Raw genomic sequence first — 60948 nt, 5'->3', positions numbered from 1 at the left:
GGGTATACAGCATAGTACAGGGCACATAGCGCCCCCCTCTCAAAAAACTCAATTTGCTTGGTCTCCATGGCTGTGCTCTCTGTTGGTTCTAATCTTACCTATCTCATCGCACCTTCAGTGTCACTTACAACTCTACTTCCTCCTCTTCAACTCCTCTTACCATTGGGGTCCCCCGCGTTTCTGTCCCTGGACCTCTACTATTCTCAATCTACAGGTCCTCCCTGGGTCAGCTGATAGCCTTCCATGGTTTCCACTACCATTTATATGCTGATGACACCCAAATCTCTGCCCCTCAGCTCACCCCATCAGTCTCCTCACACATCACTGATTTACTAACAGATATATCAGCCTGGATGTCACACCTCTTCCTCAAACTGAATCTATCTAAAACCAAGCTCTTAATATTGCCTCCCCCACGTGCCCCTTCCTCTGACTTCTCTGTCAAGATCAATGGCACATCTATCAGTCCGTCACCACATGCCAGGGTGCTATTGGTAACCTTAGACTCTGTACTGTCCTTTTGAGGCCCACATCCAATCTCTGACCAAATCATGCATCTACAACATTTCCAGAATACGCCCCTTTTTAACTAATGACTCCACCAAGGATTTAATTAATTCCCTGGTTATCTCTCGCCTCGACTGCTGCAACTCATTGGATTACCTTTACATAGATTATCCCTTCTTCAGTCGATAATGAATGCCGCTGCAAGACTCATCCACCTTACCAACCATTTAGTGTCCTCCACCCCTCTCTGCCAATCCCTTCACTGGATTCCACTCACCCAAACAAATAAAATTCAAAGTACTAACAATAATTTACAAAGCTATCCATAACTCTGCCCCCAGCTACATCACTAACCTAGTTCCAAAATACCAACCAAGCTGCTCTCTTCTGTCATCCCAAGACCTCCTACTCTCTAGCTCCCTTGTGACCTCCTCCCATGCTCGCCTCCAGGATTTCTCCAGAGCTTCTCCCATCCTTTGGAACTCCCTACCCCAATCTGTCCGACTGTCCTCTAATCTATTCATCTTTAGACGATCCCTGAAAATCCTTCTCTTTAAAGAAGCCAAATTGTAATGTAACCGTAATGTTTGCCTTTATTTTGTTAAGCGCTACGCAAACTGTTGGCTCTTTATAAATCCTGTATAATAATAGCATGGCTCAGGGTACAGGGCACGGGTATACAGCATGGTATAGGGCACGAGCGGCAGCAGCAGTTTCAAATGTAGAGTAGTGTGGGAAGCGGCTGTAATAAGACCTCTCATAACACGATCCTTCCCGCCGCCCCTTCCTTTACTCCCATCCACCCCAGGTGATGTCACATACAAGCACCTGGGGTGGATGGGAGGAAAGAAGGAGCCGGCGGGAAGGATCGCGTTATGAGAGTTTTTATTACGGCCGCTTCCTGTGCTACTCTGCATGTTGACTTAGACTCGATCTACCCGTCAGCTGTCTGTGATTGACGGGTAGATTGGCGCGGAACCCCGGTTGAGAAACAATGCCTTAAGGTGTCAGCTTGTCAAGACATTTTGGACAATTTAATGCTCCCAACATTGTGGGAACAGTTTGGGGACTGCCCCTTCCTGTTCCAACATGACTGCACACCAGTGCACAAAGCAAGGTCCATAAAGACATGGATGAGCGAGTTTGGGGTGTGGGAACGTGACTTACACAGAGTCCTGACCTCAACCTGATAGAACACCTTTGGGATGAATTTGAGCAGAAACTGCAAGCCAGGCCGCCTTGTCTAAAATCAGTGCCTGACCTCACATATGTGCTACTGGAAGAATGGTCAAACATTCCCATAGACACACTCCTAAACCTTGTGGACAGCATTCCCAGATGAGTTGAAGATGTAGCTGCAAATGGTGGGCCAACTCAATATTGACCCCTACGAACTAAGACTGGGATGCCATTAAAGTTAATGTGCGTGTAAAGGCAGGTGTCCCAATACTTTTGACAATATCGTGTATATTTGAATTGGTTACTTTGAGAACTTTTTATGAATGCTGTATTATTAGCCTATACAATACTATCACTGTGATCAGTCGCTGTACAGCCTGACTGTTTGTGTTTTCTCCTTTTGAATGGAGAGTAAGATGCATTATATCAGGGGTGCCCAACCACTAGCCCTCTGATGTGGCCCGCCACCTCCTGCTCTGTGATGGCGGTTTAGCAAGCCCAGATTATGGGTTACTGACCCACCATTCCAAAGCATCAGTGTTGAGAACAGAGCCAGCAGTAGAGGAAGCATACAGCTGCAGTAGAGAGCAGAGCCGATGCTTCCAGTATAGCGCCACCTTCTGTCACGGGGAGTGTTGCAAATGCACTCTGCCTGGGACAGCAACAGCAGGCACAGCCAACTGCAGGGTGATTGCTAAAGGCTGCATTCACACCTGAGCATTTTCGGCTCATAAAACGCTCGACTCAAAAGTTCCAAAATGCCCAACAAGCAAAATCCCATTAATTTAAATGGCTCCTGTTCACATCTGCACTTTCTGTCGCCTGAAGCTCAAAAAAGTACACAAGCTTCTTTTCAGGCAGATTACAGGCGTTTTACTCCTTTTTACATTGGTGACCTTTTGGACCTCAAAACGTGCAAAAACGCCCTAAAAAAAACACCCGAAAAAAAAACCTGAAAACGATGCGCTCAGGTGTGAATGCGGCCAAAGTGAAGGTTGTGGTCGGTTTTTAATTAAAAACAAATAGCAATGGGCATATCTGTTTTCTGTGCTGGTTACTCTGGGCTACTTTCAAACTGATCCGCAGGTGCAGGCTGAATGCAGGAGTATTTGTCCACTTACAGAAAAAGCACCACACCTGAGGATATAATAGAAGTCTATGGCAAAGTGCAGATAACCTGTAGGAAAGCTACAGGTGCGCTGCGCTGCACCCACAGTGCAGGTAAACCGCAGCGCATCAGTGTAAAAGTAGCCTCAGGCCCCTTTCACATGATCAGTTGGGCCCATTTTTCAGGACCTAATTAGACCCTCTATGGAGTGGCAGATGTAAACAGACTTGTGTCCATTTACACCCACCTACCTCCAATCTGATCTGCTAAAAAAATCACAAGGGGATACGTCCTCTTCCATCTGGGTTAATTAGATTGGAGGGCCCATAGAGTAGAGTGGGCTGTGTCTGCTCTGCATATGCGGAGTGGACATGGACTTGTCATCTGCCCGCTCTGCTCATTGTGGCCCGCGACCGGGTACCAAGTCGCTTAAGTGGCCTTCTCTCTTCAAAAGGTTGGGCACTCCTGCATTGTATCTTTTTCTCTTTGCTTGAGGCCGGGTTCACATATGTGCAGGTGCAGCTGCAGTTTGCAGTCCGGAGTCCGGTGTGTTTCTGTTCAATGTTTCAGGTGATCCGACTTGAATCCCGGCAATGCCCGGCACTGTGTTTGGTATGAATCTTGAGGGACAAATTTTAAATAAAAAAAACGGCATGGGTTCCCCCTCCAAGAGCATACCAGGCCCTTGGGTCTGGTATGGACCTTAAGGGGAACCCCCCTACGCTGAAAAAACGGCGTGGGGGTCCCCCCCAAATCCATAGCAGACCCTTATCCAAGCACGCAGCCCGGCCGGTCAGGAATGGGGGTGGGGACAAGCGAGCGCCCCCCTCCTGAGCCGTACCAGGCTGCATGCCCTCAACATGGGGAGGTGGGTGCTTTGGGGCAGGGGGGGCACCTTGTACTCATTCACAAAGGGTGGGGGGCCGGGATCTGGGGGCCCCCTTATTAAAGGGGGCTCCTGGATTCCGATAAGCCCCCCCCGCAGACCCCGACAACCAACGGCCAGGGGACAAGGTGTGGGGGGGCCCGCAGGGCGCCCCCCTGCCCCAAAGCACCCACCCCCCATGTTGAGGGCATGCGGCCTGGTACGGTTCAGGGGGGGGGGGGTGCTCGCTCGTCCTCACCCCCATTCCTGACCGGCCGGGCTGCGTGCTCGGATAAGGGTCAGGTATGGATTTGGGGGGGACCCCCACGCCGTTTTTTCGGCGTAGGGGGTTCCCCTCAAGGTCCATACCAGACCCACGGGCCTGGTATGCTCTTGGAGAGGGAACCCATGCTGATTTTTTATTTAAAATTTGTTGCGGAGTTCCCCCTTAAGATCATCTGAGCACAAGTCGCATGCAGAAGTCGGATCATGCGAGACAGCGATCCGACTTTGATCCGACTTCAGTGATAGTCAATGGGCTGAAGTAGGATCAAAGTCAGACCAAAGTAGTACAGGGAGCATTTCTAAAGTCGGAACGACTTGTGACGGACCAGTTAGGATGGCTCCCATAGGGAAACATTAAATTTCACACGTCATGCGACATGAGCTCCCAATGTTGGAGCGTTTGTCGGACCAGTGTGAACCCAGCCTTATTAACACATGTCAAAGTTGATAAATTGCATTCAGGTGCTAGGACTGGTCTTACCTTCTGTCATAAAGGGTTTAAAAACCAAGCTTCTGTCAACCTACTGAATGTAAGCATTGTATGCCTACTGCAGTACTGAAAGTACTGCATTATGTTCGGTAAGGACAAGTGCCAACTTGCTACAGTTGATGCTTGAAGAAAGTTTAACCATATTTTCCACAGCTGATTACTCGGCACAGTAAAAAGAACGTTTCCACTGCTCCATAGCTAACCATAAGCCCCGTCCACATGCTGATCCTGATATGTAATTATATACTCTTGTGCTGGTCTAACAGTGATTCCCCAGGGTTTAGGGATGTTACTCATTTGCATTTTTCGTTTTTTTTTTTTTACAGGCTGCAGGAACATTAAAAGCTTAGGGATTTGCAATGAAATTACATTTGGGCTTTAACCGGTTCCCGACTGGCTCACGTAGATATACTGCTGTAGAATTGCTCTCCTGGGCGAAACCCCGTATGGGTGTTAAGAGCCGCCAGAGGGAGCACGCCTGCTGCACATCAGGGGACCCGATGCGCGTGGCCGGCGGGCGCAATCGCATGCACGAGAGCCAGCATGGGGATTTGTGTGTGTGTGTAAACAAGCAAATCCCTGTTCCGTCAGGGGAGAGGAGACATATCGTTTGTTCCTACTAAGTAGGAACAGCGATATGTCTCCTCCCCCAGTCAGTCCTATCCCCATACAGTTAGAACACATCTAGGGAACACATTTAACCCCATTCCCTACCAGTAACATTTACACAGTAATCAGTGCATATTTATAGCACTGATCGCTGTATAAATGTCAATGGTCCCAAAAATGTGTCAAGTGTCCAATCTGTCTGTCGCAGTACCGCTAAAAATCGCAGATCACTGCCATTACTAGTAAAAAATAATAATAAAAATGCCATAAATCTTTCCCATAATTTGTAGACGCTGTAAATTTTGAACAAACCAATCAATATACGCTTATTGCGTTATTTTTAGTAAAAAAAAAAAGAAGATGAATATATATTGGCCTAAACTGATGAAGAATTTTTTTTAAACATTTTTGAAGATATTATAGCAAAATTTTTTTTTTTTTCACAGAATTGTCGCTTTTTTTGCTTATAGTGCAAAAAAATAAAAACTGCAGAGGTGATCAAATACAACCAAAAGAAAGCTCTATTTGTGGGGAAAGAAAGAACGCTGTTTGGGTACAGCATTGCATGACCGCGCAATTGTCAGTTAAAGTGACGCAGTGCCAAATTGTAAAAAGTGCTCTGGGCAGGAGGGGGGTAAAATCTTCCGGGGCCGAAGTGGTTAAAGTTAAAAGGTGAGATCTGATTTTTCACCATTTAGACAAGCTCAAATGACGTAAGCATTTGGGAATGCATGCAAAGGTTTCCTGGTATGATGGACAGTGTCTGCACGATCAGCCATTCCCTTTTCTATGTGAAAAGGGAATGACTGTCTTGAGTCCCCCTGCCTCAGCTGACCACGATAATCATGGCTCCTGAGCCCTGACTACCGTGGTCAGTTTACGTGCCTAGTCATCTGCAGCTCTGCTCTCTCCTCTGACAGTCTCTCCTCTCTCCCTCCCTGTCATCATGAGATTGCTTTCCTTTTTTTTGCGCTGAACTGCAATGATTTGGACTATGCCCATAGGATTACCTTGGTTTTGGGCTGTCTATGCAGTTTGAATGCAGTTCAAAATGCATCCAGCTGCGTTCGCTGTGAAAGAGCCCTGAATGCATACCAACGCAGCACATTGGTGTTAATGAACAGCATAGAAAACAAGCTTGTTGGGACTGCGTTGGCAAATGCCGTTCAGCTCATGTGGTTTTAATGAGCCCTATAAAAATGTATCGTCGTGCCTTAGTGTTGCACAACTCTGTTTAAAAAAAAAAAAAAAAAGTGAAAAAAAAAATCGAGAGTGTTAACATAAAATTGTTTGTTAACAGTTTGGGAAATTTAAAAAAAGCTGAGTGTGACATGGCATGAACTTCTTCTCTGGGAGTTGTAAATGTCGTCTTTACCATGGAACAGCCAGTCAGAGAGCTGGAGAAAATATCCTTGCGTTGTTAGGTGTGGCTTTTCTTTTTTTTTTTTTTCACCGTCCTTATAAAATCACAAGCCCAGGGCTGCATTCTTCTGCTTAGTCTTTCTTCACAGACATCTGCAGCCAGCCTCTCGATCGGTAAGTAACAATGTAAAGACATTTATTTTTACTTTTTTCTGTTTTTTAACTTTGCTGCATCTTTATTTGCAATATTCCAGTACTACTTTGTAGGTTTGAGTTAACATCTAAGAAGAGAAAGAGGGAAAAAAAAAAAAAAGTTAGCCGTGGCATTAATATCTAACAGTCAAGCTAAGTACTGTTTCCTTACCATCCTAAAACCTGTGATATGCATCACATTAAAGTATATAAAATATGTACGGCTATTAAAAAGATGGTTTAAAAAGCTGGCACAACTTCTTTCTGTGGTTTCCTGCCATGGAAACAGTACTGGAAATACATGTTTTTAAGAGTGAGTCATGCAGAATTAAACACACCCATCTACTAAACTTGGGAAACTATTTAGAAAAAGTATTAGGAGTTTCGACAACATTCCGAAAAATGAACAATCTGTATCTTTTATAATCTGTAGGTTATTATATGGTTAACCAAAGAATTTTAAATATTTAAACGGAACAAAAAAGGCAGAAAAAGTTTTTTCGCAAAAAGGTTTGTTGTAATGAGAGGTCAGAAAACACTCAACTAGAACTGTTGTTTCTATAGCAATGTAGTGAGAAGAACAGACCTCTAACATATTACTAGAAACTGCCTATAAAGGACGGGTATGAAACTAAGTAGAGGTCAATAAAGTATTAACGACAATACCAACATGGGCATGCCTTTAAAAAATGTAAATCGTGGATGCAGGGGTAATGTTTGGGGCGATGTATGGTGCTGCCAGGTTTCAGCCCTGGTTCACAATGATGCGACTTCGAACTCTCAAGTCGCTTGACAAGTCACGGCATTGTAAACCAGGGCTCAAACTTGGCAGCACCATACATCGCCCCAAACAATACACCTGTATGCTTGATTTACACTTCTTTAAAGGCACACCCATGTTGGTATTGTCGCACCCTATTAACAATAATGGAACCATTCTAATTGGTGCAACTCGAGTCGCTCTGACTTAGAAAAAGATTCCTGCACTACTTATGGTGCGACTTGCATTGACTTCTGTTAAAAGAGCCCCATGGAAGCCGCGATGAAGTCACGCAGGGATGCCGAATTCAAAGTCACGGCAGTGTGAACAAGGGATTATTCAGGAATCAGTAAAAATCACTTAGTAGGGGAGTTTTTGTATTCCCTCCTTTTTTTTTTTAACCATATAAGGTAGTTAAAGTGAAGTTCCACCGAAAAGTGGAACTTCTCCTCGTTGTACTCTTCCCTCCTCCGGTGCCACATCATGCACCTTTTTGGGGGGGGGGGCTGTCTTTCACAGGCATCCTGTCTCCACTTCTGGGAGCCTTAGCCATCGGTATTTGCATCATCGCTGGGGTTTCCTCCTCCTTCCCCGGTGGCCGGGCCAGTAGAAGAGAGGAGTGCAGCCTTGCGCATGCGCAGTAGGGTTCCCGGCGTAAAGCTATAAGGCAGAAGCTCTAACTTCCGTTAACCAATCGTGTGCAAGCAAAAATGCAGGTTTTTTTTTTTTTTTTTTCCTTGCACAAGATTGAGTTTTCTTTGCAAAGTGAAGCCTTAGCTTTATTGAGCTCTGGAGCAACTGCACTTGCAGAGGGCAACTGCACTTCGCAAAGTCCACAGTCTAGTTGCCTTTAGTAAAGCAACCCCTATATGTCCCAATAGCCATGAGTAGACACTGTACTTAGAGATTTGGGCAGGAAAGAAAAAATTGTGAAATGACCAAGGGTCTCATTGCCAGTTTTCTGCAGTTGCGTTATGCAATGTGAGATGCTTTCCCAAAATGGCTGTTGGGTGACCATTAGCTTTAAGGGTTAATTTCTAGCAGCATGGTGTCTTATGGTAAGGATGGGCTCGTGAGCCTCAGTATGTTAACAGCATTGGACATCCTAGTCACACAAATTGTGCGCCTGTAACTACTGGAAGATTGGTAATGCTGGGGTCAGCAGACCTATTTGTACTGGTAGGTAGGGTGGCAGTCTAACTTTTTTATTATAAATAGGAATGTGCTTGACTGATTATGTATCGGTGGCCACTTTGCAAGCCTTGTAATTCTAGGTCCCATCATAAAGTGATATTAAATCCTCAGATTTTTAAACACTTTTTAGAAGCTGATGTAATCACTTACTCAGTATGCAGTATTTAATTTGGTGACACAATCACTGCCCCAGGTTTCCCATTTCAGGGTGGCTCCCTTCTTTAGCAGCATTCTAAGAAGTCACCCTTGCATGCAGGGATTAGTTATGTCTTCCTGTGCATGAATAGAAGAACATAGCCCCATAGCCTGGGATGACAATGTACTCTTTAGCTCCTCCCTCCTCCAAGCTAACAGTTTGGCTAGAGGCTGCACTGTCCACTGTTAACTCTTTCCTGTGAAGACCAGAAGTTCAGAGAAGCAGCACTGAGAGAGCAAAAACCAGTAGCACTGAACTTCGTTAAAGTGCTTGGGAAGAATTTTAACAATTAGTTTACTGGTGAATTTTTTTTTTTTTATTTTTTTTTTTTATGCCTAATGTGTTAGGCTAAAAACTGTATTAACTGCTATTTTTTTTTCTAATGTAATGGGCTTGCAGGAGGTTTATGCCAGGGCAGGGCCCCCCGATGACCTAACCCCCCGCACATGTGCACAGGATTTACTTCATCACGCTAAAGATCGGTGCCTTAAAATGTGGTCTGAACTTCATATGCGTGGCTCAGACTATATTAAAGGAGTTGTAAAGGCAGAAGGTTTTTTTTATCTTAATGCATTCTTTACATTAAGCTAAAAAGCCTTCTGTGTGCAGCAGCCCCCTAAGACTTACCTGAGGTCCCTTTCTGTACAGAGTTGTCCAAGAGTGTCTCAGCTGTCAATATTCTTCTTCCTAATTGGCTGAGACACTGCAGCGACGCCATTGGCTGCTGCAGCAATCAATGTCAGTTAGCCATTCAGGGGAGAGAGGAGGCAGGGCCAGGTCAGGGTTCCTTGTCTGAATGGAAACAGAGAGCTAGGACTCAGCTTGGGTGCCCCCATAGCAAGCTGCTTGCTGTGGGGGCACTGAACAGGAGGGAGGGGCCAGGATCACAGAACAGGGACCCAAGAAGAAGAGGATCTGGGTTGCTCTATGCAAATCCACTGCAACAGAGTGTTTTCAACATGTTTTGTTATCTTTATAAGGAAAAAAACAAGACTTTATAATTCCTTTAAGCCACTTCGGGACCAGGGACGCACCCGTAGGTCACTGGATGTTCGATGGTTATACCAGGATGATGCCTGCAGCTGTAGGCATCATCCCGGTAGCATATTTTTTTTAGAGCCAGCAGTGGGCTCTTGTAAAAGCAATCCTAGCATCTAACTAGCCGCTGGATTGCTTTTACAAGCAGCAAGAGGGGATGTCCTTCTCCCCCCCCCCCAACTCCTGCCATCTTCCGTAGCTCTCCCATTCCACTGGACATGCTGGCTGGTCAGAGAGCTGAACAAAGCCTGGAACGGATGACCTGACCTCACTTCCAGTTTACCTGGATGCCAACTGCACCATTTTTAAAAAGTCAAAAGCAAGTGAAAACACCAATCTCTGTGTTTTGGAAGCTTTTAAAGTGGTTGTAAACCTCCATTTCAAGTTGAACCTATAGGTACAGTATATATCTCCTAAAACGTGCGCCATTTAGGAAATATTTACTTTGCACTGTGCCAATGTCATATGTGCATTGACGAAACGGCCCTCCATGCTATTTCTTCACTAGCGAGTGCCATGACTGGCAGCTCCATGCACGGGAGGGAAGTCATGCGACTCTGGCCAGTTGGAGTCTGTGGCCCCAAAAGGAAGACAGGCGAACATGGATGCGGCCTCCAGCGGGGACAGCGCAGGCTTCGTTTGCAGATACTGTCACATAATGTGCTAGTATGCGATGCATGGCTAGGCCACTCCAGGACCTTGAAATGCTTCTTACAAAGCTACTCCTTCGTTGCCCGGGCAGTGTGTTTGGGATCATTGTCATGCTGAAAGACCCAGCCACGTTTCATCTTCAATGCTCTTGCTGATGGGAGGAGGTTTGCACTCAAAATCTCACGATACATAGCCCCATTCATTCTTTCATGTACACGGACCTTTGCAGAGAAACAGCCCCAAAGCATGATGTTGCCACCCCTATGCTTCACAGTAGGTATGGTGTTCTTTGGTTGCAACTCAATTCTCTCTCCTCCAAACACGACGAGTTGTGTTTTTACCAAACAGTTCTACTTTGGTTTCATCTGACCATATGACATTCTCCCAATCCTCTTCTGGATCATTCAAATGCTCTCTAGCAAACCTCAGATGGGCCGGACATGTACTGGCTTAAGCAGGGGACACATCTGGCACTGCAGGATCTGAGTACCTGGCGGCGTAGTGTGTTACTGATGGTAGCCTTTGTTACATTGGTCCCAGCTCTCTGCAGGTCATTCACTAGGTCCCCCCCCTGTGTGGTTCTGGGATTTTTGCTCATCGTTCTTGTGATCATTTTGACCCCACGGGGTGAGATCTTGCCTGGAGCCCCAGATCGAGGGAGATTATCAGTGGTCTTGTATGTCTTCCATTTTCTAATTGTTGCTCCCACAGTTGATTTCTTCATACCAAGCTGCTTGCCTATTGCAGATTCAGTCTTCCCAGCCTGGTGCAGGTCTACAATTTTGTTTCTGGTGTCCTTCGACAGCTCTTTGGTCTTCACCATAGTGGAGTTTGGCGTGTGACTGTTTGAGGTTGTGGACAGGTGTCTTTTATACTGATAACAAGTTCAAAAAGGTGCCATTAATACAGGTAATGAGTGAAGGACAGAAGAGCCTCTTAAAGAAGAAGATACAGGTCTGTGAGAGCCAGAAATCTTGCTTTCTTTGTAGGTGACCAAATACTTATTTTCCACCATAATTTGCAAATAAATTCTTCCAAAAATCAGACAATGTGATTGTCTGGATTTGTTTCCACATTTTGTCTCTCATAGTTGAGGTATACCTATGATGACAATTACAGACCGCTCTCATCTTTTTAAGTGGGAGAACTTGCACAATTGGTGGCTGACTAAATACTTTTTTGCCCCACTGTATGTGCCCAGCTCAAATTTCATGAATCTGGTTTAAATCCACAAGTGCTCTGTGTGTGTGTGTGTGTGTTTTTTTTTTTTTTGTAACCACTAATTTTTTCTTTATATTGGCTTTTGACATTTACAAATGTAGCAATTTAGAAACTGGATGAAATGTTTAGCACTGTGAAACACTTTGTGAAAGATAAATAGTGCATTTTATATACAACTATATAGATCAGACCAAAATGATGGACAAATGAGGAGGGAAGAGGGACATTGCTCCAAATCAGGGACAGTCCCTTGCAATCAGAGACCGTTGGGAGCTATGACTAACAGTATCCAATTGGAAGTCCACCATAGAGCTACGTCTTTTAAAAATCATTTGCCTTGATATCATGCCTATATTGGGAATTGTTAAATCTACATAATTTTGGCTGTGGTAAAATGTACTAATTCTGGCTCCTATGGCATGTCTCTTGAATTTCCTTTTGGTAATGTGGCTCTGATTTTGCCTTTGGTGTTGTGATATTTTTTGCACTGATGTACGTGAAAAATGTAAAATGGCTCATTTGCTTTCTCCTAAACTACAGACCTAAATCCTATTGATTTGTGAATAAGTCCAGGCTTGTTGGTATCTCTGTGGTTTTACGGGTATTGCAGAACTTTCATTTTTAGCATGTTGTTGCTTGTTTATGCAAATTAGGAACCATAGGATTATTGCATGTCAGAATTAACATTATATTCAGACACAGGCAGCTAAAAGCACATGCAATGTTTAACCCTTTTCTTTTAAAAGTTGATTAAATATCTTATCCACTCTTACTACCTGAGCCTACCTAATTGGTCATTTTATTGTGATAGGCCATCCCACTGACCAAAAGGGTATATCATAGGCTGGCTTCACACTAAGGCAGTTTTCAGGCGTTTTAGCACTGGATATGGCCTCCAAATGCCTGTAAAGTACCTCCCGTTTATTTCAGTGTGACTTTTCACATTAGGAATATACAGTATACAGCGCCACAACACGGGCACTTTTAACCCCTTCTTCGGCCGCTAGCAGCCGAAAAGCGCCGCTAAAGCAAGTGGCGCTTTATCGATAACGTTTGGCAGCCCCAGTAGCCTTAATGTGGATGGGTATGGTCAAATGGAATGGGTATGGCCAAACTCAACTCTTATGCTGGGTACACACTGGAAGTTTGTTTCGTTCAACCCAGGGGACTGAATGGAAAAAAACCTTACAGAACGTTGCACTAACGCATCCAATGTTAGTGCGCCGATCTCCTGCTGAGCTATTGTGTTCTGACGGGGACTTCCAATGGCTGATCGGATACTGGTTTTCCAGCATGCTTGTTTGACAGAAGCCAGTTGTGTACAGCTCCTCACTCGAAAGAAATTGGTTTCACATGAGCAGAAAGTTGGCCAGTTCCTGCCGTACCAATCCTTGTCTGATTTTTTGGCCAGTGTACCCAGCTTTAGAAAAAGAGGAGAATTTATTATTATAGGTGTCTATCTCTAAATCTATGAATTGATTTGACATTACTTTAAAGCATGAAAAACAGCTGACAAGGGAGTGCTGTCATCTGTCTGAGAGTGCATACTGGGAAGTGTTAAGCCTAGTACACACAATGAGATTATCAGACAGATAATTGTCCATGGGGTTGGTTTTTTTTCTGTTTTATTTATTTTTTTTTTTTTTTCTCGTACGACAGAATACAAATTTGGAAGTTATGTAATGTGTTGTAGTGTATTTGTATTGCATTTTCGGATGAAACGGTACTGATTAAACTTAAATCGCATGATTTTGTTTGTATGATAATTTTCATGTTTGTCCCTCCGAAAAATTTGGGACGACAGCTTTATACTATTGATCAGATTATCGTACATTCGCTTCAAAAGTGGCATTTTATTTTTATTTATTTACTTATTTTTGTATGATATTCTGATCCTGTGTATGGTGCTTTACACTTTCATGTTGGCATACAAGCACTCAAAATGAAAAAATATATCGGATGGTACATCTGTTTTAAGCTAGTGATCATTTTAATGCTGTGCATATCTTTTTTAATCATCTGCAAATATGCTCTAAAATAACAGGAAATGAGTCACTTCACTTCTCTAGCAGAGCTATAAAAAGTTTTTTACAGCTAACTTTCAGGACTAGCATTTAGCTGTAATGAATAGTCATCTCACAAAGGATGCAGGGTATCTCTATAAGAAGTGTTAATGGCACCTAGGGAAGCATATTGTAGCTTCCCTGGCGGTATGATTATGTCCCATTTTTGCGTCTCAAAGCGGTACAATGTTTTGCATAGAAATTTGGCATTTTATATTATAGGCCTGTAATTCTTAGTAATAAACACACTTAAACCTGTCCAAACAAGAGTCTAGTAGACATCCCAGGTATGATAACATTTGAAACATGAAATCATAAATAATTATAAAAAATAATAAAATGAACTTCCCCACGAATCACTTTTGCTAAATTCTGCAAGTGTTCTAATTTACTTTTTGACGTAAAGGAATCATATAATATAAAACTGCATGCAGGGCACTGGACAAAGCACTAGGGGTAAAAGGGAGGTGAAATGATTTGATACAGTATACTGTAATCTTACAGATTACATTACTGTTATTTTCTTTTTAAATTGCCGCTGGGAACGGAGCCCGGCACACAGAGCATCGGGCGGAGGATCTGGCGTAGGACACAGCGGGGGGACATCGCAGGATCCTGGTGACAAGGTAAGTTACCTTGATCAGGATTCTGCAATGCAATCCCGAGTGTGGCTCGGGGTTACCACTAATGGTACTGAAAATTTAACCCCAAGCCACACTCGGGAATACTGCCATATAGTGCAAGGAGTTAACATTCTCCTGTTACTAAACCCACAACAGTAAAATCAGCCTGTATATTCACTAAAGCATGATTGTTATACTCACTGTGGAACCTAAGGGGTTAATCCTTTGCATTGTGTATAAAGGCTGTCTGATACTCCTCTTCTTCCACTGTCTCCAAAAAATAACCTGAAATTTACAGAGCCAAAGGGATGGGCTGCACATGCTCAGTTTGGTGTGTATTGCTAGAGGGTTTTTTATTTTATTTGAGAGGGTGCATGTGATCAGCACAGGGCCAATCAGCACTGTCCAGACAGAGGGACAGGGGATAATGAAAACGTCTCCTACAAACTTTACTAGGAACTGATAGAAGTCACACGGCTGCGCTATACTGCTGAGAAAATATATTTAGCAGTTTATATTTACTAAAATTGCATTTCCATGTTCTGTGTACTAAGGGAGATCAGCTATAGTGAAGCTACATCCTTGGTTTAGAGGCCTATTAAATTGGGTGTAAACAATATTGGTTTTACACTTCACTGCTGGAAAAATGCACAGTGGTAGTTTGCATTACTATAAAGAATAGTTTACAAATGACTACAAAGCAACATCAATGTCATGCAAATATTGCATTCTATTGAGCCACAGGATTTGTAATTTTGCATTGTTTTTATTAATAAAACACGACTGAGGAACAATGCTGTGATACGTGTTTATTTTGTTAGAGTACACATAGTAATATTTATAAGACAGAGGTATCCTGTCTACAATGAAGGCAAACAAATGAGAAACCCAACAGATTGGTGACAATAGACTGTGCTGCTGCAGTATACAGTGTATGAGATCTTAAAACCAATACGGGAAACAAAGATATCTGATACTCCATATTGTTTTATAAAGGTCCTAAAATTAGGAATTTAGAAATGAAAAGCACTGCCTAAAGTTTCTTCTTGCATATCTTTATTAGAAAGAATTGGACCAACTAGACTATCTCATACCTCCCAACTTTTTGAGATGGGAATGAGGGACACCTATCAGCAAAAGTATGCAGGCATAGGACACACCCCTGGCCACGCCCCCTTAAAGGAGAATTATACAAAAAACAAGATTGGTTAAACCTCAAGTGCTTTTTTTTACCACTACTAATCCTTTATATTGGCTTTTGGAATTTACAAATATAGCAGTTTAGAAATAAGATGAAAGGTTTAGTGCTGGAAAACACTTTTTGATACATAAAAAGTGCATTTTATATACAACTATATAGATCAGACCAAAATGAGGAACAAATAAGGAGGAAAGAGGGACATTGCTGGAAAATCAGGGATAGTTGGGAGCTATGTTATCTCCATAGAGTGCAGCCATTTCAGCTACCCACCTTTTTAATGAAGATCATTCTTCATGGTATAATGAGCAGTAACCTCAAACATAAAAAAAATAAAAGCCACATTCCTCTATAGCAAGGGTACCCAACCTTTTTGTAGAGAGAAGACCACTTAAGCGACTTGGTAACTGGTCATGGGCCACAATGAATGGATGACAGGTCCGTGTCCACTTTGCATATGCAGATAGGATACAGACACAGCCCGCTCTACTCTGAGCCCTCCAATCTGCCCAAATGGAAGGGGACAGATCCCCCTTCTGTGTGTGTTTTTTTTTTTTTTTCCCCTGCTTTGATTGGAGGTAGGAGGGTGTAAACTGACACGTCCATTTACATCTGTCACTCCATAGAGGTGAATAGAGGGTTTGATCGAGTCAGGCGGAACCAATCAGACTGATTGTTTGAAAGGGGTCTAAGGCTGCTTTCACACTGATGCGCTGCAGTTTACCCTTCCCGCGGGTGCAGCACCATGCACCAGTGGCTTTCCTGTGGGATAGCTGCACTTTGCCATAGACTTTTTTTTTATTACAGTGTATCCTGCAGCTGTGGTGCACTTTCTGAAAGTACACCAAACCTCCTGGATTACAGAAGTTTATGGCTCTGTACAAGTAACCTGCAGGTGACCACCGCAGAAGAGCAGCCCATATATACACTGATTTTATAATCTAAACTGACCTTTTAATAATCTTCCATTCAGGAATCTCTCTTGCTACAGGTATTTCCACCTGTTGCTGTCTCAGGCGGAGTGCAATTGGTATCACCCTGTGACAGGAGCCGGCGCTATACAGGAAGCATCAGCTTATGTGGCTCTGATCCCTCAGCATCTGTGTTTCCTCTAGCAGCTTCATTTAGATCACTGATCTGGGTTGGTGGGTCCGGAACCTGATCTGGGCTTGCCGACTTGCCATCCGAGAGCTCCTTCCAATAATAAACTTCACTCTAACAATAAAAACCTTACCCTAATGTCTAATGCACCGAGTGCTTAAAACAGTACACACAATATTTAAAACAATAATTCTATTATGACGAGTGTATCAGTACCCCGCAGGGGCTGCTAAGTGATGTGGCTCACCTGTCACTCTACCTAGCCTGGCATTCACTTCCCAGTCACTTTGGAGACCATGGACAGTCCATGTGATTGTTTTGTATTTTTTTTGAGTTATTTGAACTTGGAAAGGGATAGGAATACATGGGATGCCAAATAGAACAGCAATTGGTTGATTGTGTATCAATCAGTTGAGACAACTATTTATAGTTAGCTACTCTAGTCTCCTCCAGCACATCTCTCTCTCTGTCTCTCTCTCTCTCTCTCTCTCTCTCTCTATCTCTCTCTCCCTTTTTTTAGTGTAGCAAAAATAGAATAGGAAGTCCTTAGTGTTAGCTGTCCTAAGGTGGACTACTGCTCCCAGTAAGTCCTCTTCAGGCCCTGCCAGCCCAGATAAAGGAATGCCCGTAGGTGTAATGTGTATAGAGATTTTGCAAAAGCATTTGATACAGTTCCCCATAAACATATACTGTACAAATTAAGGGCCGTTAGCATTGACCATAGGGTGAGTACGTGGATTGAAAACTGGCTACAGGGGCGAGTTCAAAGTGTAGTAATAAATGGGGAGTATTAGGAATGGTCAGGGGTGGGTAGTGGGGTCCCCCTGGGTTCTGTCCTGGGACCAACCCTTTTTAATTTGTTCATAAACGACCTGGAGAATGGGATAAACAGCTCAATCTCTGTATTTGCGGATGATACTGAGCTAAGCAAGGCAAGAACTTCTCCGCAGGATGTGTAAACCTTGTAAGAAGATCTGAACAAATTAATGGAGTGGGCAACTACATGGCAAATGAGGTTTAATGTAGAAAAATGTAAAATAATGCATTTGGTTGGCAAAAATATGAACACAATCTACTCACTAGGGGGAGAACCTCTGGGGGAATCTATAAAGGAAAAGGACCTGGGGGGTCCTAGTAGATGACAGGCTCAGCAATGGCATGCAATTCCAAGCTGCTGCAAGCAAAGCAAAAAGAATATTGGCATGCATTAAAAAGGGAATTAACTCCAGAGATAAAACAATAATGGTCCGGCTGCACCTAGAGTATGCTGTCCAGTTCTGGGTACCAGCCCTCAGGAAGGATGTACTGGAATTGGAGAGAGTCCAGAGAAGAGCAACAAAGCTAATAAAGGGACTGGAGGACCTTGGTTATCAGATAGGGTTATGAGCACTGAACTTGAGAGGGGATATGATTTAAATGTACAAATGCCGTACTGGTGACCCCACAAGAGGGATAAAACTTTTCCACGAAAGGGAATTCAATAAGACAAGCGGCCATTCGCTAAAACGAGAAGACGTGGTTTAACCTTAAACTGCGTAGAGGGTTCTTTACTGTAAGAGTGGTTAGGATGTGGAATTCTCTGCCACAGACAGTGGTTTCAGCGGGGAGCATCAATAATTTCAAACTATTATATAAGCACCTGAATGACCACAACATACAGGGATATACAATGTAATACTGACATAAAATCACACTCATAGGTTGGACATGTGTCTTTTTTCAACCTCGTCAACTATGTAACTCCTCCTCAGCTGGGCTGACTTCAGGCATTTTAAGGAGGCCTGCCCCCTGCCAATCCTAGTTGGGGATTGGTCAGGGCTCCCTGAAACACCCAAGACAGCTCCACCTCTCTTCTAGAATCCTCTAGAAGGAAAAGGGAGGTGACAATGAGTGATGCTGTCTGTGAGTCACAGCTGCTACTCTGAGCCACTCCCAGCCCACACAGATCAAAACCAACAGGGAAGCTAGGCCTGCCTAAATTTACCTGCACTCAACAAAAATCTTACCTCCCAGCACCTACCTAATTAGAGGGAGCTAGAAAGTAATACATCTATTGCATTCAAAAAGTAAGTGACAATACAGTATAGGACACTCCCCAATATTTTGACTCTTAACTTCTTCTCCAAGGATGCCGTCCAAAGTGCTTTGCGCTTCCCCCAATACCCCATATTTTAAACTTGCACCATCACTGAACCGATTTAATATCCAAACTAAGCAGCCTTAAAGTGGAACTAAAGCCAGAAACCTATTTTCAATATCAATTATTACCCAACATATACAATTCTAAAACATTACCAAAACCAAACTCTTCACATTTTATGTAGAGTTTGCAATAAAAACACTGCAGGCCAGACAAAGGCCTTTATTCCTGAAGCCAGCACCATCTTTGAAAATTCTGATATGTCTTGTAGGTAGCTTTAGCTGCCCACAGTGTTAACGTTGTCATGGTAATACTGATAATTGGTACTGACAGCAGCAATTAATGCATTGCCCATCCGTTAAGTGAGTTGTTCTTTTTCATAAAATAGTTTTAACTATTGTAGTATTTTAGTTATTCTTTCATATACATCAATCTTTGGGAGAGATGGTTACATGTGAAAAGTGGAGGAGTCTGTTACCGAGCCTGGAGGAGGGAATGCTTTCACTGGTACTTGATGGGCCTTTGATTTGTGTTGTAATTTTTGATTCATTGTATGATGTAAACATATCATTTTTCTATATATGTTATACACTGAGTGGAACATTTCTTGACACTAATTTTATTTTCATCACATATGGTTTATTTAATAGAAGTAGTACTGCATATTTTGCTTTATACTGTGTATCCCGTGTTGTGCCAAATTCTTTGGCACCTAAAACAATTCTAAGATATGTATTTCAAATGTGCATCCTGCTATTTACTTCAAGTTTTACTTTAAACATAATTTTAAGAAGAATCTGTCATATTGTACTTATAAACATGAAGTATATTTTGTTTCTACAGACCTCCAAGTTACAATGTCATTCATTTCCGAGTTCCTGAGTCAAGCCTTATTCTTGGATAGCTGTTCGGACCAAGCCACTGTATGTATATTCAGAAATGAGCAAAGATTCATTCATATATATTACCATTATAATAATATAATATCGGTGGTGGTAGTAGTTGTCGCCAATTTTTGAATTAACACATTAGAAAAAGTACATTATTCCTGGCACATAACTTTCACTTCAGTGAAAAGAAAAAATACAGTGTCACTTTAAAAAAAAACAAAAAACCCACTTCTGGACCTTTAGTGACCTAGATTGGAAAAGGAAACGCACGTCGAGCTGAACCATTCAAAAATTGCATAGTCGGAGCACCTTACCCCTAATTCATCCAGGGGAAGGCAAAACAACCCATATAAAGAATGTTCAAACTCCTGACCCCGAAAGACAATTGGCCACCCAAATTTGCTTGGAGGTGTAGTGCCTTCCACAGTGGAAACTGTGCAGTATTCTCAAGGAATCATAGGAAATTGGTGGAAAGGTCCTTGTAACATTACAAACAAAATACTATATATGGGGGATCACAAAAAGAAAATTGTACAATAATTTCCAGGTATAGTTTAATTGAATAGGCACAAGTAAATCCTGCACAGAGGAAGACCTATCATTTGTACAGATAGTGCAACTGCAAAAAAACCTTCAACATCTAAGGGACCAATTTACAATACATGTGGGTCAGGTGGATGCTGGTACCTTCTCCTTCTGTCACATAGAACTGGACATTGCTCCCAACAAGGGCATAGGGGGTGGCAGGTAGTCTTGACGATCTACCTATTCATCTATCTTTCTATCTAACCTATATGAATAATAGGTAACACATGAATAACATTGGTTATCTTGTTACAAAGGCATCTGAGATTAGGTGGGATATATTAAGCAGCAAATCAACATGTTGTCCCTGAAGTTGATGTGTTGAAAGCAGAAAAATGGGGGGGGGGGGGGGGGGGTGCATGTATTTGGGGGACTTTGACAAGGGCCAAACTGTAATTGCTAGACACCTGGGTCAGGGCAACTCCTATCTGCAGCTCTTGTGGGATGTTCCCTGTCTGCAGTGGTCAGGACCTACCAAAAGTGGTCCAAAGGAGGAAAACCAGTGAAATGGTGACAGGGTCATGTTGGGCCAAGTCTTATTGATGCATGTGGAGCGCTAAGATCCTGAGGCCCGTTGTTGTGCCATTCATCCATGACCATCACCTCATGTTGCAGCATGATCATGCATGGTCCCATGTTGCAAGGATCTGTACACAATTCCTGGAAGGAGGGTGGAAGGAGGGTGGGAGCTCTGTGTAAGGGAAGCTCAGTACTGGGGGGAGAATGAGGGGCAGTGGTGTACCTAGGGAGTGTGCGGGTTGCGGCTCGCACCAGGTACCACAGCTCTAAGGTTGCCAATGCAGATCAAGTCTAATGTCACACACAGTTGTCTTATTACTCAGTGGTACCAGCTCCTCACAGGGCACTAGCGTTAAACCACTCTGCTCCTCCTGTCCACCCCATAGAAAAGCATTCTTGGTGACACTGCAACTACTGTTACTAAATGGCTAAGCAACAGTAGTTGCAGTGTTACTAAGAATGCTTTCCTGTGGAGTGGTTTAGCGCTAGTGTGCTGTGAGGTCACACTCCTCCTGCATTAACTTGCTTACCTGCCTGTCCGTTGCTGTACGGTGCACCACGCATGCCCTCCGCAGAGCCCACTCTGCTCTATGGGTGATCGGATGTAAACTAACTCTGCGGTTGGTTTACACCCGACTGCGATCTGATACGATCCTTCTAGATGGAGGGGAACAGATCCCCTTCTGTTTGTTTTTAGTGGACCGGATAGGGTGGTCAGACAAATTTGGTGGCGCCCAATTTTCATTTTGCATTGATGGGCACTCCTGAGCCCTCCATTCTTTATGTAGCGCGCTCCTGAACTCTGCACTTTTTTCTCTCTCTTATCGTCTTAACATTTGGTAGTCATATCTCAAAAAATTCTAAGAAGTATCATATATATATATATATATATATATATATATATATATATATATATCATGGATGAAATGTGAGAAATAACATGTATATTATACAATAATTCCATAAACATACCACATACGCTGCATATATAATTTGAGGAAAATATGCTTATAAAATAGTTTACCATTTGCCAATAAAAAAAAGTCTATGGATTTAAGTTTTAAGAATTTTGGTCACCTTACAGTAATGTGACCTGTTAAAGTCATGACCAGCTCCCCTCCAATGATAAAGCTCTCCTGACTTTAGACTTTAGGTAGAACTCCGTGGGGCACTGTTGACCCATCACAGCATTTTTATAAATGAGTTGTTAAATGCAAGTTGCAGTGTGCCTAGTCATATCAACATATTTTCAGCTGTTCTTTATTTCTTATGTACTAATATTTTTTTCACCTTTTTTAGCAACAAGTTTCTGGCGGTCTTCAAACAGCTCCATCCTATGATGCATCTGCAGATGTCACTGCCTTAGACAAGGCCATTAAAACCAAAGGTATTTATGGTGTTGATTATTGAAATTTGTAAATTTACTATGTCTAGCGCCAAAGTAATTATAGCATTCAACAGTCTTAAAGAAAAAAAAAAAAAAAAAAACTGTATATGCGTTAGTATTTTACCACTAACTACGACCTTTCTATTTTCTAGCTCTTACAATTTAACCCTTAGCCACCGTTCCCACTGTTACGATCTGTCATGTGATTTGACAGTTCATATTGTGAAACGGGTTCCTGCACTAGTTGCCCATTTCATTGCGACTTGCATAGACTTTTGTTAAATGAAATCGGCAGTGCAAATCGCACTGATGTGCGGCTTTGAAATTGTGCCGAAGTAGTGCGCTTTCAAATCCATCCCGGTGGGAATGGGGAATTGCCAGTAGTTAACCTTTATGAGAAAATTCTAATGCCCTGTACACACGGTCGGACATTGATTGGACATTCCGACAACAGAATCCATGTATTTTTTCCGACGGATGTTGGCTCAAACTTGTCTTGCATACACACGGACGCACAAAGTTGTCAGAAAATCCGATCGTTATGAACGCGGTTTTGTCTCTTAATTTATTCTGAGCATGCGTGGCACTTTGTGCGTCGGATTTGTGTACACACGATCGGAATTTAACTGATCGGATTTTGTTGTCGGAAAGTTTTATAGCCTGCTCTCAAACATTGTGTGTCGGAAATTCCGACCGAAAAAGTCTGGTGGAGCCCACACACGATCGGAATTTCCGACAACACAATCCGATCGCACTTTTTCCGTCGGAAAATCCAACCGTGTGTACAGGGCATATCACTTAAACAATCCATACCCATAAACAAAAATGTAATATAAATTGCAGTTTACTAGTCCTTAGACATGGTGGCTCACAACTTTTTCAGCTAATACCACTGATCTTGCCAGAAATGCGGGGTCCTTGTTGCTTCCTGGGAGCTGAACAGAAAGCACAACCAATCTTTTCTTTCTTTTGTAAACCACCAGTCCTATTAACCTGTATGTAATTGAAATAAACAGAGGCAGACATGTTTGAGGTCCAGCCTGTATAACAACCATGACTCCTTCCATACATACAGTAGAGAGTACAGGAGACACAAAAATCAAAGACAAGAAGTGGTGTTCTCAAGTTTACCAGGTGAAAATAAAGGAAATTACAGCCATTACATTTATGTTCTTCAATTTAGAAACGCATTAACCATATTCCACCTCAAATTTTAACCTTCTATTTAAATTTACTCCTGAGCCCCAAACAAACATGTAGAGGAACCTCTAAAATTAATATTAAAGCGGTATTCAACCCAAACCAAAACCAAAAATGTAGCTTCACAATCATTCAATGTGGTGGCTGCATTACTTTTCTTTTTTTTTTTTTTTTTTTTTAAGGCTTTTTTTTTCCCCTGGTGTTCTGGCCAGTAACTCCTATCTTATATTAGAGTTCCTCCATTGTGGATTAACATGCACGGGGGCACATTTTACATACCTCTCAACTTTTTGAGATGGGAATGAGGGACAACTCTCAGCAAAAGTATGCAGGCATAGGACACACCCCTTGCCACGCCCACTTAAAGGAGAATTGTACAAAATAACAAGATTGGTTAAACCCACAAGTGCTTTTTTACCACTACTATTCCTTTATATTGGCTGTTGGAATTTACAAATGCAGCCATTTGGAAATCAGATGAAAGGTTTAGTGCTGGAAAACACTTTTTGATATATAAAAAGTGCATTTTATATACATCTATATAGATCAGAGCAAAATGAGGGACAAATGAGGAGGAAAGAGGGACAGAGGGACATTGCTGCAAATCAGGGACAGTTGAGCTATGCATTTGGGCAGCAGCGTTGTTAATTTTGGGGAGGGAAGTGTTGGATTCACTAGCAGGTTTAAATTCATTAGCACATCGAAACCAAATTCCAGCTCGTACTTCAAGCAGTTCATTTTTTTCCTTTTGGGGTAAAAGTTTATCATGGTAAGCACCCCTGGCAGTGGTAAATACTTTGTTTGAAAAATAACAGATCTATTGGCTGGATCACCAGGTGAAAATAAAAGGAAAGCCTAAAGAAAAATAATACAGCCATTAAATCTACAGCATCGTACACACGATTGAATTTTCCGATGGGAAATGTGTGATGACAGGCTGTTGGCGGAAAATCCGACAATTGTTGTCGGATTTTCCGCCAACAAATGCTGGATTGCAGGGTTTTAAAATTTTCCGCGGACAAATGTCTGTTGGATTTTCCGAGCGTGTGTACAAAAGTCCAAAGTACAAACACGCATGCTTGGAAGCAAGGACGAGCCAGAAGCGGTCTGTCTTGTAAACTAGAGTTCGTAATGACAGTGTAGCTGCTGACTTTAAATAAGTAGACTTGCCTGTCCTGGGTGCCCGCGATGTCAGCCACCCGAGGCCGACCCGTCCCTCAGCTCTCGGGTCCCGGCACCGCCATCCTAGGTAAGGGAAACAGGCAGTGGAGCCTTGCGGCTTCACTGCCAGTTTCCTACTGCGCACGCGCGAGCGGCGCGGCGATCTGTGAATGGCCCCGTGGTTTTCTGGGAACACACACAGTTCCCAGAAGGCAATGGGGCTGCTCAGCTAGGAGCAGAACACGCTGTGGAATAGGAACAGGCAGATTAGCCTAGCAACAAGGGTTCAGGTAAGTTCAGGTAAGTTTAAAAAAAAAAAAAAAATTCAAATTTTTTTTTTTAGGATTTTTGGTGAAATTTTTTTCAGGGTGGCCCTCCACTTTAATGGGATAATAATGAAGCTGCTTTGCTGGTGATACTGATGGAGTTATTGCAAACAAATTTTCAAAGTCTTTTTTTTTTCTAGTGATATCAAGAATAATATTATGCTTCTTCTTTTTTTTTTTTTATTTGGGCAAGTTACCACAACACCATTATCCCGTAGTTTTTAAGATCAAAGATACTATGTTGGTGTCCCTTGTTAATTTTACATTGTATTTTTTTTTTTTTAAATGTAACTGCCTACTCCCAAACTGTCATTTGAAGTAAAACACATAGCCAAGTATTATTCTACACAATTTTTTTATTGTGCATTAAAAGAAGAAACCAAATAAAATTAGACATGCTATCTACCAGTAGAACTTAACCAAAAAGTTAATTCTATGCATCCAAAAATCTAGAAAATATACCAAATCAAATCATTATTCAACCAAAAAAATGTCAAAACAATAACTTTAAGGCCAATCATAAATAAATAATAATAAATAACACGTTATCTCCTCCAAAGGGTGGCGCTAAAGAGCTGAAAAACAACATAGTAAGTCACTACGTTCGTATTTGTTGGCCAACAATTCCTTACCATTTGTATGCAAGACAAGTTCCTGGCCAACGCACTTCGGACAAAAGTCCACGGTTTTGTTTGCCAACAATCTGATCGAGTGTATGAGGCTTAAGAATTGGTAAGCTGCAATTCTAATGTTTGCTTTTGGGTTTAATACTGCTCTAACTTCTTAATTGCTACCCTAGCTCTAGAACTTATCACCTGAACTATCAGTCTAACTGCTGGCAGTCTCGCACACTGAGAAGTATCTTTGTCCAAACAGCAATGCCAAATTAGTGATCAGCCTTTTTGCAGACCAGCTCATATAAAACACTATGGGAAGTTTTTATAAACAACCTGCTGAGCTATTCATCTTGTGAAACTGCATGTGCATTTGTTCTGTATGAATGAGGCAAACGTGTATGTAATTAGACTATTTCCTCTCCAGGTCAAATTGTTTTTATTCATACAGAAAGTAAATCAGAAAAATACTGCATTAAGGCCAATAGATGGAGCTGAGGAGCATACAGTAGTAAATAAGTCTATTTCTTGTGATCATTTTTGTTCCAGGTAGTGGCCATATTGCAGTATTTTTGCCAATTTTTCTCTCTAAGGATGAAAAATATTTAATCTGGAACTTGAGGGACAGCTAAAAAATGCTATAGCTCTGTACAAATGTGCTAAATGCTTCCAAATCCAACTAAATGCATGATTTTTTTTTTTGCTATTTAAGGTGTTGATGAGGCAACTATCACCAATATTTTGACCAAAAGAACTAATGCACAGCGCCAAGCCATTAAGGCTGCTTACCAAAGTACAACAGGAAAGGTATTGTACCAATATGGTAACTGAACAACAATCTACATATGTGAAGGCTTTGCTTCCCATTTTCTCTTTACTTGAACACAGCACACAATCATAATCCTGAAGATAACTTAGGCTGGCCATACATTATACAATTTTCCTTTTAGATTTACCAAAATCATATAATAAGAGGTCAATCCTAAACACTTTCAATAAGTAATCAGGCAAGCCCTTGCACTACATAGTTTAAGGTAAATCCTAAAGGAATTTGAACAAGGGCATTGTATAATGTATGGCCAGCCATACCCTGTTCTCTCTGAGTTAGGACAGTGAACACAAACCCACAACCAGATAAAAGAAAATTACTCAAAAACCTTTAGGGCTCCACTGATAAATGTGTAGTATAACCTAAAGGTGGCCAGTAAAAAAAAGGCAATATTGGGTATCCAGCCTCTTACAATCATAAAGTTCTGTCTGCTGCGGTAACATACAACCTCCAAATAATTCCCTAATTTTTTATGAATGAGCCAAGAAATGCTGGCCAAGTAACACTGTGGTTTATAGCGGTGAGCACCAATCGTAGGCAGCACCTAAACCTTTTGATCCCTGACTATATTGGTTCCAGAGCTGATTATTGGAATGCAAAAAACAAGGAGGTGGTACATTTCTGCAAAGAGTTTAAGAATTCTACTTGCGTTTTAAAGTGGAAGTAAGCCCTAATGGGTTTTACTTCCTCTTTTTTCCCCTGCAAAGTAAAAGCATAATGGGCTAGTATGCATCACATACTAGCCCATTATGTGGCACTTACCTGCAAATGAAGCCCTCGCTGTCCCAGCTGGTGGCCGCATCCATCTTCGCCCCTCTTCCTTCCGGGGTTGTGGGCTTCGGCTCTGTGACTGACCGGAGCCGCATGACGTCACCGCATGACGCATGCATGCGGGAGCCGTCAGTCAAGGCACATGACTGAAACGGCATGGAGGTCTGTGAAGAAACAACACAGAGGTCAGTTTCTTCACAGCACGGAGGTCCGTTTCTTCACAGCGCATGCTAAACGGTGCACGTTTAGGAGATATTTCCACTACCTATATGTAAGCCTTATTCTAGGCTTGCCTATAGGTAAAAGTGACAATCGGGGGTTTACAACAATTTTAAGAATGCATTTTAAAGGCTCGCCTTCTTCCTTTTTTTTTTTTTTTTCTAAATTTCAGCTCCCCCATGTACCAATATATCATTATTGTACTTCTTTTGCAGCAAAGAATAGCATATTATTTTATCTTCGATTAGGCCTTGCCTCAGTGTCCTGTTGAAAACTCTTCCATCAGCTGTCCTGAATTTGGTATTCAGGATGGTAGAACCAGTAGAAGGAAGTAATTTACCAGCTGACCTCATTAACGCACACCCTGCACCTGCCCTCCCCCTTCTCCAGGAGATCGCTCCCACCTACCTCGCGCCCTCCTACCACCTCAGGTGCACGGTTTTCCAATGCAATCGGATATCTCAATAAATATATAGCCATCAATTTTTTTTATTTTTTATCTTGCATAGATCACTCATTTGGCAGAGTATGCAGGAGCTGAGTGATCGCAGTATATGCAGATAGAGCTGTAGTACTGAAAACAGGAGAAGTGTGTCCTGGAAGTCATGTAAGCTCACCACACACTACACAATCTGATTGTACAATATCCTTTAAATGTAGTGCAAGGGCTTGCCTGATTGGATACAGAGTGATTTGGATAGATAGGTGTGTTCTCCTATTATATAGTTTTGGTAAATCTAGGAAATTGTACAGATTGTAGTGTATGGCTACCTTTTTATACACCTAAAATTAACTAGTTGAGCTTTCGGTGACATTAATAAACAGCACCCCAAACACAGAAGCAATTATATTTTGCCGCATGAAGAAATGAGCGACAAACACTGAAAAACACTGAATGTGCAAACGCAACACCCCAAAATGTCCCGTGAGCTACTTTGCCCTGTGTAGGGTATCCCATTGAAATCAATAGGCTGTGCTACGTGTGTTGAGGGAAAAACACGTCAAAAACCATGTACTCCCACTATGCTAGGCGTGTATGGGGCCTAAAAGTAAAATTGGTGTGTTTACACAACAACAAAAAATCTCTATTCACATCTATGCATTTCAGAATGCATGGCAAACCACACAGAAAATGCCTAAGGCTGTGTGTTTCAAAACTTGCGGGAAATGTGCATCATGCTTTCGTTGTCATTAAATGTTACTGGCACCCTAAGCTTGGATAGCGGGCATGCATTTGTAAAAATGCACCACACTCCGCTCCAAAATAAAGTTCTGGAGCTTCTCTGGGGGCATTTGTCATGCATAGGGCAGTCCATTCAAGTGAATGAGCTGCCATATGCATGATGAGCAGAAACTCTCAAAAACCCCCCAAAAAAAGGCATGCGGAAATGTGAGTCCCTGCTAGGCAGAGGTGTGACTGGGCCTGACAACTGAGTGCTTACATCCACTCCCTTCTATGTACTTGTATAAAGAGGGTCATACACTATGCAATTTCCTTTAAATTTACCAAAGCTATGGAATAGCTGGACCCACCTGAACAATCTATTCAATTTATATCCAATCGGACAGGCCCTTGCACAACATAGCTGATCTAAAAGGATATTGTACAATCTGATTGTACTGAAAGTGGGCAGAAATAACACAGGAGGTGGTATAGTAATGAGGGAGGTGTGGTCCAGATAGGTGAAGATGCCCTATCGCACCCTCTCCTGTGATGCAGAAAGGAAGTGAATGCAGGGATACGATCTACAGGAAGTGATGGAATCTAAAAACATTTTTAAAAATACAAATGGATACAGTAGATGAAAATGTAAAGCTTCTATACAGTAGATGAGGTAAGTGAGAGATAAGCTCATTGTTACAAAACACTTCTATTATGAAAAGTGAAATTCTGCCCGAAAAGGTGAACTTGCCCTTCTTTGCCCCTAAAGGTTAAGTGTTAGGGTGGCAATAAGTATTGGGAATAAAAAAAGGTAATAGGAGATGGGGGGGGGGGGGGTGCTTACAAAAAAAAAGAAGTTGCATTTGATTTTGGCAAAAAAAGTTCTAGAATCTTGCTTTGGGCTCTTAGCATTGAAACTAATGTAGCATGAGCTTTGACTGTACTTCTCCTTTTAATTGATTTCCAACACATTACAATCCAGCCTCTAGGAATAAGGCATTTTAAGCTGTACGTGCTTTGGTTGCCGCCCTGTAATGAAGTATGCTGGATTTGCTGTCACAATTGACACATTGTCTGTTTGCTTTTGGTAAACACACTGTTACTTGGCATTTTTGCAGACCTACTTTAATTCAGTATTGTCTTACAGATGCGTTGTTGAATCCCTGTTGCCATAAACCCTGATCCTTTGACTCGAAAATTCACTGAATTTTTAGACTGTAGCGTTTTTTTTTTTTCTGTGATCCCTTACATACAGTATAGTGTAGTATTTACTGTAACTTGATGAACAGGTTTTGACTATGCCCAATGTATTTCTAGCCTCTGGAAGAAGCTCTAAAGAAAGCTCTTTCTGGCCATTATGAGGAGGTTGTTTTGGCCTTGCTGAAAACTCCAGCAGAATATGATGCAGAGGAGCTGAAATTTGCCACCAAGGTAATGTAAACACTGCACAAATCATATGACTTATCATATCTGACTTGGCTAGAGTAAATAAATAATGATATCTCGTATCTAATTTAGCTGTACACATTCCGGAGAATCAGTAGATAAATGTTCGCAGTCATACTGTGCAATGTTAGTTTACAAATAAAATTATGCTTTAAATATTTTTTAATTTTTTTTCATAGCACAATCGCTACTTAAAATAAAACCTTGCATTTTTGTTACCGACATTACTAATTTAAGTGTTATTTATAGCATAATTTTTATTTATTTTTTTTTTTAAAGGGACTCGGAACTGATGAGGATACACTGATTGAAATTCTAGCATCAAGAACAAACAGGGAGATCCAAGCCATAAAGGTAGCCTACAAAGAAAGTAAGTATGCAAGGTAAAGTCTAGCAAAATTTCAGCTCTATTTTTGTGTTTGCTGAAAGCTTTTGTTAATGTGATATTCATATTACTGTCTGCTTTGCATTATATTTTTAGCCATGGTCAGATTTGTTGATTCTATCTCTAGTGGATCTGTGCACGTCGTGCACCAATAACGTAAAGAATGACTATTGCACAAATATGATTTATTTGGCGATCAGTGAAAATGTTGGGCACAGAACATATAGGCAGGCACAGACCGATTCACTCAGTGCTGCAATACAACTATACTGCTAGAATGTAAAACTGAAATGTGTTGTGAAGGCTGAACTGGAAAAATATTAGAGGTGATGGCATTATATGGGTTTTAGTATTCTATTTAGTTCAATCCATATCATTTGTACAGAGCAGTAATGTATAGCTCATAAAGTACTTCCTTCAAAATGTATCTGTTAGAATCCATGTTCTTGAAGACAACTTATACCAACCTTTAACAAGGATCACCAATTACTGTAGCACACTTTGTGGTGCACACTTTCTTTAGCCTACATCAGGGGTAGGCAACCTTTTGAGCAGTGTGCCGAAAAATATTTTCAAAGAAATTGAGAGTGCCGATTTTATAACAAAAAAATGTCAACTTCACACTCTCAATCACGAAAAGGGTTTTTTATAAAGTAAATGCTGTAAACTCTCACGCCTAAGATCAGCCACAATTCATGCACCTTTACACCTCAGATCACTTTCCCCCCTGCAAATCTCTCCCACCACTGTACCCCCTGCAAATCTCTCTCACCACTGTACCCCCTGCTCATCTGCCCCACCACTGTACCCCCCCACTCATCTGCCCCACCGCTGCAACATCCTGCTCATCTGCCCCTCCAATGTTCCCCCTTTCTCATCTGCCCCACCACTCTACCTCCCTGCACATCTGCTCGACCGCCATACTCCCATGCTCTTCTGTCTCACGTTTGTACCCCCTGCTCATCTGTCCCACCACTGTAACCCCCTTTCTCATCTGCCCCACCACTGTACCTCCTGCACATCTGTCCCACCTCTGTTCCCCCTGCTCATCTGTACCACCACTGTAACCCTGCTGCTCATCTGCCCCATCAATGTACCCTTTTTCTCATCTGCCCCACCACTGTACCTCCCTGCACATCTGCTCTACCCCCGTATCCCCATGCTCTTTTTGTCTCATTACTTAATTACCTTCTCATCTGTCCTAACACTGAACCCATCTGCTCATCTGCCCCACCACTGTAACCCGCTTTCTCATCTGCCCCACCAATGTACCTCCTGCACATCTGTCTCACCTCTTTACCCCCTGCTCTTCTGCCCCACTGCTCTACCCCCCCCCGCTTTTCTGTCCCACCACTGAACCCCCTTCTTATCTGCCCCAACACTGAACCCCCTGCTCATCTGTCCCACCACTGTAAACCCCTTCTCATTTGGCCCAACACTGAACCCCCCTGCTCATCTGCTTCATCACTGTACCTCCTGCACATCTGTCCCACCTCTGTTTCCCCTGCTCATCTGTACCACCAATGTACCTCCTTTCTCCTCTGCCCCACCTCTGTAACCCGCTTTCTCATCTGCCCCATCAATGTACCTCCTGCACATCTGCCCCATCAATGTACCTCCTTCTCTTTTGTCCCACCTTTGAACCCCTTCTGCTCATTTTCCCCACCACTGTACCCTTCTGCTCATCTGCTCCACCACTGTACCCTCTTCTCATCTATGATATGTGTGATATGCAGAGTGGTGAAAGGAAGCAGAGATGAGACACATCTACCTGTCCTGGCACTCATCCTGCTGATCCACCTCTCGCATCCAGCCCACGTGCTTGTATGTGACATCATACAAGCACGTGGTTGTGTATGATATGAGTTATATACATGAATAATACATGTACATGAATTCTAAGTTACTCAAGCATATAGTAAGAAATAGTATGTTGAAAAGTTCCCATTTTATTCTGCAGAGTTTAAGACTGAATTGGCAAAGGATATCACTTCAGATACATCTGGTCATTTCCAAAAAGGTCTGCTTGCACTTTTAGAGGTATGTTCCTCCATATCAGTATAAACTTTTGCTATTAAATGTATTCATGCAGGGCTGGATTTACCATTAGGTTAAGTAGACTTGTAGCTATAACAAAAAATAATGCAGTGTACAATTGGCACCATCTACTTTAATTGTCTCCCTATTTCCTCCTCATAGGTAATGGCACTCAGAAAAAGCCTACGCATCTTGTATTGCTTTCCATAAAATTTAACTGATTTGGACTTGCATGGTCAAGTGGACTTCTGACCTAAATGCACTAAAATAAAGGGCTTTTCTTCTATTCTTTTTATACATAAAAAAAGTTGTTGCTGTGAACATTCATCTCACCATTATTCTTTGTAAAATTCACTTTATAAGCTATAAAATGACATATACCAGTTGGCAGCCTCTCAATCCTATTGCCTGTTGAAATGAAGCGGTCTTGGTAAGTTAAAGTGGAATTTCAGGCTATACCCAACTAATCTTAAGTGCTCCAACACCTTTGCTAACTAACCTGTGTAAGAAAGATGTATATACAGTATTGCCTATTTTCAGCTCGCTCTGTTCCAGTCACGTGATTTGGCTCCCCTGTTTCAGCTAGCGGTGGCTGAAGGGGAGAGGAAGGAGCGCCGACAATGGATGGGTCTTAGTAAGCCCATAAGTGATGTTAGTGTTGTCAGACATTACCAGCTGTTGCTGAGCATTCCCTCCTCTTTCCTACAGTTGCCACTGGCTGCCACAGGGGATCACTGACTGGATCCCCCGAAAACAGATGAGTATACATCATTCTTACATAGGTCAGTCGACATATTTGCAGAAAAGACCCAACAACAATATCCTGCACTCGAGGGTGATGTAATGGTGGGTGAATCACAAAATCTTGTTCTCATGGAAGTACAGGCTTTGCTTTCCTCTATGGGATGGGGGGGAAACCCAATGGAGACACTGTAAAACAAAAAAAAAGTGGGCGCACCAGCCTTGCGCAATACCCAAGTGGTATCTTTAATCGTAAATTAATAAGAAATATACTCCTAAACAAATCAATGATAAAAGCATATAGTGGTCCATAATGACCACAAAGCAACCAGGTCACCGACACGGTTCCTAGTAAGCCGGAGGACCTTCCAGATGGCTGATGAGTTTCCAGGGGGATCCCCTCTTCCTCAGAGCCAGCCTAGTCAGCATACAGTATGTCACAAAAAGTGAGTACACCCCTCACATTTTTGTAAATATTTTATTATATCTTTTCATGTGACCACACTGAAGAATTCACACTTTGCTACAATGTAAAGTAGTGAGTGTACAGCTTGTATTAAAGTGTAAATTTGCTGTCCCCTCAAAATAACTCAACACACAGCCATTATTTTCTAAACCGCTGGCAACAAAAGTGAGTACACCCCTAAGTGAAAATGTCCAAATTGGGCCCAATTAGCCATTTTCCCTCCCCAGTGTCATGTGACTCTTTAGTGTTACAAGGTCTCAGGTGTGAATAGGGAGCAGGTGTGTTAAATTTGATGTTATCGCTCTTGCTCTCTTATACTGGTCACTTGAAGTTCAACATGGCACCTCATGGCAAAGAACTCTCTGAGGATCTGAAAAAAAAAGAATTGTTGCTCTACATAAAGATGGCCTAGGTTAGAAGAAGATTGCCAAGACCCTGAAACTTTGGGAAATAGACGTATGAGTGTTGCAAGAATTTCTGCAGAGGTTGAAAGGGTGGGTGGTCAGCCTGTCAGTGCACAGACCATACGCCACACACTGGATCAAATTGGTCTGCATGGCTGTCATCCCAGAAGGAAGCCTCTTCTAAAGATGATGCACAAGAGGGCTTGCAAACAGTTTGCTGAAGACAAGCAGACTAAGGACATAGATTACTAGAACCATGTCCTGTGGTCTGAGACCAAGATAAACTTATTTGGTTCAGATGGTGTCAAGCGTGTGTGGCGGTAACCAGCTGAGGAGTACAAAGACAAGTGCGTCTTGCCTACAGTCAAGCATGGTGGTGGAAGTGTCATGGTCTGGGGCTGCAGGAGTGCTGGTGGCACTGGGGAGCTACAGCTCATTGAGGGAACCATGAATACCAACATGTACTGTGACATACTGAAATAGAGCCCCTCCCTTTGGAGACTGGGCCGCAGGGCAGTATTCCAACATATAACAAACAAAAAGGGGTGGGAACCAAATGAATGAAAGGTACACATATGTACCCCCAGATATTATATTTATATTTATATCCACTCACTGCAATAGAGTGGGACTCAGTGGCCAAAAAGCATATAAAAAAATAGGCACTGTACCAGAGATATTTTCCTACATAACGACCACAAACACACCTCCAAGATGACGACTGCCTTGGTAAAGGTGATGGACTGGCCAAGCATGTCTCCAGACCTAAACCCTATTGAGCATTTATGGGGAATCCTCAAACGTAAGGTGGAGGAGCGCAAGGTCTCTACTCTCCACCAGGAGAGAAGGAGTGGAAGAAGACTCCAGTGGCAACCTGTGAAGCTCTGGTGAACTCCATGCCCAATAGGGTTAAGGTGGTGCTGAAAAATAATAGTGGCCACACAAAATATTGACACTTTGAGCCCAGTTTGGACATTTTCACTTAGGTGTGCACTCATTTTTTTGTTGCAAGCGGTTTAGATATTAATGACTGTGTGTTTTTTTATTTTGAGGGGACAGCAAATTTACACTGTTATACAAGATGTACTCTCACTACTTTACATTGTAGCAAAGTGTAATTTCTTCAGTGTTGTCACCTTAAAAGATATATATATATATATAATTTACAAAAATGTGAGGGGTGTACTTACTTTCGTGAGATACTGTATGTGTTGGTAAGGGGGAAGGAGCATTTTTAAGATTCAGTATTGCCTTGAATTTCACTTTAATTTAAAAACTGTTCTACTATCCTGGGTCAGGTTAGAATCTGTGCCTACAGGCTCCAGATATGGAAATATGGTCTTGTATTTCATAGGAATGGGGAATACATCTGTAATTCTTTTTTTAATTTTTTTTTTTACTGTTATTACTTTTGTGATTTTTGTAACAAATTTCTCTAAACATAGAATGTTTAATGTCTTGTAGGCTTCGCGAAGTGAAGATACCCGTGTGAATGATGAACTTGTTGATAATGATGCCAGGGTAAGACAGTGCTAGATAGTACTGTTATGTTTTATGCATTTACATTATCCTATTTATTCCTTTTTTCAGAAATGGTAGGAATACCTGGAGTCCTAATGCCCCATACACATGGTCGGACATTGATCGGACATTCCGACAACAAAATCCTAGGATTTTTTCCTACGGATGTTGGCTCAAACTTGTCTTGCATACACACGGTCACACAAAGTTGTCGGAAAATCCGATCATTCTGAACGCGGTGACGTAAAACACATACGTCAGGACTATAAACGGGGCAGTAGCCAATAGCTTTCATCTCTTTATTCTGAGCATACGTGGCACTTTGTGCGTCGGATTTGTGTACACACGTTCGGAAATTCTGACAACGGATTTTGTTGTCGGAAAATTTTATAGCAAGCTCTCAAACTTTGTGTGTCGGAAAATCCGATGGAAAATGTGTGATGGAGCCTACACACGGTCGGAATTTCCGACAACAAGGTCCTATCACACATTTTCCTTGGAAAATCCGACTGTGTGTACGGGGCATTACTCTAATTCAATACTAAAATAAAAGTAATTACATCTATCAAGTGGCTATATTACTGTCTTTTCTTGATTGAGGTATTTCAGCTGATGTGGAATTGACGATCAAATTAACCTGTTAGACAAAATACAAGGAATATTTGTTATGGTTGAGCAAATGCTTTTGACATTCATCCAGTGATTTTTTTATAAATAGACCCCTTAGTATTTTAGGAAAAAAACATAGATCAAGGAACGTATTTATTATTACTGTAATGCCGTCAGGCTGCATATATAGTAACTACCAAGGATTACATTTGAATTTCAAGAACCAAATAATTGTCTTTAAGAGCACATCACTCTTTAGGTAGTTGTAGGAACCAGACATCAAGGCTGCTGTTAGCTTGTTAGTGGTTAGAAATCATTGTGGGCCAATTATGTCACTATACCCAGGTTTGGTTGTAGGCTGAAGCTTCTCAATGGTCACCCAGTGAGGAGCTAGCTTCTTAGATATGGCACAGAGGGTGACGAAATAATTGTAAGACAAGTACAACTAAATGTTAGTATTCAATCAATGAACTTTAGTACTTTTAATTTCCAATTTTTCTTTTATTTTAAACGAAACGGGTTACAAAAGTAATATCCAAACAGGTAGGGTTCAATACACAATATCGGCTCTTAAGGCAGATACTTTAGCACATCAGCATAATAACTGATCATAAGCCTTAGGATGGCTACTAAATCTTGTATGGTGGCAGGACAAAGATAACAGCCAGACCTCCCTAAGGTTAGAAAGAAGGTGGATACCCAACAAATATGAATTCAAATATGAATTCAAATATGAATTCAATAAATCCAGTGAACTGTAAGTGGCAGGTCCTAGGAAGTAAGAATCTTGCAGGAATCTTGTATAGTGAACCATAAATGTGAGCAGGGCACTATAGTGTTTAGAGTTGGTGGGCAAGACATCGCTTCCAAGCACGGAGGACTATAGGAAGGGCAGAACTTTACTACTTTTAAAAGCTATAAAGTTGAATTACACAAAGGTTTCTTACATTTTTTTAAGAATTCGAGAAGTAAGTTCTCTGCATGACCAGGGTGGGATTTATGGTTTTGCTGTCTTGTGCTGCCTATCTTTGCCAGTTGGCAAGCTAGACTTTGCATGACATTAACCAGATCAGATTATATATCTACACAAGGCACGTCAAGGTGGATGGAGAGGCTAAAATTGGGAGTTTGCCTACTATCAGTATGTTAACCACGGGGACCCTGCTGGATTTTACAGGCAGAAAGGTTGTCAGGTGGGGACCTTCAATGTTATATGGAAATGTATTATCGGCAGCCAGCAGCATGATGTGCACTTGATTGTCTGCTGCCTCTGGCTATAGTTTGGCTATGCAGAAATCCAGCCCTGAAGATTACTAGATTACTTGTGCTCAGAAATTGGAGCCAAGAAGTCTGGTGCTGATATATTACCTTGGCATGCCCAGAAAAAATATTTGAACCAACCAATGTCCATCATGTGAAATGCTCCTTTCATACTTGTGCAATATAGGATCTGACTTGACCGCAAGTTGCAGGACATGTGAAATGCCACAGATCTCTGGGAGCCGTTCCAATTGACACTACTGAAATCACTGCAACTTCAGAAAAGGTTCTTCCTGGACTTCTTTGATCCAACTTTGACACGACTTCAATGCCAGTGTGTGTAAAAGTCTTCTCAATGTCACTTCAAAGTTGTATCAAAGTTGCACTGAAAATCGCGTAACTTTGGAGTCAGCTAGTGTGAAAGGCGCCTTAAACTTTACAGATCTGTCACTGCCAGTTTCCCTTTCTGAGAGATCTGTATGCCTATAAGCAGCCTTTATTAATGGGGCACATGTATGAGCAGGGGTATCCTGTTGGTGTTGGCAGCGAATAGTACATAGGGCTATTTTGTCTTGTTCTTAAAAAGAATATAATATACACCCATTCTTGGCAATTAATAATCTTTTATTAGTGGACAGTACAGTTTAACAATTTATGCTTTTTAGCCATTAACTTCTGAACATTAGAATCCATTAAATAGCAATTAATTTGAATGTTTCGGTTTTGGGTAGGTACTGGTGAGTTTAAAAAATGTGTTTTATAAATGTTTTGAGGAATACAGTAGTGTCATTTCTGGGATTGTGTTCTAATATTTCAACTGTGGTAGTTATACAAGGGAGTCCTATTACCCCTGCTTGATTTTAACTGCCATATTTTTTTGCCATGGAAAATGTAGCAAGAGGAGTGAGAACACTCCAAGGTGTGCAGGAACATCCAAAAGGATGGTGAGGGGAGAACAGAGGCATGAAGATCTCACTGCTGAAGTCCTCATAAGATTATAAGTAGCCAACAGGGAACTTGCGCCCCACTATATTACTTTTGGGTGGACTAACTTTTAACTAAAGTGTAAAGTCCTAAAATACCAAATCTTCTATGTGAAATAAAAAACGGTAAGGGTAAACGCTAAGGGTAAAGAAAACTCAGAATGCCTCTTCTATGGCAAGTAGTCACCCACTTACATGTCCACAATAGATAGAGATATTAACTGTGGGGCCTCCTTCTATAGGCATAAATGGGAAATCTACTGTCCATGTGTGGCCGAGCCAGGTGACTTTCGGAGAGCAGGCTGTGTGGCATCCAGTAGCTCCACAGTGTATGTATGTAATTGCCCTAAAAGTACAGTTATGCTTTAAAAAAATCTCTTTATTAGAAATAGATATAATATTAATGTCAAAGTTTACATTCTAGATGGAGCTAGGTATAAGATGTATCAGTAATTCAGCAGTCATTTATTTTATGCAACACAGCCACCTAGTGTCTGCAGTTATACATTATTGTGACACGAGAATTAACATTCGACTGTAGAACAAATGTTATATAGGTTTTTGTTGCAATCAATAAACACATAGATAAATAACATTGCTTTTAAAGGTTCTGGCTTTCCTAAATCAAGTGTTCAGTTCCTAAACAAGTGTAGCGGGCAACAGTTGTAAAGTATTAATATAATGAAGTAGTCAGACAGGCAGTACACATTTTCAAAAAGTCAGCAATAAAAATCTCTCTATTTCTCTCACTATAGGTTTTTGGTAACTTCTTTACTGCCCCATTCACACTTGAGCGTTTTGTGGCTCGAAGCGCCAAAACACTCAGCATCCAAAACGCCACGTATTTCAATGGTGACAGTTCACATATGAGCTCTCAGATGCCTAGAGTTTAAAGCCTGATGCTGCTCCATGAGCTACTTTAAGGCAGGTTTGGGCATTTTTGGTCCTATAGACAATGGGTGAAGCTTGGATACACATGTAAAACTCTTAAATATGTTTCTGAAATGTTCATGTATGCATGCTAAAGTGCTCAAATTAAAATTCTTGAAAACTGCTCAGTCAAAACTTGACAGAGGGTCTAGCCTTTTCCTATTCTCCAACAATTTAAAAAAAGTGTCTAAAAAATGAAAATAAAAAATTATAATGTTTAAAAAAGTGGGAAAGACCTCCCTCTGCAGAAAATGCAAACATATACTATATTACCAAACGTATTGGGACGTCTGCCTTTACATGCATATGAACTTTAATGGCATCCCAGTCTTAGTCCGTAGGGTTCAATATTGAGTTGGCCCACTCTTTGCAGCTATAACAGCTTCCAACAATTCTGGGAAGGCTGTCCACAAGGTTTAGGAGTGTGTTTATGGGAATGTTTGACCATTCCTCCAGAAGTTCATTTGTGAGGTAAGGCACTGATGTGGACAAGAAGACCTGGCTTGCAGTCTCCACTTTAATTCATCCCAAAGGTGTTCTATCGGGTTGAGGCCAGTCAAGTTACTCCACCCCAAACGCGCTCATCCATGTCTTTTTATGAACCTTGCTTTGTGCACTGGTCCAAATCATTTGGAGGGGGATTATGGGGGATTATACCTTTTGTACCACCACCCCCTCCCTTTAGAATGTAAGCTCTATGAGCAGGGCCTTCCTGCCCCTTCTGTATTGAACTGTACTGTAATTGAGCTGTCCCCCCTCTAAAGTTCTGCATAAACTGTTTATACAAATAAACTATATAAATCGTGTATAATAATAATAATAATGGTGTGGGTTTTTTTTCTCAGGGGTTGGGCTTGGCCCCTTAGTTCCAGTGAAGGGAACTCTTAAGGCGCCAGCATACTAAGACATTTTGGATAATTTCATGCTTCCAACTTTGTGGGAACAGTTTGGGGATGGTCCCTTCCTGTTGCAACATGACTGCGCACCCGTGCACAAAGGAAGGTCAATAAAGACATAGATGAGTGAGTTTGGGTTGGGGGAACTTGACTGGCCTGCACAGAGTCCTGACCATAACCCGATAGAACACCTTTGGGATGAATTAGAGCGGAGACTGTGAGCCAGGCCTTCTTGTCCACATCAGTGCCTTACCTCACAAATGCGCTTCTGGAAGGATGGTCAAACATTCCCATAAACACACTCCTAAACCTTGTGGACAACCTTCCCAGAACAGTTGAAGTTATTATAGCTGCAAAGGGTGGGCCAACTCCATATTAAACCCTATGGACTAAGTCTGGGATGCTATTAAAGTTCATGTGCATGTAAAGGCAATTCCCAATGCTTTTGGTAATCTAGTGTAGATGTAATTTAGAAACGCATATACCTGAATGCCTACAAGGACAACCTGTTGGGTTTAAGGTATAATAGATCATTTAATATTATTATATAGGATCTATATAGCGCCAACAGTTTACGCAAAAAAAAAAAAAAATATATATATATATATGTATATATATATGAGGATATCTTTACAGTGTGAGGGTAATGCTCTCTTAGACAACTGTAATGGGAACAAATTTTCCCATGGGAAGATTTCGCCTCTGTTATTATTTTTTTTAGTTAGAAGTCAAAATTTTGGATTTACCCTCAGTTTTAATCCTGGCAACATTGGCGATCAGGACAATTGGAGAGAGTGAATCACCCTAATGGTGACACAGACAGCCAGAGCCGAAACTAGGGGGCGGGGGGGGGGGCGCCAGATGCAGAGGCCCTAGGTTTGGGGGGTGCAGAGGTGTCCCTGGACTGGGGGATGTAGAGGAGGCCCTGGACTTGAAAAGTGGGGTTGATAAGGACCTGGATTCGGAGAGCAGGGTGCAAAGGAGGCTCTTATTTTGGGGTGGGCTGTAAAGGAGGCCTTTGACGTGCAGAGGAGGCCCTGGATTAGGGGGGTGGGTGCAGAGGCGGCCATTGACTAGGAAATGGTGGTTGGTGTGCAAAGGCCCCTGAGTAGGTGAGGGACAAGGGAGATACTGGACTAGGTGGCTGGAGGTCCCAGATTAGGGGAGGGGGTGTCTGGAGACCCTGGACTAGGACAGTAGGTGTAAGGAGGCCCTGGACTATGAGAGGGGGATCGTGGAGGCCCTATGGACTAGGAAAGAGGGTGCCTGGCCTTCCAGCTTCAGGGAGAGAGAGCCTGGATTTAAAGCCTGGGCTGAGGAAGAGCCTGCCTGGGCCCTGGAAGGTGAGTTTACAACCTAAATGGGGACATTTATCAATTGTCACAAGTAATGCCAAACAGAAACAGAGACAGGTCTTGTGATAGATTTATTAAAGAAGTACAGCCAAAGCCGAGCCGAGCCAGAGACTGACAGTCACCAGCTCTGTGCTTATGGAGCATTGGGAACTGAGTAATCGGCTGATTACTTGGTTCTCAGCCTTCGAGCTGGTTGGGGACAGATGCAGCATCTACCTAGGCAAGTATGATTCATAAATAAAATTCCCATACTTCTCTTTTAATTACCCAACATCTTCTCTTTCCTGCTATCTGACCCACATGACAATTGGGTCTCATTCACATGGAGCACATGCCCAGTGTGATGGCCGTGTACCGGGTGGGGATGCATGATGTTCTGTGCATCCCTGTGCAGGCAGTCCAGTCAAAGTCAAGACACAGCAGCTGCATGGACAGTCGAATGTCAAAAGTTGACACAGACAGGAAAGGATACATGTATCCGAAGGCACAGGGTCTGCATTCAGATCTGTGCACCCACTTCTATAGGTGAAGCTGTCTGGTAGATGCAGCAAAAAGTGGATCAGCATACAGGACCTGTCTGCTTAGCCCTTAGGGGAATTTATCAAAACTAGAGCAGACAGAATTTGGAACAACTGTGCATAGCAACCAATCAGCTCATAGCTTTTAATTTTTAAAGCTGAAGATTGAAGCTGATTGGTTGCCATGCATAGCTGATCCAAATTCTGACTGCGAAACAGTTTTTAGTGCACCCTCCCTCTCTCTTTTTCTCTCTTGTTTTTGTTCCAAATTCTGACTGCACCAGTTTTGAGAAATTCCCCTCACTGTATTTTTACATTTCTTACTCTTGACTACTGCATTCAAAGTACAACACATTCTTTGTTAAAGTGGTTGTAAAGGTACACCATTTTCTGCGTAAGGGTAAAAAACCTTCTGTGAGCAGCAGCCCCCCCAGCCCCACCTAATTCTTACCTGAGCCCCCTCTCGATCCAGCGATGTCCACGAGAGCCTTTGCTGTCTGGGGACTCGCACTCCCGATTGGCTGTTGGCAACAGCGGAAGCCATTGGCTCACACTGCTGTCAATCACAGCCAATGAGTCAATCAGAAGATGGAGGGAGCAGAGTTGAGCAATGAGTTTATGTGTAAATGAACACAAGCAACTTTCTGTGGGGGCACCCAGAAAAAGGGAGGGGCAAGGGGTGCCGGCGAGGAACCCAAGAAGAGGAGGATCCAAGCTGCTCTGTGCAAAACCATTACACAGAGCTAGTAAGTATAACATGTTATGACTTTAATATCACTTTATGGTTAGCTGTGTGTAGTAGTAAAAGATATGCAATAGAACTGTTTTATTTTATTAAAATGAGTATACTGAGGTTTGTACTGTCTGCTACATACTCGCTTGTGGCAGTCATTAAAGCATATGGCCCTTTAAGCCCTTCTCACTGTTGATGCAATCTGACCACACCCACAGTTTTGGCATGGCGCCACTATACTTCCACATACCATTTTTCCATTTATGGTGCCATTAAGAATGAATGGCGCCCAAATACATGTTCCACATTTTACAGCGTTTCTGATACGCTCAAGTGTGAACGGGGCTTTAATGTTGATTGAGGGTCAGTTAACACCATAGAAATGCAGTCCGGATGCTTTTCTGCATGCACATCCCAGTGCGTTTTTGATGCAGTCCAGTGGGTTTTACCGCATTCCAGTGCAGAAAAAATGCAGCATGTTCCTTCTTCCTTTCCCTACTATCCATGCGTTTGTTAATGCAGAAAAAAACACACTAGACTGCATGTGGTGTGAACTGTGCTGTGACTCCTTGAGTATTGCTTTAGGGATGAGCTGCAAAATTGTTAATGCACTACCCATTTAAAATTGTGGGTATTGCACAAAAGTAACTTGGCGGTCTACATCTAAAGCAATGAAGATGAATTTTACCAAATCTTTCCTGGTGGAGAATCAATCGCTGTCATTTAAAACATATGGACCTTGATTCTCCTGCAGACAGTGTTTTCTGAATGTCAGATTCAGTTTTAAAAATATGCTCCTTATTGTTTATCTTTCCTAGGCTCTTTTTGAAGCTGGTGAAAAAAAAAAAAAGGCAGATGTGCCTGTTCTCATCCACATATTGACTAGTCGCAGCTATGCCCATCTCCAGAAAGGTAAATTGGGTAGATTAGAAGGTATTTGGAGATTAAAAAGGGTGGCAGATTAGCTTTTTCTACAACCAGATATGTATGTGTATTTGAGTGTGTTTGTGTGTGTGTGTACTGTATATACTTTTTTTTAATTTCCTCTACTTCTGTACTAGGTTTTTCTGATCAGGCACAGTGTACACATAGAACCTCCCACATATTCCTATTTACCACTGAGCAGGGCTTTTTTTCTCAGAGAATAGGTTCAGGAATTCCCCTTTTCAAGTCACCCCTTGTCTTCGCCCCCTATCCACCTCTGAGCACCGTCCTGTACGGCCCTTTTTAGAGAATACAGAACCAAGTATCATTTTGTGGTGCGAAGTGATTTGTATAGATTTTATTAATAAGCATTAAGATATACACCCTTCTTTCAACAATAGATCCTCCCTTTCAACAATAGACCCCCCACAACAAAATGACCCTCCATTAACAAAAGATCCACCCTAGTAACAACAAATCCACCCCAGCAACAACAGACCCCTGTCAGCAACAACAGATCTCCCAGCAGCCAGCATCAATAGACCCTCCAGCAGCCAGTAACAATAAACCCCTCTCTCATCAGTAGATCCCTCCCAGCAACAATTGGCCCCCAGCAATGATAGACCCCCCCAGCATCCAGCATCAATAGACCCTCCAGCAGCCAACAATAGACCCTTCCCTCAACAGGAATCCTCCCATCAACAATAGATCTCCCAGCCACACTCCAGCACCCTTTGCCATTACATACATTCAGTGCAGGAGGTGCCGGAACTGCGTTCCCCCCACGTTCCCGCTGAAAAAAAGCCCTGCCACTTAGGTAACTCTTTATAGTGATGTGTTACTGGGAACAGGTTGTCTAGCATCAAGCTTTGCTTGTCAGAAATTGCCTGGCATTTTGGCAAAGGATACTAAAATCTGTTGCAGGTTTGGGCAGACGCCTTTATTCTTATGTCCGATTTTATTCATCCCCTAAAAAGAGACCTTAAAGCAGTAGTAAGCCTAAGGGGGAAAAAACAAAAATGTTTCCTCCTGCAAGGTAATGTCACGAAGTGCTAGTATGCATCAAAACTAGCACATTGTGAAGGGCTTACCTTAAAACGAAGCCCTCCGGGGACGTGCAGGCACTGCCGACAGGGCTTCTGTCTTCACCCGGTCTTCTTTCCGGGTTTGCACACTCCGGCTGCTTGAATGGTTGAGCCACGGTGATACCACTCCCACGCATGGACACGGGAGTCACAGCCACAGCACAGAGCTCTGAAGAAATGGCATGTGTATACCGTTCCTTCATAGCGCTTGCGCCGGTGAAATTACTGGCTGCCAAACAAGCGAATATCACCTAAATGGTGCACGTTTTAGGAGATATTCATTTTACCTACAGGTAGGCTTTATTATAAGCCTAACTGCAGGTAAAAAAAAATGTATAAAGCGGAGTTTACTACCACTTTAAGACCAGCTTCATATATGTGTTGCAGTAACGCGCTCTATCGCAATGCACACTATTGTTCCGTGCATGCATTAGTGCATTGTGGTTCTACTCGTTATGAATGGCACACCAAAGCAACAAACTTGCATTGCAGCACAATACAACCCATGGCAACACATTACTGTGGTTTGGTGTGTTACCAAAAAATGGTCAAGTCCAGTTTGAGGTGCATTGGAAACCCATTCAAAATTAATGGGCTGTGTTAGCCCCAAGCAGGGTAAAGTAAGGCATGTGCTAATGCACCACAGTGTATTGCAGAAGCCTGAAGGAGGCCCAACACTTAATTTTCCAACTGTAACACTAAACATAACCCATAAAGTAGGTCTCAGAAATACAAAGCCCTGGGTTGCATGCACTGTATATCAACCACGTCTCAAATTGAAAGTAAAAGCCCGTTACACTGTCCATGCGTTGACCATGTCTCTTTGACGCATTCACCCTAATCTGGGCTTAATTTTAGCGGCTCTAAAATTTGGCCAAATTGGCGTAAAATGCATCAGCGGAGTGTGGCCAATGGGTAGGTACTGTAACTAAAGCTTTTACTTTCACTTTGAGACGTGGATGATGCACAGAGTATAGCCCAGGGCTTTGTATTACTGTGGATGGACTGAACGACATGTGCTCCTTGAGAGAGCAGCACATGGAGCAGAGAGAGCTGGTGGGACGCTTGTTTTAGCGTCGCTTTACCACTGTTTGCGGCGCTTTCATTCCAATGGGCAGAGCATTTTGGGAGCACTAAATACAGCGCTCCCAACCTGGCCAAAGACGCTGCTTGTAGGACTTTTTTCGGAACACCCGCAAGCGCACCACCCGAGCGTGAAAAGTCACACTGGAATGATAGGGAGGCAGTTTAGCAGAGACTATTTCCAGCGCTAAAGCACCTGAAAACCGCCCCAGTGTGAAAGGGGTCTAACTTAAAGCCCTTTTCATGCAGCCCTTACCTTCCCCAGCCTGACTGTCCTTGGCCCACCCCTTTCATCCATTGGGTTTCAGTTTTCTTAATTTATGGAGCCTCAGCATCACTTGTGGGTGTTATCTAGGATGGTCTGTATACAGATGTACTCTGCCTAGGACCTGCCTACTACTCCTTCAGCCTGACACCCACCCACCTTTTGATATTTGCATAACTCCTCCCAAAAGCCAGGCCATCCCAGTACTCCTTATGAGAGGAGTACTGGCAGAGGGTGCTAATGTTTTAAGCAAGCTATGTACAGCACCATTCCCACCAGTCGTGATCTGCATGCATTGAATATATACAGTAAGTACAGACCCAGTGATGTCAAATGGCTCAAAAAAAGTATTTCAAACCGAAAAGCTCTATTTAAAGTGTAATTGGCATGTTGATCGGGGGAGGGGGCAGGAAAAGCAAAATTTAAGCGCAATGAGCTTTCAGTTTTATCTATGCAGTACTTTGTGACACAAATTTGAGGACACTGCTGTCTCTTTCATCCACCGCTCCATGGAGGAGACTGCAAGGTCAAGGTCCGATCAGGTCCGCCTGAAAAACTGACAGGTGGACTTGATCGTACAGCCGATGAAAGGGGCCTTAATGATTTCTGTGACTCCATGCATTAAAGTGATTGTAAAGCTACGCTACTCTCCCGGGGGTTACCTTGCGGGCGTGCTCCCGAGTCCAGCATTTGGCGTCCACAGATGCCGAATGTAGGAATCGACCCCACCCCCCGGCGCCCATGTCATTGCATTTGATTGACAGTAGCGGGAGCCAATGGCTACGCTACTATCAATCTATCCAATCCAGAGCGGAGAACCCCAAGGAGAGAAAGAGCGCGTCTCAGGGGGGCTGGGGTGCCGGTCACTAGAAGAAGTTTTTTCACCTTAATGCATAGGATGCATTAGGATGAAAAACACGAGGGTTTACAACCCCCTTAAGGATAGTAATCCCTAGAATTAGCTCCATCTGGTGGCCAAAGGTGGTATATTTTCATTTATGACATTCATCTAATGAATGTTTAAAAAAAAGAAAACGCATGGAATGAAGTCTTATAAACTTATATATCTGCTTATATTGCCTTGATTTTGGCTATGCTGCTAATTATTTATGCACTGCAATATGTAAAATGGACAACATCAGTAACTCTTAGTAAATGTTTTAAATATTCTCTCGCAGTTTTCCAGAGGTACACAAAATATAGTAAGCATGATGTCGGCAAAGCTATGGATCTGGAGCTTAAAGGAGATATTGAAAAACTTCTTACAGCCATTGGTATGTAGGCTAACGAATATATTTTGGTTTATTTTTTACCATCTGTATCCCATTGGGGATATTTCCCTTCACTTCCTGTCCCATAGCCAAACAGGGAGTAAGAGGAAATCTCTGAAAATTAAGGGAATCCTTTGGGAACCCCAGGTCACCAGAACTAGTGTCCCCATTGGAAGACTTCCCCACTATTACTTTTCTGGGAAAAACCCAAAATGTTGCTGCTTCTATAGAACACGCTCTTCTCCACAGCCTTTTGAACCACTTGACCTTGAAGGTTTGACCCCCCCCCTTCTTGACAGGGCATTTTTTGCATGGTCATGCAACTTTGTATGCAAATGAAATGTATACCCTTTTTTTTCACAGAAATGAAGCTTTCTTTTTTAACAAAGGAGAAGTATAGGCATAGAATGTCCATTGCAATGGCACCGTCCACTGCCTTTTAAAATGCATGCTATGCAATGCAATGCAGACTGTATGATCCTCAAGGTGTCTAAAAAAAAAAAAAAAAAACGTGGCAGCAGCAACAGTAAGGCGCTTCCTCAAGGTTGAATGGCAGGAGAAAGAACATGGGCACCGACATGCTGTGCATGCACACTCCATTACTCTCAGCATTGGCCACTAAGAATACAATGGTGGGAGTTTTAAATAGTGCCCAATGGGTAGCTCCCAGTCTTTCAACCCAGCTGACCTTACTACTCAGAAACTGGGTCACACCAGAGGTTGTCCAAAAGCTATGAATCTTGTGACTTGTGAGGTTTGGATAGTGTCCCAATGCAGAACCCAGTGTCTGAAATCCACATTCCAGGCAAGTCCTACATCTTTGACTCAAGTAGGGTCAAGATATGGCTTTAAAAAAAGATTTACTTAAGGCCAGATGGTCTTGCTCACTCCAGAAGTGGTGTCACAATTCTTGACCTGGAGAAGGCTCTGCAGCAAACACAGTACAAAGAGCTCTGGAAAGTCCTTCTGGATATCCTGTAGTCCAGTAATGTGGGATTTGTAGCTACAAGTGAATAGTGATGCTGCTTGCAGCAATAGGAATCCATGGGGAGAGAAAACTCTTGTGTAGTAATTTTGTTTATTGGAATAAAATTGCACTAAAACAGTTGTAAAAATGCATCCGCTTTAAAAAAAGACAAATGCTGTAATGGGCAGTGGTTTTGAACTCCTTCTGGGAACACCGCTAGTTTGTGTGCGCTCCACACAGACGTGAAGTCACCAGGAAGCGGAAATTCTGTCAACGCATTTCACCCCTCCCACAAGGCGTCTTTAAGGTCTTTTTTTTTAGTGGATGCATTTTTACAACTGTGTGAATGCAATTTTACTTTTATTCCAATAAACAAATTACTACACTATGAGTGTTTTTTCTCCCCATTGCTTCCTATTGCTGCAAGCGGCATTGCTATTCATTTGTAGCTACATATCCCACATTACTGGACTATGGGATAGCCAGAAGGATGTTGAAGACAAGATACCCCCTCACCAGAAATTGGGCATTAGACTCTTATGCTTATCGGCAAAGGGTCCATCTCATCTGGTGAGTGAGGACATGAAAGGGTATGGGTCACACATCACTTTGATGTTTGAGCACTAAGGCACTTGTATTGACTTGAGAGCATGGAGAACTTTATAAAGGTTTACCACTGAGTGGATATATCACATCCTTTATATTATTTTTGGACACTAAAAGGACACTTTTTTTTAATAATAATAATAATAATTATTGTGATTGCACTGTGCCATAATATGTAGGTGATTTAAGTGTTTTGCACGTGAGCAGCAGCACCAGTTGTTAGAAGTTTATCCTTATCACATCTTTTTACATGTTTTATTTGCTTTATTTCACGCCTAGCCTGAGTTTTATGATATAGTAATTTATATAACGCTGACACTTTACACAGTGCATTACATACTGTAAAGTCACATCAGTCCCTGTCCTCAGGGAGCTTACAATCTAAGGCCCTTATAATGCATGTGTGTATATATATATATATATATATATATATATATATATATATATATATATATATATTTATATAATATATATATACATACACATACACTAGAGCCAATTTAGGCAGAAGCCAATTATCCCATCAGCATGTCTTTGGAGTGTGGAAGGAAACTGGAGTACTTTGAGAGAACCCATGTAACCCGCATGGAGACAGTGTCCTGGCCAGGGTTTTGAACCTAGGATCCCAATGCTGTAAGGCCAAATTACTGCCTGCTAAGTCACTTTGCTCATGTGTTGAGAACAAAAATCAAACATTGCATGCCTAATTTGTGTTCTCTTTCTTTGAACAGTGAAAGTTACTTCATGCAGAGCTGCTTTCTTTGCAGAAAGGCTTCATTTGGCAATGAAGGTATGGTGTTTGGAATCATAATTGGGTTAAATGGAACGAAAAATAATCTATGAAACCATAGTTTGCCATTTATGGTCCTAAATTGATTATGTTAGTAGATAGCCATTGTTGCTCCTACACTGGCAAATTGGGCTGTTTGACATGACATGGGTAGTACAATCTATAACACACCTGGGCATGGTCATGGCCAAAGCTGATTTTGTTTTTGACTTTTAGAATGTCCTGATCATACCAAAGACAATAAAAGCTATCACAAGGGAACTGCATACATCAGGGGTTGGCAACCTCGGCCCTCCAGCTGTTTTGAAACTACAAGTCCCATGAGACATTGCAAGACCCTGACAATTACAGGCATGACTCCTAGAGGCAGAGGCATAATGGGATTTGTAGTTTCACCACAGTTGGAGTGCCGAGGTTGCCTACCCCTGGCATACATGAACTGATACAACCTCTCTTCTGCAACATTCTGCTTCCTGGCGACACGATTTCTGCCTGTGACTCGTGCATTTTTAAAATAATTGCTATAGTAAAAAAAATATTCCTGTACAGTTTAATTAAGCAAAAGATCAGAAACTATTAATATTCTGAAGACATATGTGATTGCTTGGTAGCCCTAGGCTAAAGCTTGTGTGTCCTACATATAAATCCTGGCTGTAAGCCATTTCTTTACATCAAGGCAACCACACCTTCTAAACAGATGCTAGTACATGCAAAGAAATCCAACAAAAGACAAGGTTTAAAAGCTGCGGTAGCTTCCACAATAGGCAGTAGTCCCTTTTTCACAATAGCTTAAATAAAGCATACATTTAAAAGTCCTATTTATATTCCATTGCAATTTGCACAAGGTATGTTCACTCACTGCTCTAATTGTACATAAAACCATAAATTGACTTAAATGAATCTGACCTAACCTAGTGTTCCTAAGGTAACAACTGTGCTGAAGTGAATGTCATCTCGTGGTGTTTACAAGTACCTATTCTAGTCTTTAAGTCAGCCTTTCTCAACCTTTTCAACACCTTGATTCTATACATGGGACCCTAAGTTCTTAGTCTTCCTCCCTGTGCTAGGGACCTCAGTGGAGGATGATACATTCTATATTGCCTGTATGATGTTGCTCTGTAGTTTTGTGTGACTGGCTTATTTTAAGAAAATATTAGGGTGGCCATATACACTACAATCCCTGTACAAGCTCATTAAATTTTACCAAAATTATGCAATATGTAAACAAACCTATACAATCCAATCCAATCAATTTCTATCTAAAGGAGTTTGTACTGGGGTTGATTTACTAAAACTGGAGAATGCATAATCTGGTGCAGCGCTGCATACAAACCAGCTTCCAGTTTTTTGTTTTTTTTTGTCAAAGTTTTAGTAAATCATCCCAACAGTTCGCTTTACTTAGCCTGAAAAGGTGCTGTCGGTGATAAAGCACTGACGGTAGTGTCAGACATGATTTAAAAGTTCAAACTTTTAAGCTGACCATGCACTACATGGGCTGAACAATAAAAATCTATTGCTTACACCATCCATACTAAACAGCATGGCTGGAGGAGCCTCCCCTGCCTTTTGTATTCTGACAGCTGTTACCCACAGGTGTAAGAATACCCAAATAGTGGATGCATCTGAGTGAATGTAGCCACTGTTTAGCTGAAAGTTTTCTGCCTGGCTACTTTGAATTTCAGATCAAAGGATGCCGGGCAGGGAGGGTGCTAATGGGGCCACCCATGACTCAATAATTGTCAGCCACTGTGCTGCTAATGAAGCAATGTTATCCTTTTCTGTGATTGAAATTCTTTTTCTTTTTTGTGTTGTACACAGGGTTCTGGAACCAAACATAGAGCTTTGATTCGAAATGTTGTGTCCCATTCAGAAAATGAAATGAATGACATCAGGCCCCAATACAAGAGGATGTTTACTACAGCCCTGCGCCAGGCCGTTTTGGTAATTTAAAAGATTTTAATTTCCCAAAGGAATGCAACATTTCTGTGCTTTATATTGTATAATTTATCAGCCTCCTATAATAAGTAAAGTGTCAAGACAAATGGGAGGAGAAAATGTTTCAACAGGAACAAAAATCAGTGTGGACAACACAGTGTAGCCTCAAAATGCACCGCCGTATGAAAGATGATTGTACCACACATTTCACCTATAGGGCTTTTTTTTATCTTGCACGGTATTTTTCAAATTAGTTTTTTTGGGGGAAAAAGAAACTGCTTCATGCATTTAAAAAAAGGGGGGGGGGAGCACTAAAGTTAGCCCGATTTTTGCATAATGTGAAAGATGATGTTACGCTGAGTAAATGGATACCTAACCTGTCACACTTTAAAATTGCACACACTTGTGGTATGGCGCTAAACTTCGGTACTTAAAAATCCCCATAGGCGGCGCTTTTAACCGTTTGCCGACCAGTGCACAATGATATACATCGGCACAATGGCACGGCTGCGCAAATGGGCGTATCTGTACGTCCCTTTAAGACATGGCATTGTGGGTCGCGCGCCGTGTCAAGGTGCGGCAGAACGGGGAGATGTAAACAAGATATTTCCCTGTTCTACCTAGTGACATGACAGGGATCTACTGCTCCCAGTCATCGGGAGCAGTGATCGCTATCATGTCAGTGGTAGCCCATCCCCCCCCCACAGCTAGAATCACTCCCTAGGACACACTTAACCCCTTGATCGTCCCCTAGTGTTTAACACCTTCCCTGCCAGTGGCATTTATACAGTAATCGGTGCATTTTTATAGCACTGATCGCTGTATAAATGACAATGGTCTCAAAATAGTGTCAAAAGTGTCCGATGTGTCCGCCATAATGTCGCAGTCATGATAAAAATTGCAGATCGCCACCAATACTAATAATGATTAAAAAAAAAAAAATGCCATAACTCTATCCCCTATTTTGTAAACGCTATAACTTTTGCGCAAACCAATCAGTATACGCTTATTGCGTGTTTTTTTTTTTTTCTTTTTTTTTTTTTTACCAAAATATGTAGAAGAATACATATCGGCCTAAACTGAGAAAGAAATTTGTTTGTTTATATATTTTTTTGGGGATATTTATTATCGCAAAAAGTAAAAAATATTGCTTTTTTTTGTTTATAGCGCAAAAAAGAGGTGATCAAATACCACCAAAAAAAGCGGGGAAAAGTGGGGAAAAAAGGACGTCAATTTTGTTTAGCTGCAATGTCGCATGACCGCGCAATTGTCAATTAAAGCGACGCAGTGCCGTATCGCAAAAAGTGCTCTGGTCATGAAGGGGGGAAATTCTTCCGGGGCTGAAGTGGTTAAACATTTTTACAGGTTACTTGTTTAGAGTTAGAGGTGGTCCAGCACTAGAATTATTGCTTTCGCTCGAACATTCGGTGATGCCTCACATGTGGTTTGAACGCAGTTTACATATGTGGGCTCTATACTTTCCTTTTACATTTTATTTAAATTTTTTTTTTAATCACTTTTATTCCTATTACAAGGAATGCGTATCCCTTGTAATAGGAATATGGCATGACAGGTCCTCTTTACGGCATGATCCGGGGTCTTTAAATCCCCAAATCTCGCCTCTAGGCTGAAAAGCCCAAGATAAAAATAAATAAAAACTATCTTGGCTTTCCTGCCTACCCTTTCCATTGCCTGTAAAAATAATCAAGAGGCTGAAGCCGCTATGATTGTTTTTATGGTGCAGGGAATCACCTGTTGTAAAAGATATCTGAATGATGCCTGTAACTGCAAGCATCATTCAGATCTCACCACTCAGTCTGTGACGTCAACTACTGTACTACTGTAACCAAACCAGGTTTGAAAAAGAACAGCTATATATAGCTACTAACAAACAAAGTGTACTGTTTCCTTAAATAACAATAAATTCATATGGTGAACTCCAACACATGTGCATGGTAAAAGACAAATTCATAATAAAAAAGCTCATCAGGGCTATGCAAATGAGGCTAAATAAATGAATCAGTAAAAACACAATACATAATGGCATATCTAAAAGGTGAAAGTAAATGCATATATAAATTAGTAACTGAATCCCTCATAATTAAAAGTCAATAATCTTAAAGTCCATCTACGTGCAAAACAAAGTGCTCTGTGCTCAAGGTGCTTATAAGACAGTGGGGCCTCTTACCAGTCCGCAATGATCTTCAATTAGAGATCAATGATGCTTATTCTGTATAGCTCTCACCCTTGGATCTCCACACAGCTTAGTGACCCCAACAACAGAAATTGGCAGCAAAGTCCCTAGCATGTAATGTAAAACAGCCTGCATTCCATCCACAAGCTCTGACATACATGTGCATTCAATATTGCCAGCTGGATGTTGCTCCTGAGCGCTGTTGCTTCAATGTTGCTAATGCAGTGCAAGCATGTGTGTGCCTAATGACGGGTACAATATGAGCAGAGTCTGACACACAAAATCTATTCCAAGTTTGTGGCAGATGTATGAACTGGTGTTGCTAAGTGTGAAGTGGGAACTCAAGTTTATGCATATTTATTTCTACAAGGATGGTGGTAGGGTGACTGAAAAAAAAAACAGACCTGCATGCTATAGGATGCAAATCTGTATTATGGGGGAGAATGATAAGTTGTTGGAAAGGCTGTTGATGATCAAGCACATCTACTGAGGATGGACAAATTTAACTTCACATTTTATGAAGATGTTTTGACAAATCTTGGTGACCCAACAAGGGTGTTGGTAAAATATAACGTGTTAAGTTGGCCTTAAATGAACAGTATTGTACAATTTTGCGTGTCTGTCTGGCTGATCACTAATTGCCTGCCCTAAGCAGGAATGTTGTAGCCCAACAAGTGCTGTTTAGAGATCTAAAAGAGGGAGTGGGGCCCATATGCAGCTTGTCTACTTGTCTGATCACTTTGTCCCCTGAGGACGCTTGTTGTTTACTGTTGGGCGATGCACCTCTGACATTACTTTTTGTATGGCTACAATCAGACCTTACTGGCACCATAAAGCAACGTTGCCACTTATACAAACTTTCTTTTAAAAAAAAAATTTTTTGATAAAAAAAAAAAAAAAAAATTCCATCACAAACACTAATATATTGCAAATTAAAAAGACAGAATCCAATATCTACAATATACTACAATTATACTTCCAGTATCAATATGTCAATCACTGGATAATTATATAAACTTATATTATATAAAAAAAGGGTGTTTTAATAGTATACATTATTAATGCATTATCCCAATCTTTTATTAGCTCATCTCTCTAAATCACCAAACAAATTCTATCCACACAAGTCCTGTATACTTCCTTTTACCATTATCTTCTCATTGTAACAACTCTTAGATCATATAGACATTTCTCATAGGTGGATAGAAATCCAGAATCTAAAATGTACAATATAAAGTCTTAAAAAAAAAAGAAGAAACAAACTGTACGATCGCCAATAATCTAGATTTTCAACTTGTATACACCTAAGTAGGTTATAACACCTGCTTCTCCTGTGCTGTTAAAGGGATTGTAAAGGGGTTGTTGGATTTTTTTTTTTTTTTTTTAATTACAAACCTATTATACTTATTGTACCTGGTTTTGAACAGAGCAGCCCTGATCCTCTTGCTCTCAGGTCCCCTGCTGGTGCCCCCACAGCAAGCCGCTTGCTCCCGAGTCCTGCTCTGTTGGTCATGGCATGGAACTGGTAAATATGCTTGATGCATTACCTTATACTGCTTCTCAGGCCATGTTTGATTTATTATAATTTTGCAGACCCTTCTGTATCCCTGGAGTATTTTAGATATTATGTTATCCATCTTAAAATCCCAAGACCATTGGGAAGTTAGACATACCCAAGTCAAAGGCTGTAAGCCTTGTCAGGGTTGGATAAATGACTCCTATCGATAAATCTACAGTTTCCACTAATGTCCAAAAAGGGAGTAAACATGTGCTGTATAGGATGCAATGTGATGGTCCTCCAATAAGAAGACACTTGCATAAAATAAAATCTGATAGTGGAATATTATATTTCTGACTTAAAGCCTGAAAAGTCTATGGATTTCCCAAATCTAATTCAAACAATTGATGTAAATGTCTCAAAACTTTACAGACAGATTTACCCATCTGCCAAAAGCCATATGTTATCCTTCAGAAAATACTGGAATACCTCTAATATGAAGATATTTTGTACAATACGAAGATTTGAGTATATTTTTTCCTCTTCAATCCATGCCAACACAGTATCCCTTATCAAGATGTTGTGCCGATTTCAATATAGGCAGTTTTGCAGGTGAACACTGCAAAAGGGCTGCTAGATTCAGTTATTTGAAAACTTGGATCTATCCACAATCCAGTCTATAGCATGTCTCAACAGGCATGATTGGTTGTATAACTATGTATTAGGTAAGGCCATTTCTGCCTTGGGCAAATACAATTTATTTATGTTTAAACACAAGTCGCGGTTTCTTATCCTGCCAAATTTACAAAATGACAAATTCAACACGTATACATCTTTATGCTTAAAGTGATATTAAAGCCTTTTTTTTAACAAACCTGTTTATACTAGACTGCTCTGTGCAATGGTTTTGCACAGAGCATCCCAGATCTTCCTTTTCTCTGGTCCCACGCTGGCGCTCCTGCCGGGTGCCCCCAGAGCAAGCAGCTTGCTGTGGGGGCACCCAAGCTGGCGCGCTCCCGAGCCTTGTGTCCATTCGCACAGGGAACTATAGAGCGGCTTCATCCCTTCTGTCTTCTGATTGCCGAACTGGCTGTGATTGACAGCAGTGGGAGCTAATGGCTCCCGCTGCTGCCAAAAGCCAATCGGGACTGAAAGTCCCTGGAGAGGCAAGGCTCTTGTGGACATCGCCGGATCGAGAGGGGGTTCATGTAAGCATTAGGGGGGCTGGGGGTGCTCCTGCACACTTTTTTTTTTTTTTACGTTTATGCATAGAATGCATGAAGGTAAAAAACCTTGTGCCTTTACAACCACTTTATTAAGAAAGGGAAGCGTCTGCATTGGATACATTTGTTTAGCAAAACTTTACATTTTTATTAGATGTATGTGGCCAAATAGTTAGAGGTAGTGGTGCCCAAACTGTCAGTTATCTGCACATTTTTTGAATAATTACTGGAAAATGTAATGCATATACAGATGTTGGAGTTTTTCCCTACTTTAATTCCCAAATATGTAATCGTACTAACCACTGCAAAACTAACCTCCTGCCACCATGTTTGTCCCGCCCCAGGTAAGAGCTCACACTTAGTGGCATTAATTCGTAGCTCAGAGATTGAAGCATGTTGATTAACTAGCTCATATAATTTAGGAATATCATGGTTTGGGTTTGTCATAAATATCATATCCACAAAAAGACAGATTTTACGGGGTTTTTTTTAGCCCCTATGGAAATTCCAGAAGTCTCTAAAGCAGATTGCAATACTCCAAACTTACAAATACTTGTATTTATCTCTCCTGCTGCCCCCTCCCCAAACATCTCTTCAATACTAATTTGAGCCTTTGGCTGGAGTGTCCCTATCTTCACTCAGTGGTTTCTTCAACCAGTCCCTAAGTCTATTGTATTTATTCAACAATTGTTTATCTAGAGACAGTTATAAGGGTTCATTCTGATGTGTAGCAGTCTTTTCTGACCCTCTGAAAAGCAATTCATGGTGAATCACTGCACTGAACCACCAAGCTGCAACCATGAACTGCACAGTGCCATACATTTAAGTAGGTTGCATTCTTTGGCGGTACGTGCAATATGGGGTTTAATTTTTGCTGTGGCCAGGGAGCTATTCATCATGGCCCCAAATGGCTGCATGCCCTTTAGGTGGGTGATCAGTAAAGCCATGAATCAACTGAGTCAACTGCCTGCTTTTACCTGACCATATGTGTGAATGAGCCTTAACAGACACATATATATATATATATATATATATATATATATATATATATATATATATATATATATATATATATATATTTGTTTGAAAAAGTGTCACAAAACACAAATGCATAAGCACAAACAAATGCTTGTTTTGCGATATTTGTATCATTATTTGCTATTAACTTGTATTTTTTTATTAATAGGATGAAGTCAAAGGAGATTATCAAACCATATTGTTGGCACTTATTGGAGGAGCTTAAATGTTTGACCAATTCAAAGCAAGTTGTAGAACTATTAAAGCTGATGAATGTAGTGACCACCGGCATAATTATGTGTACCCTCAATGTCTCGATGACAATTGACATTCCATTGTAATAAAATTGATTACACACATTCTACAGTGCTTTATTTGATGTATGTTATATGTGATGTTATCCCTACATGTTTTTATTCATTTGTAAAAGTAAGCTGTTAGATAGATGCTACTTTACCATATGTAGGTTTCTTTATCATGTCTCCTTAGTGCCCATACCCTATATTTCGCTGCTGTCTCATGTCAGGTCTATCCTTAAATAAGAAGAGTGATGTGCCAACAGACATGAGATAATGGATACCTGACGTTATTTTTTCTCTATAATATTTACAGACATTTCCTTTCTGATTTGTTTTCAGGGAAAGAAGTTATCAGTGGGGTTCATTGTTTTCCTCCAACATAAGCTAACACATTGACTATCTTCCCACTCTCACCCTGCCTCCTCATAAGCTGAAGGTACTGTGGTACCTAAAATAGGCTAATTGACTCTATAGCATGCAACTGAGGAACATGTGAACATGTAAACCTTTCATGTTCCTAGTCTCTGGTGGTTGCCCAGGATATCTGGTGCTCACTACGCCTTGCCGCTCTTCTCAGAGGAAATTCAGAATGGCTATCACATGGTTCGGCTTGGAGTCCCAGGTTGGCCCCAATGATGACAAGAGGCCAATCAGATGCTGACACATTTCAATGGCGTCCCCTCTTCCTCAGAGCACTGATGATTACTTTTCTGTTCCCTGGGGATAAGGCTGGTACTGGTGGGGAATGCACAGGGCATGCTCCCCATGTGAGAATGCATGATCATTCTATAAAAGGTCTCTCACATGGTTTTATTCTCCAAGCACTATCTTATGTCTGTGGATACCTTTTTAAAGTATACTTATATAAGAAAAATTCAAAGGCTGCTGACTGCCTTCTGAAAATGCTAGTTGTCTGTGTGCCCATATCCCCTATAATTTCTGAGTTTCTAACCCAGAAAAAGCATGCAGCTACATGCTGCAGTTCTGATCTCCACACTTGGACCTGTTCACATCTGGTGGCTTGGGATCATGGGTGGAATCACTGCGATTCTGCTCACTATTCCAAACTGCACTGCGACCATGGCAAAATGCACAACACGTGTTTGGGTGCTATATATATAGAAAAAAAGACGGGACGAATGCTTTGATGCAATTCTTCTTTTACTTCAAAGTATTTCAAACATATAAAGTGCAGGCGCGCAAGGCTGGGGTTAATTGTACTATCATGGATTGCAATTAATTAAGATGATTAGGCTATACACCTGTGTGGCACCTCTTGGGTTGTGGATAAATGAATGATTTTGTATCAGTGTATCACACACAGCCAGAGAAGCCTGATGAAGAGCAGTTTATGCTCGATACTGTACAGTGGCTTGCACGCCTGCACTTTATATGTTTGAAATACTTTGAAGTAAAAGAAGAATTGCATCGAAAAAAAAAAAAATGCTCCACAGAGCATTAAGAAAAGAAGGTAACCCACCTATTGACTGTTATATATATATATATATATATATAATTTTTTTTTTTAAACCTGAACAGAAATTGATTGTCATACGTTATGCTATGTTGACAAGGATCTTCTATTAAGTGCATATGACAGGGTAGATAAATCGAGCATAAATGAACAATAAACAGCGGAGTTACTACTAAGTTCTGACGATAAGTATGGTAGTGGGTATTATTTTCACCCCTGGACATCCCATTGGGGACAAACTGTGCCCTGGAGGGAGCAACGTTATCTTCTGTAGTACTCCTTTAACCATATATATTAGCTATAATGAGTGAGTGGTTGCCACGCTTATAAAACAGTAAGGGGGAGTAGAAAAAGAAGTGAGTCATATAACAAAAGCGATCAAGTCTACTGCATATACTCAATTTGATGGAGAAATATAGCTGATTACTATAAACCGTAAGTGGTGACAATTAAAGAAAGTTGAAAGAATTCTGCTGAAACCATTCCAGTCATTGAGACCATTTAGCTTGAATCGAGGGCAGGCTTCCTTCAGAATAAGCAAACATACCCTCATAAGAGCCATAAGTGTGCACCAAGGATACCACCTCACTTCTGGTAAACGCATCTGGGGCTTTTCAGTGGTGAACGATGGTCAACATAGCCACTAGGAGGATATGAGAAGCAATGCAACATAAATAGGGTGTGGAAACTGTCGAGGCCTATACCTAGTAATGCAAGTGAAGGAGAAGGCTAGGTATGTACTGTGGTTATTTCAGATAAAAGTCATTGTCTTTCCAGAAGGTGTATACCCTGGTGCATTCCCATAAGCTGTGGTGCAACGTACCTATAGCGCCACAGTTCCTCCAGCAGAGGGGTTGGGTAGATGAGTCAAGTTTGTGGATTATGGATGGCGTGATATACCAATGTAGCGTAAATTTTTAAACCAGTTCATGTAGGTTGGAAGATCTAGATGCATTAAGGCTGAATTTCAGGGCAGCTAACCATTGGGCGTCAATGAAAGTTTGACCCATATCTTTTTCCCATTTTAACATGGGTGTTATTTTTCTAAAGGAAGTTTTGACTTGTAGCAAGTTGCAGAATAGTGTAATTCCTTTAGAGTAGGGGTCATTACCGGACGGGTAATTCCAGGCCCCTGCGTACAAAGATATACGAATTTGGGGGTTACAGATGAGACAGTGGCTTACTTGTATATATTTGTAATAATCTGCAGGTTCGAGTAAAAATGCTTTTTGCAATGATGTGAATGATTTAAGGAGGTTATTAGAGTAGAGGTCAGAGATGAAATGTAAACCTTTTTCCTGCCTTGTTTTCAGTGAGAGTTAAGGGATGAGTAGGGAGAGTGTTGCAATTGACGAGGGGATGATATAAGGCTTGTCCCCTTTAGGTGCATGTGCAAGAAGGTCAGTGAATGCCGCTACAGTAGCTTTAATGGTGGGGGGGAAAGGGCCACCTGCTGTGTATTCACTTTAGGTGTACTAAGTAGCCAATTGCTCAGGAGTTGACCAGGGACTTGTAGGGCTTCGATTTCATACCATAAACAGGTGGAGCTGGGAATGAACCAATTTATTAGTTGTGATAAGAGGGAAGC

The 60948-nt window shown here is 41.7% G+C and overlaps 1 protein-coding gene across 1 annotated transcript; it reads left to right on the top strand.

Moving 5' to 3' along the window:
- The first annotated feature begins 6438 nt into the window (after positions 1-6438).
- Positions 6439-57946, top strand: LOC141147157 (annexin A1-like). Its single transcript, XM_073634308.1, has 13 exons — positions 6439-6579; positions 19626-19705; positions 22076-22163; positions 26177-26271; positions 29763-29876; positions 30171-30261; positions 32237-32316; positions 35389-35445; positions 43548-43641; positions 47265-47360; positions 49662-49720; positions 51539-51661; positions 57757-57946. Exons 2-13 carry the CDS (start codon positions 19640-19642, stop codon positions 57811-57813), a joined length of 1020 nt encoding a protein of 339 aa, XP_073490409.1. The 5' UTR covers positions 6439-6579; positions 19626-19639; the 3' UTR covers positions 57814-57946.
- Positions 57947-60948: the final 3002 nt, after the last annotated feature.

The sequence above is a fragment of the Aquarana catesbeiana genome, linkage group LG01 (genome assembly GCF_042186555.1).
Source record: "Aquarana catesbeiana isolate 2022-GZ linkage group LG01, ASM4218655v1, whole genome shotgun sequence".
NCBI lineage: Eukaryota > Metazoa > Chordata > Amphibia > Anura > Ranidae > Aquarana > Aquarana catesbeiana.
This window is presented reverse-complemented; position numbering and strand designations above follow the sequence as displayed.

Coding starts and splice junctions, on each gene's coding strand:
- LOC141147157 (XM_073634308.1), top strand. CDS start 19,640: ATGTCATTCATTTCCGAGTTCCTGAGTCAAGCCTTATTCTTGGATAGC. Junction 30,262..32,236: donor AAAGGTAGCCTACAAAGAAA/GTAAGTATGCAA, acceptor TTTATTCTGCAG/AGTTTAAGACTGAATTGGCA. Junction 43,642..47,264: donor CTATGCCCATCTCCAGAAAG/GTAAATTGGGTA, acceptor ATTCTCTCGCAG/TTTTCCAGAGGTACACAAAA.